Source organism: Mauremys mutica, chromosome 1, assembly GCF_020497125.1.
Source record: "Mauremys mutica isolate MM-2020 ecotype Southern chromosome 1, ASM2049712v1, whole genome shotgun sequence".
Taxonomy (NCBI): domain Eukaryota; kingdom Metazoa; phylum Chordata; order Testudines; family Geoemydidae; genus Mauremys; species Mauremys mutica.
In genome coordinates, this window is record NC_059072.1 from 373,672,148 (window position 1) to 373,742,804 (window position 70,657).

At 51.5% G+C, this 70,657-nt stretch overlaps 1 protein-coding gene and 2 long non-coding RNA genes across 3 annotated transcripts; 1 reads left to right on the forward strand and 2 right to left on the reverse strand.

Moving 5' to 3' along the window:
* The first annotated feature begins 3,839 nt into the window (after positions 1 to 3,839).
* LOC123353746 (butyrophilin subfamily 3 member A2-like) lies at positions 3,840 to 17,389 on the forward strand. The gene is made up of 5 exons (XM_044995147.1): positions 3,840 to 4,025; positions 7,141 to 7,230; positions 11,195 to 11,545; positions 12,963 to 13,100; positions 16,665 to 17,389. The coding sequence occupies exons 2-5, from the start codon at positions 7,173 to 7,175 to the stop codon at positions 16,745 to 16,747; spliced, it is 630 nt and encodes a 209-aa protein (XP_044851082.1). The 5' UTR covers positions 3,840 to 4,025; positions 7,141 to 7,172; the 3' UTR covers positions 16,748 to 17,389.
* Positions 17,390 to 32,693: 15,304 nt separating this feature from the next.
* On the reverse strand, positions 32,694 to 38,663 carry LOC123362145. The gene is made up of 3 exons (XR_006576354.1): positions 38,532 to 38,663; positions 36,998 to 37,135; positions 32,694 to 33,390 (listed from the first exon to the last, which is right to left on the reverse strand). It is a non-coding gene; the product is annotated as an uncharacterized LOC123362145 (long non-coding RNA).
* A 48-nt stretch (positions 38,664 to 38,711) lies between these two features.
* On the reverse strand, positions 38,712 to 47,359 carry LOC123366519. The gene is made up of 3 exons (XR_006578117.1): positions 47,308 to 47,359; positions 41,317 to 41,409; positions 38,712 to 38,882 (listed from the first exon to the last, which is right to left on the reverse strand). It is a non-coding gene; the product is annotated as an uncharacterized LOC123366519 (long non-coding RNA).
* Positions 47,360 to 70,657: the final 23,298 nt, after the last annotated feature.

Consider the following 70,657-nt stretch of genomic DNA (forward strand, 5'->3'; position numbering starts at 1 on the left):
CCGCTTACCTAAAGTGGCTCCGGGGTGGCAGTGGCGCACACCAGGGCCAGGGCAGGCTCCCTGCATGCCTGCCCTGTCCCCACGCCACTCCAGGAAGTGCTGCGGCCCCTGGGGGGGGGGGGGGGGCAGAGGGCTCTGCGTGCGCACATGGAGCCCTTTGCCTCCCGGCCCGGGGGCTGCTTCTGAGAGCAGCGCCGGGCCCGCAGCACCACCAGGGGTAATCCCGCGGGCCGGATCCAAAGCCCTGAAGGGCCGGATCCGGCCCGCGGGCCATAGTTTGCCCATCCCTGGTCTAGGGGAATTGCTTGTGTAACTTGTGGTTAGCCAGTGAGGTGAGACCAAAGTCCTGTTTGTCTGGCTGGTTTGGTTTGCCTTAGAGGTGGAAAAACCCCAGCCTTGGGCTGTACCTGCCCTGTTTTAAGCAATTTGTCCTGAATTGGCACTCTCAGTTGGGTCCCGCCAGAATCAGCATCATTACAGTTCTGACTACGCCACTGGTTCTGGCGGGACCCAACTGAGAGTGGGACCTAACATCCTTTTTCAGACTGGAGGCTGTATTCCAGTACAGTAACTCCTCACTTAACACTGTAGTTATGTTCCTGGAAAATGCTACTTTAAGCGAAACAATGTTAAACAAATCCAATTTCCCCATAAGAATTAATGTAAATGGTGGGGGGTTAGGTTCCAGGGAAATGTTTGTTACCAGATAAGACACTCTCTCGCTATCTATATACACACACACAGTTTAAGTTTTAAACAAACAATGCTGTACACAGCTATGATGATTGTGAAGCTTGATTGAAGTGGTGTGGTGGAGTCAGAGGGTGGAAGAGGGTGGGATATTTCCCAGGGAATGCCTTGCTGCTAAATGATGAACTAGCACTCGGATGAGCCCTCAAGAGTTAACACATTGTTGTTAATGTAGCCTCACACTCTACAAGGCAGCAGGAATGGAGGGAGGGGAGACAGCGTGGCAGAGAGAGACACACACACACCATGTGAGAGAGAGAGAGAGAGAGAGAGACACGCATTGCTCCTTTAAGTACGCTGACCCCACTCTAAGTACATTGCCTTTTTAAGTAGATCAGCAAGTGGAGACAGCAGCTCCCTCCGTCCTGAGCCCTGTTGTGTCCCCCCCACCCCCTGCTCTATAGAGATGGGGTACAGGAGTGGGGAGGGGAACATCCTGACATTAGCACCCCTCTTCCCTGCCCCGCAAGCGAGAGTCTTGGGGAGCAGCTCCAAGGCAGAGGGCAGGAGCAGCACATGGCAGTGGGGGGAGGGACAGCTGAACTGCCCGGCAATTAATAGCCTGCTGGGCGGCTGCCGCACAGTGAATTTAGGGGAGCAGGGAGCTGATGGGGGGGCTGCCAGTCCACCCTGCTTCCAAGCCCCCACCAGCTAGCTCCAACGGGCTGCTCTTCCTGCAAGCAATGGACGAAGCAGGCAGCTGCCAAATGACATTATAAGGGAGCATTGCACAACTTTAAACAAGCGTGTTCTCTGATCAGCAATGTAACAACGAAATGTTAACCCCAACATTAAGTGAGGAATTACTGTATTGGTCTCACCAATGTCAGATACTGAAGTGAAACTCCTTTGCTGCTCCCACTCCCTCTGCACTGGTTTATACATCCTGGTTTCACATTAGTTCACAGCATCACACCGTGAGCTCATGTTGCGTGACTTGTGCACTGTGGGGCCCCTAGCTTTTCAGAGTCGCTGCTTTCCAGGATACAGTCCCTCTCTCTGTAGGTCTGGCTGCATTCCTTGTTCCTAGGTGTACGCTCTTGTATTGGGCTGTATTAAATCACATTTTCTTTGAATGGGCCCAGCTTACCAAGTGATCCAGATTGTACATCTGCCCTGTCCTCCACAAACGTCCTCAGCTGTGCCTTATATTTACTTATAGATTGATAATAAAAATATTGCCATCTACTTCCTCCCCTTTTCTATTGGTGTGTGTATGGGGATATTGCTGCCTTCGTTTGCCCTCTTAACCAGGGTGGGCTTTTAACTACAGCTGCCCTCTTTCTGGGTTGCGATGCCTAAGGACCGAGTGAGTCCTGCCCTCAGCAGGTTTCTGGGAATGGCTGTCACCGTTCAGCATTGCTGCTCCCTGGCTACATTCTTTGTAAAAAAACTCTTGTGGTTGTTTTTTTTTTTTTAAGGGACAATATTTCAAAATGCTCTAAAACCTGCATAGCTAAGGATAGCAAGGGGGGCCAGTTTGGGATCATTTGGCCAACTGGCCCCTGGATTTTGGGAGGGAGTGTCTTGAAATTGGTGTGCCTTGCCGCTAAAGCAGGGGGGCTCAACCTTCTTCTTTCCGAGACCTCCCCCCCACAACATGCTATAAAAACTCCACATCCCACCTGAGCCACAACCAATATTTTTCTGCATATAAAAGCCAGGGCTGGCGTTAGGGGATAGCAAGCCGAGCAATTGCCTGGGGTCCCTGCAAAGCTACATTGCTCAGGCTTCGGCTTCAGCCCTGTGACAGGGTTCAGGACCCTGGGCTTCAGCACCATGCCTGGGGCGTTGGCTTTCTGCCCTGGACCCTAGCAAGTCTAATGCTGGCCCTGCTTGGGCCCCCACCCAAACCTGCTCATGGCCCTGGACTCCTTGTTGAGAACTGCAGCTTTAAAGCAGGGGGGGGGAGGGTCACTTGTGCTGCTCCCTTGTGCAGCTCAGCAGCCCCGCTTGGCTCATAGATTCCCCAGAGCAGAAGGAAGGTTGGTGGGAAGTCCAAGGCCTCTTGGAACTTGGTTTCTCCGAGCCCAGGGTAACACCAACAGATCCTGGTTGTTGGCAGTTGGGATCAAACCTAGGACCTTTAGCACTAAATGCAGGAGCCTCTACTGCAAGAGTTAAAAGCCACATGGCCTTAGCTAAGGCTAAGGACATGCATCCGACAAAGTGGGGTATTCACCCATGAAAGCTCATGCTCCAGTACATCGGTTAGTCCAGTGGTACCCAACGTGGTGCCATCGGGCGCCATGGTGCCCACCGGGGCATTTATGTGCGCCCGCCTAGTGCCCAGCAGGAGAGAGAGGCCACGGACAGGCACCTGCCAGGGACAGAGAACTCTGGGGCTGCAGGCTGCGGGCACCGGTGTTCTCGGTCCCTGGCAGGTGCAGGGCCGCAGCTTAAGCTGGAGAGAAACCGCAGCCTCGTGCCTGCCGGGGACAGAGAACTCTGGGGCTGCAGGCTTCGTTCTATGTTAACGTACGACTAATAAATATATTTCGACCAGCAGTTCAACAATGTTTTACTTTTTTTAAATAAATAAGATGAAAACTGTTTATGATATTTATTTTGTAAAAAGCCTTAATTTTTCTTACAGGTAGATAAAAAAGAGCAAATTGCCGAATAATTTAATTAATACCTTTTACATGTAAAATTACTCTTTTTATCTTGTGGATTAATATATTATGGATATTAAATATGATGTTTTTCATATTATTTAACGTACAAATACAAAATAAGCCTTGAAAAAATTGTTGGCACCCGCCACACTCTTCTGAAAACAAGAACGTGCTACTGGCCACAAAAAGGTTGGGGATCACTGTGTTAGTCTATAAGGTGCCACAAGACTGTTGCTTTTTACAGATCCAGACTAACACAGCTACCCGCTGACACTGTAGCAGACGCATTCATTTCTCTCTCTCTCTCTGTGGTTTTCAAAGCGCTAAGTCACTGTGCAGGGTTGCTGCACTGGGCTCGGCTCTGCTCAGCACTGCCCAGGGGGTGGTTAAAAGGCCCCTGGGCGCAGGCGCTGGAAAAGCTGCTCGCAGAGGCATTTGTAGCGCCTCGCTGCGTGATGTGCCGCCCCGGGCGGCTGCTCCGCACTCCCGGCGACTGCCCGGCCGCAGGCGGGGAAGATCCGCAGCCGCGGGGGGTGGGGGGCTGTGTCCGGCGCGGCTCCTGGAGCAGCGGGTTCCCCGAACAAGGGCTACGCTCCTCTCCCGCGGGTGTTTGTGGCCGGAGGAGCCGGCGGGCTGCGGACTCGCTCCGGATCCCGGGTAAGGGCGCTGCCCGGCCCCCGGCCCCGTCCCCTAGTGCGCGCTCAGCCCGGGGCAGGAGGCTGCGAGCTGGGGGGGGTGACACATTCCCCCCCCCCCCGATCCCCCTCTCGGGGAGCCGCCCCCGCCCCTGCGGCTGGAACTGGGCTTCCGGCTCCCGCGGCAGCGGCCGGGCTGCTTCTCTCTCGCCGAACTTCTGCCGAGTGTCTCAGACCCCGGTCGCCAGCGGCAGCCCCCGGTCGGGGTCTCGTTCCCCATCAGGGCCGGGCTGGGGGGCAGGAGGCGAATTGATTTCTGTGCCCAGCGGGGGCTGCGCCAGTGCCCAGTGAGCGGCGTCTGCATGGCCCAGGTGTGGAACCAGCGCGTGCGGGTCTCTGCTTTATACACACGCGTGTGCATTGAGTCCCGCGTGGCAGTGATTGTAAGCAAACGAGGACTGGTGCCAGGAGATCTGAGGGGAACGTGCATTGCCCAGGAGGCGGCTTGTGAGAACAACGGGGCGGACTGATCAAATGGGATGCAAGTGCCAGTCCATTTTCTTGCCCCTCCGTGTGGAACCTGCGGAGGGGCAGGACCCGGCTGAGTACTCTCGTTTACATTAGAAAGTTGCTGGGGTTCCCCCGCATTCCCCCAGGCGAAGGGCTACGCCCTTGCAAAGGGCTGTGTGGACCCCCTCAGACCAGGCTTGTTTCAGTTTAGCTTATTTTCATTAGGAGTTGGCTTAAGCTAAATTGAAGTGAGCGGCTCTTACACTGAAATGCAGGTGTGTGCACACTGCACACACAGCTTGGAACCGCTTTGATTAAAAAGCCCCTGGAGAAAACAGCGCCACCCTCAGGGACTGAGCACCAGCTGACATAGAGCATCCAAAGGGAAAGGAACAAGGATTGATGACTTCACTTGTACATGGACTCAGCTATGGGGGGTGTGGGGGGAGGGGCCCTACAGTGGTGCTGGAACAGGTTTATAGTGGGGGTGCGGAAGGCGGGACCCATGTCTTTGGGTTTAGTACCACTTCCAGCAGCAGCACCCATCGTTCCAGCACCTTTGTTCTGTGTCGCTCCTCACCTCCAGCAGCCGGCCGCAGCCTGCCCCGCACTGCAGAGCCCAAGGAAGTGCAGATGTAAGTGTGGGGGACCCAGGCGTTTCTGAACCGGGTCTAACCCCTCTGAGCCCAGCTCTCTTCCCCTCTCTTCTCCCTCCCTTCGTCACCTTTTCTCCCTTGGGTTCTTTTCTCGCTCTCTGCCCTTTTTCTCAGTGTTTCACTCTCCTTTTTTCTCTCTTTTTGCATTTCCTCCTGGTTCTTTTCCTTGCATTCTCCCCCCCCCCCCCCAACAAAGAGAGAAGATTTTTTCTTGATTTTATTTTTCCCTCCCTCATTTTTATTGTCATTTTTGTTTATAACTTTGTTCACACGTCTGTATAAACAGGCAGCAAAATCCCTTTTCCCAGAGGCTGGAGGGGTGAGTCTGCCCTGGGGGACTTCAGTCCATCTGTCCCATTCAAAGTTTTTGATTGCAGCCATCACTGTGGTATCTAAGGATTCTCCTGCTCGGCTTTTAAAATGATGCCCCATCTTACATTGTGAGAGGTGGATGCCTGGACATTGCAGGGGTGGGGAGCATACAAATGTGGGGAGATTAGGGGGCTGGGGACAGACGGGGTTGCATGCCAGTGCATTCATATCTGTGAGACGTGCACATCCTGGGTGGGGCACATGTGCAGGAGGAGATGGCATAGCCCAGGACAACTGTATTCAGTATTGCATCACGCCATACGAGTTCAGCCTAGTGATGCTGGATGTGATCCTCCTGGTCTAACACCGACGACTAACCAGAGCTCGGCGTTGTCATTGGACACAGCTGTTGGCAGTTGGGCTCAGACATGGTGGAATTTTGCAGCATAGGCCTGGCCTGTGCAGAACAGGGTTTCCTAGACCCTCAGTGGGGTCCTGCTTCTGCATGAATGAGTCACTGCTCTGTAGCTAGCACATTTCCCCCTCCCAGGAGCAGGAGTGAGGCACTAGAGCAGGGGTAGGCAACCTATGGCACACGTGCCAAAGGCGGCATGTAAGCTGATTTTCAGTGGCTCTCACACTGCCCAGGTCCTGGCCACCGGTCCGGGGGGCTCTGCATTTTAATTTAATTTTAAATGAAGTTTCTTAAACATTTTTAAAACCTTATTTACTTTCCATACAACAATAGTTTAGTTCTATATTATAGACTTATAGAAAGAGACCTTCAAAAAACATTCAAATGTATGACTGGCAAACCTTAAATCAGAGTGAATAAATGAAGACTGGGCACAGCACTTCTGAAAGGCTGCCGACCCCTGCACTAGAGGAATGTGTATAGGCACCTTCTTACCCTGAAGAGTCGCACTGAAGCCTGTGTCAGCTCAGACATGGTTACACCCTGCCCCCTTTTTGCCCCCATCAAAATGAGTCTCTTGTCTGTCATCGAATCGATTCTAGGGCTGCAGGGTGGCAGCAGCTTCCTAGGGATGATTGAAATAGGTGAGGACGACTTATTCACGTCAGTCATGGCTGTACAAATTCGGGCCTTTGCTGGGCTCCTCTTTACACAATGGAGAGAACTATTATGTCCTCTGTGGCTGCGGATGCTGGGCCAGTTTCTCTGGGTCCTGCATTTTGTGAAGTCACTTGCAAAGGAGAAAGTTCAAATTAGAAGAGCAGAGTTTTTTACTCCCTTTGCATTGGTGTTAATGCAAATGCTCTGGAGCTGCAAGGCCCACACTGCTATTTTCACCGTGCTGGGTTGAGCCTCAGTGCTGTGAGTCTGTCTGCCCGGGCTGGGAGGCTCCCTGCAGCTGCAGTGTAGCCGGTCCCTGGCCCCACCGGGCACGTCTTCTCCTGGGTGTGCCCAGTGCAGCACAGTGGGGCCCTGGTCTGCGATGAGGCCCTGAGGCCCGACCACAATATTACTGATCAATTATCCTGTACAGTGATGCAGGCGGCTGAGCTGGCCTCTGTTCCCAAGCGGCTCAGCTTGCCGGGGTTAATAAGGATGGTCTGGACTTTTCTGTGCAACATCCCTGCAGATCTAAGTGAGGATCTTTTTTTTTTTTTTTTTTTTTTTTTTTTTTACACAAACAGGTTGCAAGAGGCTCTGAAAACCAACAAGGAAAATGGCAGCCCAGATGAAGAAGTGGCTGTTACTTGTGTGTGGCGTTGTCCTGCTGCGAGGTAAGCTGAACTATCTGCTCTCTTGCTCCCGTGTTGCCAAATGGGGGGAAAAAGGCAAATGCTTTCCCTGAACGTCTCTGTAGCTTTTCAAACGCTCTCGTCTGCAGTGTCCCTGACTTGCAACCCCTGGGTCATTGGGGCGGGGGGGCGGAGGGCTCTGTGCTAATAGGTCTCGTTGCTGCTAGGGTGGGACGCCACACAGGAGGGCAGCTGCTCCTGGAGCCGGCTCTGTGCTCTTGCTCAACTTTCTGTAGATACGTAACTGCACCCAGCCCTGCTTCCTGCCCCTCTGTACCCGGCAAGTGCTTGGGCTGCGGGGTCAAAGCCCAGCCTGTGAGAGTTGTTTCGGGGGGCTGTTCACACACACTCACTATAGGCTAAAGAGTGAAAATTGACTCGTACAGAATGGGGGAGGGGCATAAGCTTTCATGGGCTAAAACCCACTTCATCAGATGCATGGAGTGGAAAATACAGTAGGAAGACATATAATATATATTTTAAAAATATACAGTTCATGAAAAGATGGGAGTTGCCTTACCAAGTAGGGGGTTAATTGAAACAATTCAATTAAAGTGGGCTATTCTCAACAGGAGGAAAAATCACTTTTGTAGTGGTAATCAGGATGGCCCATTTCCAACAGTTGACAAAAAGGTGTGAGTAACAGTAGGGGGAAATTAGTTTTTAGTTTTTGTAGTGACCCAACCACTCCCAGTCTTTTTTCAGGCCTAATTTGACGGTGTCCAGTTTGCAAATGATGTCCAGTTCTGCAGTTTCTCATTGGAGCCTGTTTTTGAAGTTTTGTTGTTGAAGAATTGCCACTTTTAAGTCTGTTATTGAGTGTCCAGGGAGGTTGAAGTGTTCTCCTACTGGTTTTTTAATATTATAATTCTTGACTTCTGATTTGTGTCCATTTATTCTTTTGCGTAGAGACTGTCCGGTTTGGCCAATGTTCATGGCAGAGGGGCATTGCTGGCACGCGATGGCATATATCACGTTGGGAGATGTGCAGGTGAACAAGTCCCTGATGGTGTGGCTGATGTGATTAGATCCTATGATGGTGTCACTTGAATAGAGATGTGGACAGAGTTGGCAACGGGGTTTGTTGCAGGGATAGGTTCCTGGGTTAGTGTTTTTGTTGTGTTGTGTGGTGTGGTGTGTAGTTGCTTGTGACTATTTGCTTCAGGTTTGGGGGCCGTCTGTCTGTAAGCGAGGACTGGTCTGTCTCCCAAGGTCTGTGAAAGTGAGGAATCAGCTTTCAGGATAGGCTGTAGATCCTTAATGAGGCACTGGAGAGGTTTTAGTTGGGGGCTGAAGGTGATGGCTAGTGACGTTCTGTTACTTACTTTCTAGCCGTCACCTTCAGCCCCCAACTAAACCCTCTCCAGCGCATCATCAAGGATCTACAGCCTGCCATGCTGTTCTAGGACTTTACAAGTTCTTCCCTTTCTCTCTTTGCACACTGGAATTGCCATCTCACATCAGACCAGTCGTCCATTTAGCGTAGTAGCAGATGCTCCAGAGAACAGTAAAAGAACCAGCCTTATGGGTTGACTCCATCACAGGGGTTCACTCACGGCTAGTGGTGCCTCCTGCTGGCCATCCTGGGGATTAGCTCCAGCCAGGCATTGCAGCCTCCCCTGGCGGTGTCTCTTCTGTCGTCCTCTTGCCTTGTGGACCCCTCTCGCTCCAGGAACTGCAGCCTCCTCTCCATAACTTAGTCCTCTGGGCATGTCACCATACATGTTGCCGCCCCCCCCCCCCCCCAATCTTCCAGGGTATCAGAGTCTCTCTTGACAAACAAGCTCTGCCAGTCTTCCTGCTCCTTGCCCTGCGGGTGCCACTTTGTCAGTGTCTGCTAGCGGGACCCGGCCCCCTTCTACTCCAGATCCCGGCTCAGAGGCCTTCTCATCAGCAGCTAACGTTTGATTACCTCACACCCTGCTGCTTTCCCCATGAGCCTTGCCTGCCTCTCTGGCTCCCCCCCCACCCTTCTCTGGGCTCACCAAGCCACATTCCCAACTGCCCCCTCCCAGGGAGTAACCGTGGACTACCCGCTGTAGCCCCCAAAACACCTCCCTTCTCCCAGGGAGTGACTAGACTTCTGCCTGCAGCCCCCTTCTGCTCTCCGCTCCTGGGCTTTCTACGGACCCTGCCTGTTCCTGACCAGCTGAGCCTCATTGAATCAAGCCCTGCTCCCTGGCTGCTCCTCCGGGTGCAGCCTGGGCAGTTAATGGGCCCACCTACCACCTTTGCCCCTGTAGGCCTTGTGTGGGGTGGACACCCTGTCACTCCCCCCATAGTCCCATTACAGGACGTCTCTTCCATACCCTTGAACCAGCCTCCATGGTGCAGGAGTTTTATCCCTTATTAATACTGTTTTATGTAACAGCGGGTTAGAGACACATAGGAATAAGAAACCCCTTTGTTTGAATCCCGAAGGAAGCTGCTCTGCTAGGCGAGACACCTGTAGCTTCTGGGAAACTTCCCTGAGTTGAGAAAGCAGGTACCAGAGTTCAGATCCCCTGTCTAGCTGCTGCTCCTAGTCCCATGCACGTACTGCCCAGTGCCACGAGCCCCAGCTCTGCAGGCAGCTGCTGCATGGCCCCACCACACCAACATTTACAAACAGTCAGCTGGGAGTGAGTTCATAGCAGCTCACAGCTGACCCCGACCCAGGTCTCTGGCAGGACAAACCCTGATCTGATCCATGCACCCCACTGGTTTTTGGAGTGGAGAACCAAGGCTGGTTTAGTCACTCAAACCTCTCCCGGAGCCAGGGAGAGACTCCAGGATTCCTGAGCACCAGCGTTGTACCAATTGCTAGTAAATAGTTGTGTAGCCCGTTGGGGTTGTCTGGCATGGCCTCCGCTGGTGTCAGGCCTGCAGAGGGGCTAGCAATTACTCCAGGGTCTTGTCACTCAAGTAGTGAGGTCCCAGCACAGGGCTCTGACGGTCAGGGACTCAAACCCGTCGGTGGGTCGGGAGGGAATGGGATGGTTGCATGTGGTTCACATGGTGCAAAGGCCTCTTTACAGGAGGTGATGGACTGAACTATGATGAGCTGTGCATCCTGGTGGGATCAGCACGCTGCACACAGCAGGCATTTGTTACATGTTTTGCTTGTATAACCGAACTGGGGGGAGGCAGGGTTGTGTGACACATCCCCTAGCTGGTCACGCCCCACAGGTGGAGAGTCTGTGACAGCTTCTGCTGGGGAGCCTGGCTCTTGACAGCTTCTACTAAAGACTCTCCAATGCTTTTTGCTCTGAGGTCGTTGGTTCAGTCCCTGTCGTCAGCCAGCCTGGGAGCTGTCACGCTTGCGGCTGTCCCACCGGGGCATGTTTAAAGGTTGGGAGGGGGGCTTCATCCTGGCAGACGTGGGGTCCCAGAGGCAGGGGGAGTGCAGTGGGTCTGGACACAAATAACTGACTGAGATGGCACAGCCTCCCACGCCCGTCAGGAGCAGTTTCTGCAGGGAAGTTCCCCCCGGCAGGTGCAGGTCTCTTACTCGCTGACACAAAACCTCGCTGTCAGCCTCAGCAGTGCTGGGTGTTATGGGCTGGTCCATAATGCACGAATGTGTGACGATGGATCTGCTCCCAGCCGAGCCTCTGGGGTTTCCCTCTGGTGTGATGACAGTGGGGGGCCTATTGCTGTTGGAGATCTGCCAAAGATGGGAGCTGAGCATTGGCGTGTTACCGACAGCATTGTGGACAAGAGGAGGATGGAAAGGAAGGCGGGAGCCTGTCTCCTTAGCTACGTCCTCCTGTGCTTTTAACGCTCCGGGTGGACGGGTTGTGTCCTGAGGCAACTTAGCTGCCCCTGAAGGTTTTGTTCTTGGATTCGCCTTAGAATGAGCATGTGATCCCAGCAGCCGCGGCCCTAGAGGCTGTATCGCTTGGCAAGGACAATAGAAATGGTTTCAGCTGCCTTTGAGTGATGCCATGTTCTCCTCCTCTCTCAGCCGGTGACCCTGTCAGAATTGAAGCGGATGAAGGTGAAGACGTGCTCCTGCCCTGCATTGTTGAACGTAGAGACGCCGACCGTCTTCCAGACCCTACAGTGAACTGGCAGCGGTCAGGGAGTGAAGTCGTGAACAGCTACTACAATGGCAAGAACCACCCGGTGTATCAGTCTGGACGATATAAGGGGAGAACGGAGTTCGCTTCTCAGGGATTGTCCGAGGGCAACGCGTCTCTGCTACTGAAGAATGTAACCCCCGCTGACTTCGGGAACTACACCTGTCATGCTAGTTTATATGAGAACAGCCCCCAAACTTTACAGACTGTCCTGCTGATGCAGAAAGAGACCCAAGGTAGGTCAGTGACGTTCCCTTATCAACTGTGACGTGACGTTTGTCCTTTCACTGAGAAACCCATCAGCCCTTTAGAATAATTTTGAAGCAGGAGCCTGCTGTGAGAAGTGACATTAAGAGAAGCATCCTGGGGATCAGTTTTTTCTCTTATTGCTCTGTATCTACTGTGATCTGTTTTTAGAAGTAGAAATGGAGCTTTAACAGTCAGTGCTATGATGGGAGCAAGGAACTGTAGATTGAGTTGGGTTCTTCCTTCTCTCACTACATCACCAGTAATAACGACACTGCAGGCCAAACAATTCCCTCTTTTGATCCCCTGTAATCCCATTAGTCCTCAGTGGAAACGTTCCCGTGTCACTAAGGGCACAGTATCGGATCTCTATTTCTGGTGATGTTTGAGGCGGGAAGAGCCCAGCTTGACTCTCAGATCCCAGGATGAGTTTGCAGAGTCTGTCTCTGCCTCCTGTGGGTTTTCCCTACTGGCAGACTCCGCAGTCCCTGTGCTCTGAGGAGTGCAGTGTCTGGGATTGTGGTTGGTTCTGTAGGTGGGCAGAAGGTGATAGAGCGTCTCCTAGCATAGCTTTCTGCTTGGCCATGGGCACCAGGCCAGACACACACAGTGGCCAAAATGTGCTTTTTCAAGCCGTATTTCGGATAATGTACTAAACAGGCCAGAGTTGCAATGACGCATTTGAACTCCTTCTGGTGAGACAGGAAGCTCAGTCAAAGGTTTTCAGGGTTTGATTAATGTAGAATTTAGGGAATTTTTCTCTTTCAATTTATGGATAAACAAAAAGCACCAATCCCAAGTTCCAGGTGTCCTGTTCTCTCCCTGTTTGTGACCCTCCATTCCCACCAGCAGGCTTTCCTGGTGCATTCAGGAAACCAGATTCTGGAATCTGTAACCTCAGGACTCCGGTTTATTAAAGGACATGGGGGGGGGGCGGGTTTTGGATCCTGTAACTTCCGTGCTCCAACTCTGCCAATAGCGTTGTCCCAGCCCACGTGGGGGTTCTCCGGCTCATCCTGCTGCAGCTGCCCACGCTAACCAAACTTCTTCCCCACCCCATTAGGAACTTTGCTCTGGGTCACGTAATTGCTCTGCCATGAGTCCATCTGCTACTGGCCACCCTGAGATGAGCCAGACCCTGGCTGTGTCTCAACCGGCTGCTCTTATTGCTCCCCAGCTGGAAGTCTGGTGTCCCTTCTTCTCTAGCATTGCTGCATTTCCTGCCCAGTGCTACCACCATGTACCCCGTCTTTCCCGTGCAGTCACTCCGGATTGCCCACCTGCGGGTTTTCAGCCCACGGCCCTTCTAGCAGAATGCCTGGCTGTATGGTGCAAGCTGTAGTAACAGCTAATTGCCACAGGGAGGGAGGCAGTGCCAGCTTACGTAATCGTTTTACTGTTTTGCAGGTGCAAACGTTCCAGGAGGACGTGAAAACCGGCTCCGCATTCTAAGCATTTGTGTCCCATTGAGCATAGTAGTGATTCTTGTAGGGGGTTCTGTAGGATACTGTTGCTGTAAAAAGAAGACTACGAAGTCTAAAGCAGGTATGTGCAATAGTGTATGTTACAAGGCTTTTTAAAAATCAATTTTCATTACAATGACAAATGAGTAAAGAGAAACAAAGATCCTGTCAACCATTATATCCCCTAGGTGGCAACACAAAACTATTTGCAAAATAAGGTTTTAACCTATTTCCTCCCGAGACAAACAAATTTTAACAGTTGCCCCTAGGACAGCTGGACCGTGTGTTACTAACACAAAGCCCAATAAAGGCAGTGCCGCACTGTGGCCTAGTGGAAAGAGCACTGGCCTGGGACTCGTGAGACCCAGATTCTATTCCTGACTCTGCCACTGGCCTGCTGGGTGACCTCGGGCAGGTCACGTCCCTGCTCCGTGCCTCAGTTTCCCCATCTGTAAAGTGGGAATGACACTCCCTTGTAAAGTGCTTGGAGCTCTCTAGCTGAAGAGCCAGGTGTATTCCAGAGCTAGACAAGCCAATATCCAAGGCAGCTGCCTTATCTTACCCATCAAATCCTCTGCCTCTGAGCCTGCGATTCCAGCACAGCGCTGGCAGGAGCTAAGGGGGCTCAGGGGTGGCTTTGCCGTGGGACCCGAGCTAGGGGCAGCTGGAGCAGCCCACGAGGCAGAGTGTGACTGTTGCTCCGAGGGGAAGTATCCAGTGGCAGGTCTGCACCTGGGGCAGGTACTTTCCCAGCATGCTGGCAGAGCGGCGCTGGGTGGGGCTATGGAGGGTGGATGCAAAGCCCACTCCACTTCCTGTCCCGTCTGCTTGCACCGTGGGCCACGTCCCAGCTCCCCGGAGGCTGCTCTCCTCACCACGCTGCTACCTACGGTCCAGGCAGCTGGACACGGGATTAAGGAGACGACTTAAAGTTTAAAGAATCCGGCCACTGACCCTCCCCCAGCCCCTCTGGCCGGCCCTGTGCAGAGACGTGTGGCTGGATTAGGAATCGGGGTCTATCTGGATGGGGGAGAGGAGTAAAAATTGTTTGCTGGAGTTACCCAAAGTTCCTCAGGCTTCGCTGATTATTGACGCGTTCAGCCCTCGCGAAGGCTGGAAACGTGCTGGCTGCTGCTCTGAGGAGCTGTCGCTCCCTAGGCCGCGCTGGCTAGTGCCTGATGGGCCTCAGTGAATGTGCTTGTTCCCCCGTTTCCTTCCCTCCCCTCCCCACGTTACACCCGCACCCTGGATGTCGGGCTCTTCCTGGGGGCTCCTGTGGCCGATGTGTGCGCAAAGCTGCACGCTCAGCACTTCCTTCAGCTCCGATTCTACCATCTAGTGCAGGGCCGCCCAGAGGATTCAGGGGGGCTGGGGCAAAGCAATTTTGGGGGTCCCTTCCATAAAAAAATTTGCAATACTATATTCTCATGGGGGCCCCTGCGGGGCCTGGGCAAATTGCCCCACTTGCTCCCCCCCACAGGTGGCCCTGGGAAAAATAAACCTTCCGCATCTCGGCACAAACCCAGTTTTGAGAAAACTTCTTTACAAGGTATCACTGGTTCTCAGCATCAGCTAGTGCTAAAAGGCACCCAAAAGGGTTGGACAAATATTTTCCATCAACTTTTTTTTGGATCAAAAATAGAGGGTTTTAAAAAGCAGAAAAAAATCACGGACAATGTCTGCTTTCCTTCAAAATCTGTTGTGGTTTTTTTTTTAATTGAAAAGCTGAAATTAGTCTGCCAAAACCTGCACATGGTTTGGGGTTTCAGAAGTGTGTGGCCAAATATTTGCTGCTTGCTGTGTTTGTTTAAAGAAACAATAAAAAATTCTGCTTAAAAAAATCCAAAACTTTTTTGAACCACCTCAGCTTGTGACCAAACATCTGAGCCCAACCAGTCAGGGATTTTTTCAGGTTTCTGATACTCTGCTGGCTTCCTTGATTCATATCTGTCTCCATAACTTTGGGTTCATTTAGCTTAGAACATAAGAACAGCCATACTGGGTCAGACCAAAGGTCCATCTAGCCCAGTATCCTGTCTACTGACAGTGGCCGGTGCCAGGTGCCCCAGAGGGAGTGAACCTATCAGGTAATGATCAAGGGATCTCTCCCCTACCATCCATCTCCATCCTCTGACAAACAGGCTAGGGACACCATTCTTACCCAGCCTGGCTAATAGCCATTAATGGACTTAACCTCCATGCATTTAGCTATTTCCTAGACACTGGCTCCATGTGATCCCTCACAAACTGGAGACGGTTACTGTGGGTTTGTTTTTAGTATAGACTATGTACATACTCCACAAAGTGAGCATTTGAGCTTGTTCCAGAATCTGGGATGAGCCTATGTTGTCCAAACTGAAAAGCTCAAAATAGCACATGCATGTGAATAGACACAGGGTGCTAAAATTAAATTAACCCAGGGGGTCTCAAACTGGGGGTCTGGACCCCTCAAGGGGTCACGAGGTTATTACCGGGGGTCGTGAGCTGTCAGCCTCCACCTCAAACCCTGCTTTGCCTCCAGCATTTATAATAGTGTTATAAATTAAAAACACTTTTTAATATATTTTAGGAGGGGGTTGCACTCAGAGGTTTGCTGTGTGAAAGGGGTCACCAAGACAAAAGCCTCTGGAGCCTCAGGGAATGGGGGGGGGTCTCCCTTGGTAGGGTTGGGAAGGATATTGCTCTTCTCAGGTGATCCTTCCCCCAGTGGCTAATTTGAAATGAAGCTACTACCCTCCCCTGACATGAATCTCCCTATGGCACTGAAATTACATGTAGACGATAATTTGGCATTTGAGAAGTGAAAGGGATGGGAGCCCTAATGGAAAAGCTCACAGCTTGGCTCTTCTGCAAGCCTCAAACTGCTGAATGAGCTTTAGGGTAGGGAAGGCTGTGCCTCCCAAACAGCCTGGCCCTGCCCCCTATCCGACCCCCACCCACTTCCTGCCCCCCCGACTGCCCGCCCCCCCCCTCAGAATCCCCGACCCATCCTGCTCCTTGTCCCCTCACTGTTCCCCAGAGACCCCCCCCATCACCACCCTGGGACCCCACCCCTGCTCCCTGTCCTCGGACTGCCCTGACCCCTATCCACCCCCCTGCTGAGTCCTGACAGACCCCCCCCCAGAACGCCCACAATCCAAACCCCGTTCCCTGACCGCCCCCCACCTCTGCCCCCTCCCTGTCCCTGGGACTCCCTGCCCCTGGCCCCAGCCTCGGCCTCTTATCCCTGCCTCCCCCCTCACCCGGAGCCTCAGCGTATCCAGGAGAGTCGCTGAACAGCTGCAGCCTGGCTTCAGCGGGGCCTGAGCTCCGCCCCGCTCAGAGCCGTGTGGTCAGGGGGCAGGGCTATGAGCTCCAGCGGGGTGTGAGCTCCCAGCCCCACCCCCTCACCATGCGGCTCTGAGCGGGGCGGAGCTCAGGCCCCAACGGAGCCAGGCTGCAGCTGTTCAGCGACTCTCCTGGATACGCTGAGGCTCCAGGAAAGGGGCAGAGGCGGGGTAGGGCCGGGCCGGGAGCCTCACCCGTTCTCTTGGGGGGCCCCTGTGGCGCCTGGGGCAAATTGCTCCAGTTGCCCCCCCCCCCCACCCTACCTCCTGGGCAGCCCTGGTCTAGTGTTTCATGGCTTGTTTTTGGCCTGTACTTTCAGGTGATGCAGAAGCAGCTCCGGAAATGGAGGAATTCACACGCCCCAGAAACTCAGAAAATACTTCAGTGATTCCCCTACACTGAACTGGGCAACACGACTCTGCCCTCCTCTGCTGTGACTCCCTCCGCTCGCCACCCACAGCTTCTCTCTGAAGCTGCATCCTGCAGTGCAGGGCTACAACAAGGAGTCCACTGGCACCAGATCCCTCCTTGTTTTTGTGGCTACAGACTAGCAGGGCTATCCCCTGATACCTGCGGGGCTGCTTTACTCTGGCATTTCCCCCTAACCTGACCCTGCTCCACTTTGCAACCTGGGAACCCTTTTTAGGTGAGACTGATAAGCAGCAGGCTCAACAAACTGTAAACCAAGCTGCTCATTGCTGTTTTAACAGGAAAGGGTTGAAATGGGTGAAAGGCAGGGAAGGAACCCAAGGCTGCCGTGCACTGGGAAAGCTGGAGTCTCGCAAAGCAAACAGTGAGCTGGAGACTGTTTCTCTTCGATAATACACCTGGCCGACCTGCCTCCGTACCTTACTAGAGTCTGTGGTCATTGGGGGTTCTCCTGGGGTTTGCAGCGTCAGCGACCTGCGCAGAGCCGGGCCAGCACACAGAGGGAACACGCAGGCAGCCGACTGTTACCAACATTGAGCAGAGCACCACACCGGCAGCGTCTGACGACACACTCATTTGCTTACACACCCAGGGAGAATAATTTCTGTAGTTAGAAATACACAACACAATGAAAATCACTGTAGATGCGTCTTGTTGCATTTGTGGAGCACACGCTGCAGACAGAAGGAAGGTTGAGAGCTTGGTCATTTTCCTCACATGTACAATAGAGCAGGTCAGAGGGAGAGAGCCGAGGCAGCTCTCACTCTCTCAGGTACTTTCCTCAAATCAATGTGCGAACGTGTCTTTGCTTTCAGCAGTAACTAGAGGTTTTGTGTCTTCCACCTAGGTAATAAGAGTCCTTGATTATTCTTCCTGTGCGACTTACCGCTTGTAACAGGACGGTTAATTCACATTGGTACAGAGGAGCTTAAAATGACACCATCATCGTAGTGAGTTTCTCTACAACTCTAAAAATGGATTAAAATATCTGTTTAATCCCAAAACCTACCTGGAGACTGTTGGTGGGGTACAGCTCATTTCCCAACTGTATCATGTATGAGTTGCAGAACAGAGCTATCTCAAGTGTTAAGGGAGAAACTTAAGCACAGAGAGAAGTAGATCATCCGTCCTGTCCTCTCTCGGCAGAAACTGGAATGTTTTTACGGCAGAGACAATTTGTCTGTTTTCCGTGCAGCCCCCATCTCCCTTTGGAGAACACGCTGAAATGCACAGAAAGCTCTTCAGCTTGAGATACCTTCTTACAGCGCAGTCAGAAAGTTTCCAACATTTGAAAAAGACCTGGCTTGGTTTGTGTCCACATTTAAAAGAGAGATTTCCTAATGGTGCAAACTAGTGCCAGGAGTGACCCAGTCCCCCCCAGCCAGTAACCACTGGGCCAGGGGATGACGGAGGTGAGGTAGCAAATTGCGACAGTGCCGCACACGCGAGAACACCCACAGGTGTCTGTAAACAAAGTTGCTTGTTGTTTTAGTGAGAAGGGTTGAAATTGGCGAAAGGTAATGAAGTGCTTCTATCGAATGGCACTGGAGGTAAAAACTCAGAAATCACCCCAGGGAAAGGTGAGTCTGATGCTGTGCTGGGTTTATTGCCTTAAAAGGAAATTTCCATAGTCTGGAAGGGTACTTCAGAAGAAAAAAACAAAACAAAAAAACTTCAGCAAACCACAAAATCCTGCCAGTGAGTGATTAAATGAGGAATTAATTTAATTAGTTCTCTGGCAATGCCTAGGCCACTTCCATACCAAACTCGAGCCTCACCTCTGCAAGAACAGTTATGAAGGAGAGAGAATTCCTTCCTTAGGGACCTCTTTAGCAACTTGTCAATGGTTGTTGTGAAGGTGCTGCCCGGGGGAGCCAGCTGAGGTCACTCAATCAGGGTGAACTGCAAACCAAACGGGGCAGACAAACCCCAGCAGCTGGTGGTTATTCCAATACTGAAGTTTACCAACCAGCACAGAACAGCTTCTGTAGCACCTCACTGGTTACTCACAAGTCCAAACAACACAGTTCCCTTCAAGTGCCCAGCCTCAGGCCTCCGTCCAGACACACACGTCAGATCTGATGATGATCACTGAGAATCTTCTCTCATCATATAAAAGAAAAGGTTCTTCCAATCCCAAAGGATCAGCCCCATACCCAGGTCCAATTATAACTTAGATCTTACCCAAAATACACGCCACAGCCAATTCTTAGTAACTCAGCTAAAATTTATTAGAAAAGAATGAGAGAGTTGGTTAAAAGATCAATATACAGACAGACGAGTTCAATTCTTGAGGTTCAGATACACAGCAGAGGTGAGCTATAATTTTGACACACAAAATTGTTGTTTCTTTTAAAGCTTTGTTTTAAATTTGTATTCGTTTTAATGTTCACAATTGCAGGAAATTACCGGAGGGGTGTCAGACAATAGGGGTGGAGGGTGGGGGAAACAGTCAGTAATTCATGGCAGGACACATTGAGATCCAAAGGGTTAAAGCTTTATAACTAATAACACACGAAGTGTCAACGTCATGTCAAAATACACACAGGAAAGAGCCTTAAATCAAACTTCAATAAGTTTTCAAGCAGCATTTTCCTTACTTTGCCTGTCTGTAAATTTGGATTATCATGGATGGAAATAGTTTTTCATTGGTTTGTGTGTGTGCAGTGAAACCATGCCCATTGACGATTACCAAGACAAATCTAATCCTTACCTGCCTAATTATGTTTAAAAAGAAAGGTTTAAAAAGCTGAAAGACGTGTACGTAAGATAGTTGGACTCATTTTGAAACAACGTTCAACTCCTCTTGAAGGACCTAAAGGATCTCAATAAGTGAACTGAGTAAAAGTAAGCTGGGATTTTAGCTTTAAATTCATCCTGAGAATTTCTCACCACAAACATAATGATTTCCCATGTGGTGCTGTGTCAAATGCTTTCCTGAAGTCCCAGCATTTCCTTATGTATAAAAATCAATGATTTTCTCAAAGATGGAAATCAGGTTAGTCTGACGCAATCAGACTAGGTTCATGTGGTACCTATATGTTGCATCAAAACCCCCTTGTTCTGTTTACCTCCATGAATTGAATTATTCTTTCCTTCATAGTTTGTTCCCAAATCTTCCCTATTACTTACGTTAGACTAACAGATCTGTAATTGCCCCACTCACTCTTTCTCCATTTCTTAAATATAGGTATGACATTAAGAATCCTTTCAACCAGACTAGCAATCTCCTGGGTCAGTTCTTTCAGTATTTGGGATGGGAATCAGGGTGGATAAAAGGCAATGATTTAAAAAAAATTCAGATTTTTTTTTATTTAAATCAGATTTTTTTTATAAAATGCCTTTGAGGAAAAAATCTCAAAATAGTTTTAATTAAGATACATTATACCTGAAAGATCTCTCATCATGGAATAGAGATTATACATTCTAATTCTATAGTATGAGATAATATATTCATGTCATGTTTAAGAAAAGTTTTGTAAATGAGTTCCAGTAGTTCATGGATTAGGGACTCAATTTTTATGGGGTTCCAGGGGCTTCTGTATAGATTATTTAGGTTAATCTTTCTATCTACCCAATGGGACTCAGTGCTCAGTCTAGAAGAGACCATCAGAGATGCTTTGTTTTGCAGTTCTCAAACTGTGCATTTGTGTCTCCAGAGGTAACATGCCTGTTAACAGCAAATACTGGTGGGTTTTTTTTGTTTGTTGTTTTTTTTTAAATATTTCATTTAACTATTTTAGCTAAAAACAATTTTAACAAAAACAAAACTGATTTTAAAAAACTTTACTATTTAACTAGATTCAAAAATTGATATGCTTGTTTTGTTAAAATATTCTATGTTTGCTGTTGAAGAAAAAATCCAGAATACTTGATGTTGTTTTAGTTAAATAAAACAATGTAAATGTCTGTCTGGTGATGCAGCAAAGAGTCTTGTGGCACCTTATAGACTGTCATAGGTCTCACCCCCACTTAGAGCTGTTGGGTTCCAAAGTGGGGACCTGCCTTGGTTTCCCTCTAAACTAAAATCCTAGTTTAGATCTACTACGCTGCCACCAGTCCGTTTTCTAAGTGTCTGACACACTGCCTGTTCCCCCAACTTTTTCTGGGGAACACAGATTCAATGTCCCTGAATCTCTACACACAGGGAAGCAGCCCACTTCCCCCCTCCCTCTCTCCTAGCCACGAGTCAAATCCTTGACTCAACACAAAGAGGGACTTACCTCTCCCTCCCCTTCCCTAGTCCTGGAAAGAGATACCTGATTCAAACTGCTTGAATCAAACCCAGGAGGACTGTCCTCCCCTTCCCCTGAATTTCCACAAGAGAAGGAATTAACTAAGTCCAAAGAAAAGAAAAGAATTTATTAAAGAATAAAAAAAGAAAGTCACTGTCTCTGTAACCGAGATGGAACAATATACAGGGTCTAAACTTATCAATCTCTGGAGGGAATTCCCCCTCCCTTCTTTCTCAGTAAAAGCAATCACAGTACAGACTTAAAGAAATTCTATAGCAAAACACAGAATTGCAAATACAGAAATAAAAGTATAAGAATACTAGTTCCTTGCTGATACTCACTAGCTTGAATAGAAGAATTTATTGTAGAAACCTGGGAGGACTTGATTAAGATGTCTGGACTCTCTTAATTCCCAAGAGAGACTCTCCAAAAAACAAAGAACAGGGAAAAAAAACTTCCCTCCACACGGATTTGAAAATAATCTTGTCCCTCATTGGTCCTCTGGTCAGGTGTCCACAGGTACTGCTTGTTAACCCTTTACAGGTAGACAAAAACCTTAACCCTTAACTAACTGTTTATGACATAGACTAACAGACTTTTGGAGCATGAGCTTTTGTGGGTGAATACCCACTTCTTCGGATGCATGTATTCACCCAGGAAAGCTCATGCTCCAATACGTCTGTTAGTCTATAAAGTGCCACAGGACTCTTTGCTGCTTTTACAGATCCAGACTAACACGGCTACCCCTCTGATACTTGTCTCGTGATGTTCTCCTCCCAGTACAGCCTGGTCTACACAGGAAAACAAACAAACAAAACGTCACAGCAGACCCCCGGATCGCCACATTCAGGTTTGGGGGTGACATCTCTCTTCCAGCCCCCCCTAAATAGGTGGTGCCCCCATCCCCGCTTCTCTGGCTCAGTGCTAATTTCTGGGGTGGGGGCCGCTAGCGGCGGTGGAGCCCGCCGGGGACCAGAATCTGGATGGGATCGGGATCTCCCGAGCGGGCTGTGGGTGGCGAGCGGAGGGATTCACACCTGAGGGGGGAGGAGGCGTTTTGGGGGAAGGTTCCCTAGTTGGGGGGGGGGACAATCCACGCCGTTACTAACTGAGCCCCCCCCCCCGAGGTTGCGGGTTCCCGACCCGCGGCGGGGAAGGGCGCTGCTGCCCGGTTGGTTTCACCAGCTGTTCCCCCCTCGCCTTCGGGGGGCGCTGGGCTCGGGAGCGGAGCGACCTGGTTGGTTTAGCCAAGTCTGCCGGGGCCCCCCCGCTGAATGCCCGCTGGTCTGTTTGAATAGAAACCCGCCCACAGGGTGACGGGGGGGGTGACTCTGAGAATCTGGAAAAGAGGAGACGAAGCGGGGCCCTGGCCCCCGACTCCAGACACGCCCCGGAACAGGCCGCCCCGGAGCAGGCGGAGGGAAGTTGGTCTCTCTGCCCCAGGGGCAGGACAAGGGGCCGTGGGTGCAAACTGCAGCCCAGCAGCTGTAGCTGAGATCTCGGGACACTTCCCACGGGTGAGAGCGGCGGGCCCGGGACAGACGCGGGGGGGTGGGGGTTGCATGGAAATGCCTTTGCTAGAGGGTCTGGGAAGGAGGCTGGAGCCCGCTGTCTGGGGTGGGCTGGACCCAGCAAATCCTGCAGCTTGGCGGGGGTTAGACGGGATGAGCCCGGTGGTGCCTTTAACCCCACGGGGCGGTGATTCTAGCGGCAACTGGCCCAGCGAAAAGAGACACCCTCCCGCTGGGCAGGGGTACGGAGGCAGGAAGGCTGATGGAAAGGAGCGAGCTACAGCGGAAATTCCCACCTCTGAGGTGGAAGAAAAATGTAGAGAGTTTAATGGGCTCAGAGCAGCAGGACCGGATCATTTCCATCAGGGGGGTTTGGATTAAATCAAATTGATTTAAATCACTAGTCAGGAAGACTCAATTTAATCATGGATTTCTACACAGAAGTGCATTCTTGTTGGTTGTTATAACCTTTAGTACATATTCTTCACAACTCAGAGGTAGATGTAGGTTTCATTTGTAGAAGGTACACATGATAGATTTTGAAATAGTGATTTATTTTGAAAACTTTTCACATTAGTTTTAAAGCGATATCAGAAAATGAATGATTGTTTGGTTCTTCTTCGAGTGATTGCTCCAATGCATTCCAGTTAGGTGTGCGCGCCGCGCGTGCACGGCTCTTCGGAAGATTTTTACCCTAGCAACTCCGGCGGGCCGGCTGGGCGCCCCCTGGAGTGGCGCCGCTATAGCGCTGAATATATACCCCAGCCGGCCCGTCCGCTCCTCAGTTCCTTCTTCCCGCCCGTGACGGCAGTCGGAACTGTGGAGTGCTCAGTAGTCCTCCACATCCCTAGCTCTCTCTACTGGTTTTGTATATAGTTCTTTACTGTTAGTATAGTTAGTTTTAATAGTTAGTTAGTTTAGATAAGGATAGGGGGAGTATTTTCTCCCTCCCCCTCCCCGGTGCGGGCTCATGCCCAAGGCACCGGGCTTTAAGCCCTGTGCAACGTGCCAGAGGCCTATGCCAGTGGGTGACCCTCACGGCTCCTGCCTCCGTTGCCTGGGCGAGGCACACCGAACAGATAAGTGTGCCATTTGTTCGGCTTTTAAGCCGCGGACGCGTAAGGACAGAGACAGTCGCCTCAAGCAGCTCCTTATGGAGGCGTCCCTCCAGCCCCCGGCACCGTCAGCGCCGGCACCGAGGGCTTCTTCGGTGCAGAGTGCACCCGCGGCACCGACCGGCGCCGGCACCGTGGCCACGGTACCTAAACCGCCGCCGAAAACGACCCGGCACCGCTCGCTCTCGCCTGCACGCAAGCAGAGACTGGCGAAGGCTGTGGCGAAGGCACGCACAGAGTCCGCTACGAGAGTGGCTGCGGCAGTGCGTAAAACGGGCCCTGAGCCCTCGACTCCGGCTCCGCAAGCGCCGTCGAGTCCGGCACCGCCACGCTCCCCGGCACCGACCGAGGTGGAGCCAAGGCTGCCTTCAACGCCGGAGACATTCTCCTCTGCCAGAGACCTCATCAGGCTCATAGAGGCTCCGAGCCTCCGGCACCGCCGGTGCGGGCTGTTGTCTCTCTCGGCAAGCCAGCCAGGATGACAAGACTGCCCTCGGTTGACGAGCGGCGTGGAAGACGGTCGAGGTCCCGGTCCCGGTCCCGGCGCAGGTCCCCGTCCCGCCGCTCGGAGTCTCGTCGCCGCTCCTCCTCGCGGCACCGAGCACCGTCCCGACGCCGGTCTGAGTCCCGGTACCGTTCTCGATCTCGGTACCGGTCGCACTCCCGGCACCGATCCAGGTCACCGTACCGTCGGTACCGTCGGAGGTCGTCTCAGCACCGCGACTCCCGGAGTCACTCCCGGCACCGCGGATCCCGGTCCTGGTCGAGCTCCCGGCGCCGGTCGAGCTCCCAGCACCGTCGGAGTCCACGCTCACGGTCACCGTCCCGTCGGCGCTCTGCGTATCGACCCTCGGTGCCGTCGGTGCATGGCCTCCCGCCGTCAGCGGTTCAGTCCGTCGGCACTACAGCACCGCCTTGGCCATCCCGCACGGCTTCCGTAGCCTCCGGGGCCGATGATACTACCCACCGGTGGCCTACCCCACAAGGACTTCCGCATGAGCAGTGGGGCTACTGGGTCCCGTGGGGACAGCATGAAGGTCAAGGTATCCCGTTTCCCAGGAGGGATGTGACCACCAGCACCAGGGTCCCTGAAGCGACTGTTAGCCGGCCGCCTCCCTCTCCTCCGCACGAGCCATCTGCTCATCCGGTCCGCCAATCGCCCACGCTTCACGGTTCGGAGGAGGCTCACCCACCGGACGTAGAGCCGGAGCCGGTTCTGCAGGGTGCATCTTCGTCATCCTCGCCGGACGAGGCGGTGGCAGGGGCTGCGACCAGCGAACCCCCGCCCATCGACCTCCGGGCCTTCCAAGACCTGCTTCGCAGGGTGGTGGCGTCCATGAATCTTCCTGTAGAGGAGGTCCAGGAGGACGAGGACCCAATCACCAACGTGGTGGGTGCGGATGCGCCCGTCCGCGTGGCGTTGCACTTCGTCCGGACCATTCAAAAGAACGCCACTACGCTATGGCAGACCCCCGCTTCTATTCCACCCACAGCACGCGGGGTCGAGCGGAAGTACTCAGCCCCACCATCAGGCTATGAGTACCTTTACTCTCACCCAACCCCGGACTCCCTCGTGGTCCAATCTGTTAACGACCGGGAGAGGCGCGGCCAACCTGCCGCTGCGCCTAAATCCAAGGAAGCCAAGCGCATGGACTTGCTCGGCCGTAAGATTTACTCCGCCGGGGGTTTGCAGCTGAGGATCGCAAACATCATGGTCCTCCTCGCCAGGTACGTCTTTGACATTCTGACGTCCCTGGCGAAGTTCTCGGAGCTCCTGCCTTCCACATCACGCCAGGAGTTCTCCGCCTTGCTGGACGAGGGGAAGAAGTCCTCTCGGTCATCTATTACGGCCGCCCTCGACGCCGCGGACTCCGGGGCTCGGACCTTGGCATCCGGCGTGACAATGAGGCGCATCTCCTGGCTGCAGTCCTCCACCCTGCCGCCGGAGGTGCAATATACACTCCAGGACCTCCCCTTCGACATCCAGGGTCTGTTTTCCGAGAAGACGGATGCTCGGATCCAGACCCTGAAGGACGGGCGTGTTGCCATCCGCACGCTCGGAATGCACACGCTGGCGACGCAGCACAGGCCCTTCCGGCCGCAGCCCTCCCGCTATCAACAGCGTTATCGCCCCTACACCAGCAGACGTCCGACCCAAAATCGCCGTCGTCCGTCCGGCAACCGCCGCAACCAGGGCCAGGCCGCTTCCAAGACCCCTCAGGGGGCTAAGCAGGCCTTTTGATGGGACGATCGAGGACGGCCCATCACTCTCCCTACCGGATCCTTCCCCTTTATTTTACAACCGCCTTTCCCATTTCTTTTCGGCGTGGTCCCGCTTAACATCGGACAACTGGGTGCTTCAAACGGTCCAGTCGGGATACCGCCTACAATTTGTTTCGCCCCCGCCTTCCCACCCACCCTCCCTGTCCCTCTTCAGGGACCCCTCTCACGAGCAAGTCCTCTTGCAAGAGGTTCGGACTCTGTTGAGCGTGGGTGCCATAGAAGCAGTGCCTCAAGACAGGCGGGGCAGGGGATTCTACTCCCATTATTTTCTCATCCCCAAGGCGAAAGGCGGGCTACGTCCTATCCTGGACCTTCGCGAGCTGAACAAATATCTGCTCAAGCCCAAGTTTCGTATGGTGACCCTGGGGACCATTATTCCTTCCCTGGATCCGGGAGACTGGTTTGCCGCCCTCGACATGAAGGACGCCTACTTCCATGTCGCGATCTATCCTCCTCATCGGCGTTACCTTCGGTTTGTGGTCAACAACGCCCACTACCAGTTCGCCGTGTTGCCATTCGGACTCTCCACGGCACCGAGGGTATTCACAAAATGCATGGCAGTCGTAGCAGCAGCCCTCCGCCGTCGTCAGATGCACGTCTACCCGTATCTCGACGACTGGCTGGTCCGAGCTCAGTCCCGTCAGCTCGTGATAGAACAGATGGCAGAAATTCTGTCTCTCTTTCAGCGGCTTGGTCTTCTCATCAACACCGAGAAGTCCACTTTGCTCCCAACGCAGCGGCTGGAGTTCATCGGAGCGGTTCTCGACTCCACGGTTGGCAGGGCCTCTCTTCCCCGCGCCCGGCACCAGACGATGACCTCCATCATCCGGAATCTCGTCGCCTTCCCGACCACAACCGTGCGCTCCTGCCTACGCCTTCTGGGTCACATGGCCTCCTGCACATATGTCACCGCATATGCGCGGCTCCATCTTCGCCCCTTCCAGTCCTGGCTCGCGACGATGTACCGGCCTCATCGAGACCCCATCGACATGGTGGTCACGGTCAACAGGACGGCCCTCGACTCCCTCCGCTGGTGGCTCACCCCGGAGGTCGTGTGTGCGGGGGTCCCGTTCCATCCTCCTCGCCTATCCGTTACGCTGACGACGGATGCCTCAGCGCTCGGTTGGGGGGCCCACCTGGGCGAGCTTCACACCCAAGGCCTTTGGTCGCCCCAGGAACTCGCGCTACACATCAATGTCCGCGAGCTCCGTGCCATCCGCCTCGCCTGCCGGACCTTCTGCTCCCACCTACAACGCCGTTGTGTAACAGTACTCACGGACAACACCGCTGCGATGTACTATGTAAACAAGCAGGGCAGAGCCCGCTCTTCTCCCCTCTGCGAGGAAGCGATCCTCCTGTGGGACTTCTGCGTGACCCACTCCATTCACCTAGAAGCGTCTTTTCTTCCGGGAGTGCAGAACACGCTGGCCGACCATCTCAGCAGGTCGTTTCTCTCCCACGAGTGGTCCCTTCGTCCCGACGTTGCACATACGATTTTCCAGAGGTGGGGGTTTCCCCGGGTCGACCTCTTCGCCTCCAAGGCGAACAGGAAGTGTCTCCAGTTTTGCTCGTTCCGAGGTCACTCGCCGGGCTCTCTGTCGGACGCGTTCCTGTATCCCTGGCAGACTCACCTCCTCTATGCCTTCCCTCCCTTTCCTCTCGTGCACAGAGTGCTCCAGAAGCTGAGGAGGGATCGAGCCACCGTCATACTCGTGGCTCCGGCCTGGCCGAGACAGCATTGGTACACCCTGCTGCTCGAGCTCTCCGTTCGGGATCCCATCTCCCTCCCGTTATGGCCGGACCTCATCACGCAGGACTTCGGCAGACTCCACCATCCGAACCTGCAGTCCCTCCATCTTACAGCCTGGTACCTGCGTGGTTGACCCACGCAGAGAGGGACTGTTCGGCGGCCGTGCAGCAAGTCCTGCTAGAGAGCAGAAAGCCTTCCACTCGCTCCACCTACCTGGCGAAATGGAAGAGGTTCGCGCTCTGGTGTGACCAACGAGGGCTTAACCCTTTCGTCGTACCCATCCCTACCATCTTGGACTACCTTTGGTACCTTAAGGAGCAAGGTCTGGTGGTCTCCTCCTTGCGGGTACACCTGGCAGCGGTGTCCGCTTTTCGTCCTTCTCTGGAAGGTCGCTCCATCTTTTCCAATCCGATGGTCTCCCGCTTCCTGAAAGGCCTGGACCGATTGTACCCGCCGGTGCGGCGTCCGGCCCCAACCTGGGATTTGAACCTCGTCCTGTCCAAACTCATGGGTCCGCCATTCGAACCGATGGCCACGTGTTCTCTCCTTTACCTCTCCTGGAAGACGGCCTTCCTCGTCGCCATAACATCGGCCAGACGAGTCTCGGAGCTCCGGGCGCTGACGGTAGGTCCGCCATACGCTGTCTTCCACACAGACAAGGTGCAGCTTCGTCCGCATCCGGCCTTCCTGCCAAAAGTGGTCTCGGCTTTCCACCTCAATCAGGACATCTTTCTCCCGGTCTTCTTCCCGAAGCCCCATGCCTCGCCTCGGGAACAACAGCTCCACACCCTCGACATCCGTAGAGCGCTCGCTTTTTACATCGAGCGGACGAAACCTTTTCGGCGTTCTACACAACTCTTCATAGCAGTCGCCGATCGCATGAAAGGCGAGCCGGTCTCTTCCCAGCGCATCTCCTCCTGGGTAACTCAGTGCATCAGAGCATGCTACGAGCTGGCCCGCGTGCCCCCGGGCCGCTTCACCGCTCATTCCACGAGGGCGCAAGCCTCGTCTGCCGCCTTCCTGAGCCAGGTCCCCATCCAGGACATCTGTTGAGCGGCCACATGGTCTTCGGTCCACACCTTCGCCTCCCACTATGCGTTGGTGCAGCAGTCTCGAGACGACGCAGCCTTCGGCTCAGCAGTTTTACACTCTGCCATGTCTCACTCCGACCCCACCGCCTAGGTAAGGCTTGGGAATCACCTAACTGGAATGCATTGGAGCAATCACTCGAAGAAGAAAAGACGGTTACTCACCTGTAGTAACTGTTGTTCTTCGAGATGTGTTGCTCCAATCCATTCCAGACCCGCCCTCCTTCCCCACTGTCGGAGTAGCCGGCAAGAAGGAACTGAGGAGCGGACGGGCCGGCTGGGGTATATATCCTGCGCTATAGCGGCGCCACTCCAGGGGGCGCCCAGCCGGCCCGCCGGAGTTGCTAGGGTAAAAATCTTCCGAAGAGCCGTGCACGCGCGGCGCGCACACCTAACTGGAATGGATAGGAGCAACACATCTCGAAGAACAACAGTTACTACAGGTGAGTAACCGTCTTTTATTTCATTTACCAAAGGTAATTGAAGCAGATATTTATGAAGTCATTGGGAAGTGAACTCTCTCCAATTCAACAGATTAATCATTAATATTTGGAGGCTTTTCTTGCCAGGCTGTATTAGGAGGAGAACACCACCAGACAGACATTTACAGTCTTTGATTTAACTAAAACAACAATGTTAAGTATTCTGGATTTTTTCTTCAACAGCAAACAGAATATTTTAACAAAACAAGCATATCAATTTTTGAATTTAGTTAAATAGTAAAGTTTTTTAAAATCAGTTTTGTTTTTGTTAAAATTGTTTTTAGCTAAAATAGTTAAATGAAATATTTAAAAAAAAACAACAAACTTTAAAAAAAAAAAACCACCAATATTTGCTGTTAACAAGCATGTTACCTCTGGAGACACAAATGCACAGTTTGAGAACGGCAAAACAAAGCATCTCTGATGGTCTCTTCTAGACTGAGCACTGAGTCCCATTGGGTAGATAGAAAGATTAACCTAAATAATCTATACAGAAGCCCCTGGAACCCCATAAAAATTGAGTCCCTAATCCATGAACGACTGGAACTCATTTACAAAACTTTTCTTAAACATGACATGAATATATTGTCTCATACTATAGAATTAGAATGTATAATCCCTATTCCATGATGAGAGATCTTTCAGCTATAATGTATCTTAATTAAAACTATTTTGAGATCTTTTCTTCAAAAGGCATTTTATAAAAAAAAATCTGATTTAAATAAAAAAAAATCTGAATTTTTTTTAAATCATTGCTTTCTATCCACCCTGATTCCCATCCCAAATCCTGAAAGAACTGACCCAGGAGATTGCTAGTCTGGTTGAAAGGATTCTTAATGTCATACCTATATTTAAGAAATGGGGAAAGAGTGAGTGGGGCAATTACAGATCTGTTAGTCTAACGTAAGCAATAGGGAAGATTTGTGAACAAACTATGAAGGAAAGAATAATTCAATTCATGGAGGTAAACAGAACAAGGGGGTTTTGATGCAATATGTAGGTACCACATGAACCTAGTCTGATTGCGTCAGACTAACCTGATTTCCATCTTTGAGAAAATCATTGATTTTTTTACATAAGGAAATGCTGGGACTTCAGGAAAGCATTTGACACGGCACCACATGGGAAATCATTATGTTTGTGGTGAGAAATTCTCAGGATGAATTTAAAGCTAAAATCCCAGCTTACTTTTTCTCAGTTTACTTATTGAGATCCTTTAGGTACTTCAGAGTTTAAGAGGAGTTGAAAGTTGTTTCAAAATGAGTCCAACTATCTTACGTACACGTCTTTCAGCTTTTTAAACCTTTCTTTTTAAACATAATTAGGCAGGTAAGGATTAGATTTGTCTTGGTAATCGTCAATGGGCATGGTTTCACTGCACACACACAAACCAATGAAAAACTATTTCCATCCATGATAATCCAAATTTACAGACAGGCAAAGTAAGGAAAATGCTGCTTGAAAACTTATTGAAGTTTGATTTAAGGCTCTTTCCTGTGTGTATTTTGACATGACGTTGACACTTTGTGTGTTATTAGTTATAAAGCTTTAACCCTTTGGATCTCAATGTGTCCTGCCATGAATTACTGACTGTTTCCCCCACCCTCCACCCCCATTGTCTGACACCCCTCCGGTAATTTCCTGCAATTGTGAACATTAAAACGAATACAAATTTAAAACAAAGCTTTAAAAGAAACAACAGTTTTGTGTGTCAAAATTATAGCTCACCTCTGCTGTGTATCTGAACCTCAAGAATTGAACTCGTCTGTCTGTATATTGATCTTTTAACCAACTCTCTCATTCTTTTCTAATAAATTTTAGCTGAGTTAATAAGAATTGGCTGTGGCGTGTATTTTGGGTAAGATCTAAGTTATAATTGGACCTGGGTATGGGGCTGATCCTTTGGGATTGGAAGAACCTTTTCTTTTATATGGTGAGATAAGATTCTCAGTGATCATCATCATATCTGACGTGTGTGTCTGGACGGAGGCCTGAGGCTGGGCACTTGAAGGGAACTGTGTTGTTTGGACTTGTGAGTAACCAGTGAGGTGCTACAGAAGCTGTTCTGTGCTGGTTGGTAAACTTCAGTATTGGAATAACCACCAGCTGCTGGGGTTTGTCTGCCCCGTTTGGTTTGCAGTTCACCCTGATTGAGTGACCTCAGCTGGCTCCCCCGGGCAGCACCTTCACCACAACCATTGACAAGTTGCTAAAGAGGTCCCTAAGGAAGGAATTCTCTCTCCTTCATAACTGTTCTTGCAGAGGTGAGTCTCGAGTTTGGTATGGAAGTGGCCTAAGCATTGCCAGAGAACTAATTAAATTAATTCCTCATTTAATCACTCACTGGCAGGATTTTGTGGTTTGCTGAAGTTTTTTTGTTTTGTTTTTTTCTTCTGAAGTACCCTTCCAGACTATGGAAATTTCCTTTTAAGGCAATAAACCCAGCACAGCATCAGACTCACCTTTCCCTTGGGTGATTTCTGAGTTTTTACCTCCAGTGCCATTCGATAGAAGCACTTCGTTACCTTTCACCAATTTCAACCCTTCTCACTAAAACAACAAGCAACTTTGTTTACAGACACCTGTGGGTGTTCTCACGTGTGCGGCACTGTCGCAATTTGCTACCTCACCTCTGTCATCCCCTGGCCCAGTGGTTACTGGCTGGGGGGGACTGGGTCACTCCTGGCACTAGTTTGCATCATTAGGAAATCTCTATTTTAAATGTGGACACAAACCAAGCCAGGTCTTTTTCAAATGTTGGAAACTTTCTGACTGCGCTGTAAGAAGGTATCTCAAGCTGAAGAGCTTTCTGTGCATTTCAGCGTGTTCTCCAAAGGGAGCTGGGGGCTGCACGGAAAACAGACAAATTGTCTCTGCCGTAAAAACATTCCAGTTTCTTCCACGAGAGGACAGGACGGACGATCTACTTCTCTCTGTGCTTAAGTTTCTCCTGTGACACTTGAGATAGCTCTGTTCTGCAGCTAATACATGATACAGTTGGGAAATGAGCTGTACCCCACCAACGGTCTCCAGGTATGTTTTGGGATTAAACAGATATTTTAATCCATTTTTAGAGTTGTAGAGAAACTCACTACGATGATGGTGTCATTTTAAGCTCCTCTGTACCAATGTGAATTAACCGTCCTGTTACAAGCGGTAAGTCGCACAGGAAGAATAATCAAGGACTCTTATTACCTAGGTGGAAGACACAAAACCTCTAGTTACTGCTGAAAGCAAAGACACGTTCTCACATTGATTTGGGGAAAGTACCTGAGAGAGTGAGAGCTGCCTCGGCTCTCTCCCTCTGACCCGCTCTATTGTACATGTGAGGAAAATGACCAAACTCTCAACCTTCCTTCTGTCCGCAGCGTGTGCTCCACAAATGCAACAAGACGCATCTACAATGATTTTCATTGTGTTGTGTATTTCTAACTACAGAAATTATTCTCCCTGGGTGTGTAAGCAAATGAGTGTGTCGTCAGACGCTACCGGTGTGGTGCTCTGCTCAATGTTGGTAACAGTCGGCTCCCTGCGTGTTCCCTCTGTGTGCTGGCCCGGCTCTGCGCAGGTCGCTGACGCTGCAAACCCCAGGAGAACCCCCAATGACCACAGACTCCAGTAAGGTACGGAGGCAGGTCGGCCAGGTGTATTATCGAAGAGAAACACAGTCTCCAGCTCACTGTTTACTTTGCGAGACTCCAGCTTTCCCAGTGCACAGCAGCCTTGGGTTCCTTCCCTGCCTTTCACCCATTTCAACCCTTTCCTGTTCAAACAACAATGAGCAGCTTGGTTTACAGTTTGTTGAGCCTGCTACTTATCGGTCTCACCTAAAAAGGGTTCCCAGGTTGCAAAGTGGAGCAGGGTCAGGTTAGGGGGAAACGCCAGAATAAAGCAGCCCTGCAGGTATCAGGGGGTAGCCCTGCTAGTCTGTAGCCACAAAAACAAGGAGGGATCTGGTGCCACTGGACTCCTTGTTGTAGCCCTGCACTGCAGGATGCAGTTCAGAGAGAAACTGTGGGTGGCGAGCGGAGGGAGTCACAGCAGAGGAGGGAAGAGTCGTGGTACCAGTTCAGTGTAGGGGTGTCACTGAAGTATTTTCTGAGTTTCTGGGGCGTGTGAATTCCTCCATTTCTGGAGCTGCTTCTGCATCACCTGAAAGTACAGGCCAAAAACAAGCCATGAAACACTTGACCAGGGCCGCCTGGGGGGTTTGTGGGGGGGGCAACTAGAGCAATTTGCCCCAGGCTCCACAGGGGCCCCCCCAAGAGAACGGGTGAGTCTCCCGGCCCGGCCCTACCCCGCCTCTGCCCCTTTCCTGGAGCCTCAGCGTATCCAGGAGCGTCTCTGAACAGCTGCAGCCTGGCTCCGGCGGGGCCAGCGCTCCGCCCCACTCAGAGCCACGTGGTGAGGGAGTGGGGCTGGGAGCTCACACCCCGCTGGAGCTCATAGCCCTGCCCCCTTACCACACGGCTCTGAGCGGGGAGGAGCGCTGGCCCCGCCGGAGCCAGGCTGCAGCTGTTCAGCGACGCTCCTGGATACAACACGCTGAGGTGAGGGGGGAGCCGGGGATAAGAGGCCGAGGCTGGGGCCAGGGGCAGGGAGTCCCGGGGACAGGGAGGGGGCAGAGGTGGGGTTGGTTAGGGAACGGGGGGGTTGGATTGTGGGCGTTCTGGGGGGGGGTGTCTGTCAGGACTCAGCAGGGGGGTGGATAGGGGTCAGGGCAGTCCGAGGACAGGGAGCAGGGGTGGGGTCCCGGGGTGGTGATGGGGGATCTCTGGGGGACGGTGAGGGGACAAGGAGCAGGATGGGTCGGGGATTCTGAGGGGGGGGCGGGCAGTCGGGGGGGCAGGAAGTGGGTGGGGGTTGGATAGGGGGCAGGGCCAGGCTGTTTGGGAGGCACAGCCTTCCCTACCCTAAAGCTCATTCAGCACTTTGAGGCTTGCAGAAGAGCCAAGCTGTGAGCTTTTCCATTAGGGCTCCCATCCCTTTCACTTCTCAAATGCCAAATTCTAGTCTGTATTTAATTTCAGTGCCACAGGGAGATTCATGTCAGGGGAGGGGAGCTTCATTTCAAATTAGCCACTGGGGGAAGGATCACATGAGAAGAGCAATATCCTTCCCAACCCTACCAAGGGAGACCCCCCTCCCCTGCATTCCCTGAGGCTCCAGAGGGGTTAATTCAGTGGCTCTCAAACTTTTGTCCTGGTGACCCTTTCACATAGCAAACCTCTGAGTGCGACCCCCCTTTAAATATATAAAAAAAGTGTTTTTAATTTATAACACTATTATAAATGCTGGAGGCAAAGCAGGGTTTGAGGTGGAGGCTGATAGCTCACAACCCCCAGTAATAACCTCGTGACCCCTTGAGGGGTCCAGACCCCCAGTTTGAGACCCCCCTGGGTTAATTTAATTTTAGCACTCTGTGTCTATTCACATGCATGTGCTATTTTGAGCTTTTCAGTTTTCACAACATAGGCTCATCCCAGATTCTGGAACAAGCTCAAATGCTCACTTCGTGGAGTATGTACATAGTCTATACTAAAAACAAACCCACAGTAACCATCTCCAGTTTGTGAGGGACCCCATGGAGCCAGTGTCTAGGAAATAGCTAAATGCATGGAGGTTAAGTCCATGAATGGCTATTAGCCAGGATGGGTAAGGAATGGTGTCCCTAGCCTCTGTCCGTCAGAGAGGTGGAGATGGAGGATAGGAGAGAGATCACTTGATCATTACCTGATAGGTTCACTCCCTCTGGGGCACCTGGCACCGGCCACTGTCAGTAGACAGGATACTGGGCTAGATGGACCTTTGGTCTGACCCAGTATGGCTGTTCTTATGTTCTAAGCTAAATGAACCCAAAGTTATGGAGACAGATATGAGTCAAGGAAGCCAGCAGAGTATCAGAAACCTGGAAAAATCCCTGACTGGTTGGGCTCAGATGTTTGGTCACAAGCTGAGGTGGTTCAAAAAAGTTTTGGATTTTTTTAAGCAGAATTTTTTATTGTTTCTTTAAACAAACACAGCAAGCAGCAAATATTTGGCCACACACTTCTGAAACCCCAAACCATGTGCAGGTTTTGGCAGACTAATTTCAGCTTTTCAATTAAAAAGAAGACCACAACAGATTTTGAAGGAAAGCAGACATTGTCCGTGATTTTTTTCTGCTTTTTAAAACCCTCTAGTTTTTGATCCAAAAAAAAGTTGACGGAAAATATTTGTCCAACCCTTTTGGGTGCCTTTTAGCACTAGCTGATGCTGAGAACCAGTGATACCTTGTAAAGAAGTTGGCACAAACCCAGTTTTGAGAGGAGATGCGGAAGGTTTATTTTTCCCAGGGCCACCTGTGGGGGGGAGCAAGTGGGGCAATTTGCCCGGGCCCCGCAGGGGCCCCCATGAGAATATAGTATTGCCATTTTTTTTTACGGAAGGGGCCCCCAAAATTGCTTTGCCCCCAGGCCCCCTGAATCCTCTGGGCGGCCCTGCACTAGATGGTAGAACCGGAGCTGAAAGAAGTGCTGAGCGTGCAGCTTTGCACACACATCGGCCGCAGGAGCCTTTTGGGTTCTCACAGCCCCCAGGAAAAGCCCGACATCCAGGGTGCGGGTGTAACGTGGGGAGGGGAGGGAAGGAAACGGGGGAACAAGCACATTCACTGAGGCCCATCAGGCACTAGCCAGCGCGGCCTAGGGAGCGACAGCTCCTCAGAGCAGCAGCCAGCACGTTTCCAGCCTTCACGAGGGCTGAACGCGTCAATAATCAGCGAAGCCTTAGGAACTTTGGGTAACTCCAGCAAACAATTTTTACTCCTCTCCCCCATCCAGATAGACCCCGATTCCTAATCCAGCCACACGTCTCTGCACAGGGCCGGCCAGAGGGGCTGGGGGAGGGTCAGTGGCCGGATTCTTTAAACTTTAAGTCGTCTCCTTAATCCCGTGTCCAGCTGCCTGGACCGTAGGCAGCAACCTGGTGAGGAGAGCAGCCTCCGGGGAGCTGGGACGTGGCCCACGGTGCAAGCGGACGGGACAGGAAGTGGAGTGAGCTTTGCATCCACCCTCCATAGCCCCACCCAGCGCCGCTCTGCCAGCATGCCGGGAAAGTACCTGCCCCAGGTGCAGACCTGCCACTGGATACTTCCCCTCGGAGCAACAGTCACACTCTGCCTCGTGGGCTGCTCCAGCTGCCCCTAGCTCGGGTCCCACGGCAAAGCCACCCCTGAGCCCCCTTAGCTCCTGCCAGCGCTGTGCTGGAATCGCAGGCTCAGAGGCAGAGGATTTGATGGGTAAGATAAGGCAGCTGCCTTGGATATTGGCTTGTCTAGCTCTGGAATACACCTGGCTCTTCAGCTAGAGAGCTCCAAGCACTTTACAAGGGAGTGTCATTCCCACTTTACAGATGGGGAAACTGAGGCATGGAGCAGGGACGTGACCTGCCCAAGGTCATCCAGCAGGCTAGTGGTAGAGCCAGGAATAGACCCTGGGTCTCACGAGTCCCAGGCCAGTGCTCTTTCCACTAGGCCACAGTGCGGCACTGCCTTTATTGGGCTTTGTGTTAGTAACACACGGTCCAGCTGTCCGAGGGGCAAATGTTAAAATTTGTTTGTCTCAGGAAGAAATAGGTTAAAACCTTATTTTGCAAATAGTTTTGTGTTGCCACCTAGGGGATATAACGGTTGACAGGATCTTTGTTTCTCTTTACTCATTTGACACTGTAATGAAAATTGATTTTTAAAAAGCCTTGTAACATACACTATTGCACATACCTGCTTTAGACTTCATAGTCTTCTTTTTCCACCAACAGTATCCTACAGAACCCCCTACAAGAATCACTACTATGCTCAATGGGACACAAATGCTTATAATGCGGAGTAGGTTTTCACGTCCTCCTGGAACGTTTGCACCTGCAAAACAGTAAAACGATTACGTAAGCTGGCACTGCCTCCCTCCCTGTGGCAATTAGCTGTTACTACAGCTTACGCCATACAGCCAGGCATTCTGCTAGAAGGGCCGTGGGCTGAAAACCCGCAGGTGGGCAATCCGGAGTGACTGCACGGGAAAGACGGGGTACATGGTGGTAGCACTGGGCAGGAAATGCAGCAATGCTAGAGAAGAAGGGACACCAGACGTCCAGCTGGGGAGCAATAAGAGCAGCCGGTTGAGACACAGCCAGGGTCTGGCTCATCGCAGGGTGGCCAGTAGCAGATGGACTCATGGCAGAGCAATTACGTGACCCAGAGCAAAGTTCCTAATGGGGTGGGGAAGAAGTTTGGTTAGACTGGGCAGCTGCAGCAGGGTGAGCCGGAGAACCCCTGTGTGCTGGCAGAGTTGGAGCACGGAAGTTACAGGATCCGAAACACCCCCCCCCCCCATGTCCTTTAATAAACCGGAGTCCTGAGGTTACAGATTCCAGAATTTGGTTTCCTGAATGCACCAGGAAAGCCTGGTGGGGGGAATGGAGGGTCACAAACAGGGAGATAACAGGACACCTGGAACTTGGGATTGGTGCTTTTTATTTATCGATAAATTGAAAGAGAAAAGTTCCCTAAGTTCTACATTAATCAACCCCTGAAAACCTTTGACTGAGCTTCCTGTCTCACCAGAAGGAGTTCAAATGCATCATTGCAACTCTGGCCTGTTGAGTACGTTATCCGAAAGATGGCTTGAAAAAGCACATTTTTGGCCACACTGTGTGTCTGGCCTGGTGCCCATGGCCAAGCAGAAAGCTATGCTAGGAGACGCTCTATCACCTTCTGCCCACCTACAGAACCAACCACAATCCCAGACACTGCACTCCTCAGAGCACAGGGACTGCTGAGTCTGCCAGTAGGGAAAACCCACTGGAGGCAGAGACAGACTCTGCAAACTCATCCTGGGATCTGAGAGTCAAGCTGGGCTCTTCCCGCCTCAAACATCACCAGAAATAGAGATCCAATACTGTGCCCTTAGTTACACGGGAACGTTTCCACTGAGGACTAATGGGATTACAGGGGATCAAAAGAGGGCATCGTTTGGCCTGCAGTGTCGTTATTACTGGTGATGTAGTGAGAGAAGGAAGAACCCAACTCGATCTACAGTTCCTTGCTCCCATCATAGCACTGACTGTTAAAGCTCCATTTCTAAAAACAGATCACAGTAGATACAGAGCAATAAGAGAAAAAACTGATCCCCAGGATGCTTCTCTTAATGTCACTTCTCACAGCAGGCTCCTGCTTCAAAATTATTCTAAAGGGCTCGTGGGCTCCTCACTGAAAGGACAAACGTCACATCACAGTTGATAAGGGAACGTCACTGACCTACCTTGGGTCTCTTTCTGCATCAGCAGGACAGTGTGTAAAGTTTGGGGGCTGTTCTCATATAAACTAGCATGACAGGTGTAGTTCCCGAAGTCAGCGGGGGTTACATTCTTCAGTAGCAGAGATGCGTTGCCCTCGGACAATCCCTGAGATGTGAACTCCGTTCTCCCCTTATATCGTCCAGACTGATACACCGGGTGGTTCTTGCCATTGAAGTAGCTTTTCACGACTTCACTCCCTGACCGCTGCCAGTTCACTGTAGGGTTTGGACGACGGTCGGCGGCTCTACGTTCAACAATGCAGGGCAGGAGCACGTCTTCACCTTCATCCGCTTCAATTCTGACAGGGTCACCGGCTGAGAGAGAAGGAGAACATGGCATCACTCAAAGGCAGCTGAAACCATTTCTATTGTCCTTGCCAAGCGATACAGCCTCTAGGGCCGTGGCTGCTGGCATCACGTGCTCATTCTAAGGCGAATCCAAGAACAAAACCTTCAGGGGCAGCTAAGTTGCCTCAGGACACAACCCGTCCACCCGAAGGGTTAAAAGCACAGGAGGACGTAGCTAAGGAGAAAGGCTCCCGCGTTCCTTTCCATCCTCCTCTTGTCCACAACGCTGTCGGTAACACGCCAATGCTCAACTCCTATCTTTGGCAGATCTCCAACAGCAATAGGTCCCCCACTGTCATCGCACCCAGAGGGAAACCCCACAGGCTCGGCTGGGAGCAGATCCATCATCTCACATTCGTGCATTATTGACCAGCCCATAACACCCAGCACTGCTGAGGCCAACAGCGAGGTTTTGTGTCAGTGAGTAAGAGACCTGCACCCGCCGGGGGGAACTTCCCTGCAGAAACTGCTCCTGAAGGGCGTGGGAGGCTGTGACATCTCAGTCAGTTATTTGTGTCCAGACCCACTGCACTCCCCCTTCCCCTGGGACCCCGCGTCTGCCAGGATGAAGCGCCCCTCCCAACCTTTAAACATGCCCCGGTAGGACAGCCGCAAGCGTGACAGCTCCCAGGCTGGCTGACGACAGGGATTGAACCAACGACCTCAGAGCAAAAAGCATTGGAGAGTCTTTAGTGGAAGCTGTCAAGAGCCAGGCTCCCCAGCAGAAGCTGTCACAGACTCTCCACCTGTGGGGTGTGACCAGCTAGGGGATGTGTCACAACCCCGCCTCCCCCCTGTTCGGTTATCCAAGCAAAACATGTAACAAATGCCTGCTGTGTGCAGCGTGCTGATCCCACCAGGATGCACAGCTCATCATAGTTCAGTCCATCACCTCCTGTAAAGAGGCCTTTGCACCGTGTGAATCACCTGCAACCATCCCGTTCCCTCCTGACCCACAGACGGGTTTGAGCCCCTGACGGTCAGAGCCCTATGCTGGGACCTCACTACTTGAGTGACAAGATCCTCAAGTAATTGCTAGCCCCTCTGCAGGCCTGACACCAGTGGAGCCTGCCTGCCCCCCCCAGCTTTGTGGTTAACACAGGGGCCTATGACACAGGAGATCTGGGTTCCATTCCTGGCTCTGTCACAAACTCTGTGTGCGACCTTGTGCACAAATCACTTAAGCTGCGCCTCACTTCCTCATCTAGAATGGAGACCATCCTTCCTCTTAGTCTTTGTGGTGGGGCCATGCAGCAGCTGCCTGCAGAGGCTGGGGCTCATGGCACTGGGCAGTACGTGCATGGGACTATGAGCAGCAGCTAGACAGGGGATCTGAACTCTGGTACCCGCTTTCTCAACTCAGGGAAGTTTCCCAGAAGCTACAGGTGTCTCGCCTAGCGGAGCAGCTTCCTTTGAGATTCAAACAAAGGGGTTTCTTAGTATTCCTGTAGGTCTCTAAGGCAGCATTACATAAGCCAGGATTAATAATGGATAAAACTCCTACACCTTGGAGGCTGGTTCGGCGGAATGGAAGAGATATGCAGTAATGGGATTATGGGGGGAGGCTTGAAAGGGTTAAAGTGGCCAGGTGGGACAATTAACTGCCCAGGCTGCACCAGGAGCAGGAGTTGGGAGTAGGGGTTAATTCAATGAGGCTGGGCTCCATGACGTAGGTTAGGACAGAATTGTGCAGGGCCTTGCACTTGAGGCAGCAGAGGAGGAGCCGCCCGGGGGAGGTGCAGGGACAGCCAGGCTGGGGCAAGGAAAATCATTTTAGCATGTGCTGGATGGAGGCCGTGTAGGTGTGAGTGGGGACAAGGGCCGATGTTTTACCTGCGTGGACAGACAAAGGGCTGGATTTTCAAAATGCCGGGGAAGAGAAGTTTGTACTGAGGCTTCTATTACTCCTCCGTCCTTTGAGAGCCAGATCTTGCCGTGTGCTTTGCTTCGTATACCGACTCCACCGTCCTCCCTCCCCCATTCTGTACGGGTCCATTTTCATTCTTTGGCCTATAGCCAGGCTCGGGGTGTGTGTGTGGGGGGGAGGTGATGGGGAGTGAGAACAGCCCCCCCCCCAAACAACTCTCACAGGCTGGGTTTTGAACCCACAGCCCAAGCACTGGCTGGGTACAGAGGGGCAGGCAGCAGGGCTGGGTGCACTCATGTATCTATAGCGACAGCACAGAGCCGGCTCCGGGAGCAGCTGCCCTGCTGCGTGGTATCCCACCCTAGCAGCAATGAGATCTATCAGCACAGAGCCTCCCCACCCATGACCCAGGGGTTGCATGTCAGGGACACTGCAGACGAGAGCGGTTGAAAAGCTACAGAGACGTTCGGGGAAACAGTCGGACTTTTTCCAGTTTGGTATAAAGGTAGCAAGAGTGTAGATAGTTCAGCTTACCTGCCACAAGGACAACGGAAAAAAATCCCGCCAATATCCACACGCTGCTGTGCGCTGCCATGTCTCTCGTTGGTTTTCAGACCCTCTTCTGACCTGCTTGTTAAAATAAATAATGTAATCCCGTCACATACATCTGCAGGGGTGTTGCACAGAAAGTCCAGACCATCCTTATTAACCCCGGCAAGCTGAGCCGCTTGGGAACAGAGGCCAGCTCAGCCGCCTGCATCACTGTACAGGATAATTGGTCAGTAATATTGTGGTCGGGCCTCAGGGCCTCATCGCAGACCAGGGCCCCACTGTGCTGCACTGGGCACACCCAGGAGAAGACGTGCCCGGTGGGGCCAGGGACCGGCTACACTGCAGCTGCAGGGAGCCTCCCAGCCCGGGCAGACAGACTCACAGCAGCGAGGCTCGAGCCGGCACGCTGGAAATAGCAGTGTGGGCCTTGCAGCTCCAGAGGAGACTCCAGCGAACCACCTGCACTCAGACCCGGGGCCAGGTGGGCTTGAGGGCCGAGTTATGGCCCGAGTCACAACAGCTCCATGGCCCTGGTAGCGTGCTAGCTCGAGCCCTGTTCGCATGACTCTGTCTACCCAGGCTGGCTGCCAGCTGCTGTGTAGACGTAGCCAAAGAGTTCACAGTTTAAGTAAGAGACGAGAGACACCAGTGGGACCAGCCAGGATGAACACCAGGAAACGGACGAGATTGTATTGGTCAGCACGACAGGCGCTGGTCACGTCTGTGATGTCGATTATATCAATATCCTCATTTAATACCAGACAGTCCAGTTCCCCCGTCTGAGTATTTAGACATCTACCATTTGTACGCAAGCACTTATAAAATGTGTCACTGTTTAGCTGTCTGCCATTGTGTGATGTAAGGCTGCCCCTGCCTTTCTAACTGTGCCGGGCCATTCACCAGTGCCCTGCACTTTGCATGGTCATTAACATTGATGCAAAGGGAGTGAAAAACTCTGCTCTTCTAATTTGAACTTTCTCCTTTGCAAGTGACTTCACAAAATGCAGGACACGAGAAACTGGCCCAGCATCTGCAGCCACAGAGGACATAATAGTTCTCTCCATTGTGTAAAGATGAGCCCAGCAAAGGACTTGTACAGCCATGACTTATGTGAATAAGTCGTCCTCACCTATTTCGACCATCCCTAGGAAGCTGCTGGCACCCTGCAGCCCAGGAACTCAACCGCTAGAACAGGGCCTCATCCTCCCTGATTGATCTAACCTCGTTGTCTCTAGCTTGCTTGCTTATATTCACCTGCCCCTGGAAATTTCCACTCTTGCATCCCAAGAAGTGGGCATTCACCCACGAAAGCTCATGCTGCGAAACATCTGTTAGTCTATAAGGTGCCACAGGATTCTTTGCTGCTTTTATTCTTTATGGTTGTTTCAATTAACTAATTTGCCCGGTACCAACGTTAGACTTAGCGGTCTGTAATTGCTGGGATCACCTCTAGAGCCCTTTTTAAATATTGGCATTACATTACCTATCTTCCAGTCATTGGGTACAGAGGCCAGTTTAAAGGACAGGTTACAAACCATAGTTAATAGTTCCGCAACTTCACATTTGAGTTCTTTCAGAACTCTTGGGTGATGCCATCTGGTCCTGGTGACTTGTTACTGTTAAGTTTATCAATTAATTCCAAAACCTCCTCTAGTGACACTTCAATCTGTGACAGTTCCTCAGATCTGTCACCTACAAAGGACAACTCAGGTTTGGAAGCTCTAACATTACATTAATGTAAACGAGTACTGAGCCAGGTTCTGCCCCTTCACAGATTTCACATGGAGAGGCAGGAAAATGAAGTGGCCCTTAGTCAGCCCTGCTGTTCTCACAAGCCGCCTCCTGGGCAATGCATGACCCTGTCACATCTCCTGGCACCAATCCTCGTTTGCTTACAATCACTGCCACGCGGGACTCAATGCACACGCGTGTGTGTAAAGCAGAGACCCGCACGCGCTGGTTCCACACCTGGGCCATGCAGACGCCGCTCACTGGGCACTGGCGCAGCCCCCGCTGGGCACAGAAATCAATTCGCCTCCTGCCCCCCAGCCCGGCCCTGACGGGGCACGAGCCCCCGACCGGGGGCTGCCGCTGGCGACCGGGGTCTGAGACACTCGGCAGAAGTTCGGCGAGAGAGAAGCAGCCCGGCCGCTGCCGCGGGAGCCGGAAGCCCAGTTCCAGCCGCAGGGGCGGGGGCGGCGCCCCGAGAGGGGGATCGGGGGAGGGGGGGAATGTGTCTCCCCCTCCTCCCCCCAGCTCCGAGCTGGGGGCCAGGACAGAGGCAGGTATGTGCAGCCGCAGCCTCCTTCCCTGGAGCGTGTCCCAGCCACAAGCGGAGCCCGGTTACCGGCGCCTGGCTCGGTGAATCGCTGCATCTGCAAACAGCTGAGGGGCCGCGATCGGTCTAACCCCCTCGGCTGCTGCAAAACCCGCCGAGGACACCGGGAGAGAGGAGCCAGGAGGAGCCGAGGGGGGAGCAGAGGCCAGAGAAAGAGGCAGGACAAGAGCCGCAGTGACCCACCCACCGCCTGGGTGCCCTGCTCCGTCCCATCTAGCGACTCCGAGACACCCTTAAGGCAGCGCAGCTCCTGGCAGGCATCACCTCCCCCCAGCTGGACTGGCCGGGCAGCGCTCGGGCTGTGGAATAGGAGCGCTGCAGCCCGGAGGTCAGTCTCCCAGGTGTTGAGGCCCCATGGCCTAACCCGGAGGAAGCGGGGGACCCTTTGGGGGTCTGGTGTGCTGAAGGGATTCAGCCAGGAGACTGGTTAAGAGCTGCGGCAAAGCTCAGATCCTGCGGATCGGGGACAATCAGCACATTAGCACACGCCTACTTTTTGTGCCAAAATCACTAATAAAAAATATCGACTAAGACTGGTCCTAAGACTGATCCTTGAGGAACTCCTCTGATAACCTCCTTCCAGTCTGAGAGTTCAGCACAACCCTCTGCCTTCTCCCCCCAGCCAGTTCCTCACACCCCTTACAATTCTCGTACTAATCCCCCATCTTCTCTAAACTGAATGATGATTTCCCATGTGATGCCCTGGCAAACGCTTGCTTGAAGTCCAAGTATATCAGATCCCCTGCATTTCCTCGTGTAAAAGATCAATGATTTCCTCAAAAAAGGAAATCAGGTTAGTCTGACACAATCTACCTTTGGTAAACTCATGTTGCATCAACCCCCCTTTTTCTGTTTACCTCCATGAATTGAATTTTTTTCCTTCATAGTTTGTTACAAAAATCTTCCCTACTACTCAAGTTGCACTAACAGGTCTGTAATCGCCTCAATCACTCTTTCCCCATTTCTTAAATATAGGTATGACATTATGTGTTATTATTAAATATCCTTTCTACCAGACTAGCAATCCCATGAGTCAGTTCTTTCAGTATTCGGGATGGAAATCAGGGTGGATAAAAATCAATGCTTTTAATTTTAAAATCTGATTTTAAAAAATTTAATTTAAATTGGATTTTTGATAAAATGCTTTTTAAGGAAAAAACCTATCTAAAATATTTTTAAATAAGATACATTATAGCTCAAAGATCTCTCATCATAGAATAGGGATTATAAATGCTAATTCTACAGTATGAGACAATATATTCAAGTCATGTTGAAGAAAAGTTTTGTAAATGAGTTCCAGTAGTTCATGGATTAGGGACCCATTTTTTGGGGCTCCAGGGGCTGCTGTATAGATTATTTAGGTTAATCTTTCTAGCTACCCACTGGGACTCAGTGCTCACTCTAGAAGAGACCATCAGAGATGCTTAGTTTTGCAGTTCTCAAACTGGATTTAATGTCTCCACAGATAACATGCTTGTTAACTGGAAAAATGATTTGTTTGTTGCTTTTTTTAAAAAAAAATATTTCATTTAACTATTTTAGTTAAACAATTTAAACAAAAAGAAACCTGATTTTAAAAACTTGACTGTTGAAAATATTATATGAATGTTTTAATTTAACAAAACAAGCATATGTTTGCTGTTGAAGAAAAATCCAGAATACTTAACATTGTTTTAAAACAGTTTAAACGTTTGCCTGGTGATATTCTCCTCCTAATACACCATGGCAAGAAAACTCCCCAAATATTAATGATTAACCTGTTGAATTGGAGATAGTTCACCTCCCAATGACTTAATAAATATCTGCTTCAATTACCTTTGGTAAATGAAATAACCAAACAATTGTTCATTTTCTGACACAGCTGTAAAACTCATCTGAAAAGTTTTCAAAATAAATCACTGTTTCAAAATGTATGGTGTGTACCACCTTCTACAAATGAAACCTGCATCTATCTCTGAGTTGTGAAGAATTTTTATTAATCTTATAACAACCAACAAGAATGGACTTTTATGTAGAAATCCATGATTAAATCGAGTCTTCCTGACTAGAGATTTAAATCAATTTGATTTAAACCAAACCCACCCTGATGGAAATGATCCGGTCCTGCTGCTCTGAGCATATTAAACTCTCTACATTTTTCTTCCACCTCAGAGGGGGGAATTTCCGCTGTAGCTCAGCTCCTTCCATCAGCCTTCCTGCCTCCGTACCCCTGCCCAGCGGGAGGGTCTCTCTTTTCGCTGGGCCAGTTGCCGCTAGAATCACCGCCCCGTGGGGTTAGAGGCACCACCGGGCTCATCCCGTCTAACCCCCGCCAAGCTACAGGATTTGCTGGGTCCAGCCCACCCCAGACAGCGGGCTCCAGCCTCCTTCCCAGACCCTCTAGCAAAGGCATTTCCATGCACACCCCCCCCCCCCCCCCGCGTCTGTCCCAGCGCTGGGCTGCAGTTTGCACCCGCGGCCCCTTGTCCTGCCCCTGGGGCAGAGACCAACTTCCCTCCGCCTGCTCCGGGGCGGCCTGGCCTGGGGCGCGGCTGGAGCCGGGGGCCATGGCCCCGCTTCGTCTCCTCTTTTCCAGAGTCTCAGAGTCACCCCCGCACCCCCGCGGCGGTATTTACATTTATAATGCAATAGAGAAGCGGCATTCAGCAGCGGGGGTGGGGGGAGGGGCGGCCAACTTGGCTAAACCACCAACCAGGTCGATCAGCCTCCAGCGACCTGCGGAAGGAAGAAAAGCGGCGCGACGAACCCAGGTGACCGGGCAGCAGCAGCGCCCTTCCCCGCGGCGGTCGGGAACCCGCAAGGCGCTGGGGGGAGGGGGCGCTCATCGCGAGTAAGGGGGCGGGGGGCTGTGTCTCCCCCCCAGACGGGGGACCCCCCCCAAACGCCTCCTCCCCCCCTGCTGTGACTCCCCCCGCTCGCCACCCACAGCCCGCGGGGGGGGGGTCCCGTCCCGATTCTGATCCGCGGCGGGCTCCGTCCTGGGGTGGGGTGCGGCTGGGGGGTCCCACCGCGCCCCCCGGGGCTTCCCCCCCGCACGAGACACCCCAGAAATTAGCACCGGGGGGGCACCACCTGCAGGGCCGGCTGCAGGCACCATGGCTGCTTGGGGCTGGAAGCCGCGGGGTCGGGCTGCTGGTACGGGGGGGGGGGCGCAGTCAGGCGGCCTGAGGTCTGCGCAGGGGCGGCTCTAGGCACCAGCAAACCAAGCTGTTGCCTAGGGCGGCCAAATGTAGGGGGCGGCAGACTGGGCCGGTGGACCTGCCGCAGTCATGCCTGCGGGAGGTCCACCGGAGCCGCGGACGAGCGGACCTGCCGCAGGCATGACTGCGGAGGGGGCGCTCGTCCCGCGGCTCGGCTGGACCACCCGCAGGCATGACTGCGGCAGCTCAAGCGGAGCCGCCGGACCCGCGAACCGTCCGCAGCCGTGCCCGCGGGAGGTCCGCTCGTCCCGGGGCTCCGGTGGACCTGCCGCGGGAGCTCAACCGGAGCCGCGGGAAGAGGGGACCCGCCGCGGGACCGAGGAAGGGCGGCGCAGCACACCGCGCTGCTTGGGGCAGCCTATTTTCTAGAGCCGCCCCTGGGTCTGCGGGGAACGGGCCGGGTACGCGGAAGGTGCAGGACCGGCTGATTCTTACCTCCGCCGCCGGCGCAGCTCCCTGCCAATGTCCTCCCAGGAGCCGCTCCTGCGTCTAAATACACAAAACACAAACATTATCTCCCCATCTGTCTTTATGGTTGAATTTTAATCATTGATCGTGCAGGATCCTTAACCATCTCTGGTCATGCGTCGCCAAAGGACTAGCGCCTCAGCTAATGGAAGTGGCATCATCCCTCTCCCTTCCCTGCTTTCTCTGCTTGGAGACAACCCATTACCTTAAGTGGATCTATATTGATTTGCACGAACCCAGTCTTACCCAAGGCAATTAAAGTAATGTATTTCTCTACTAGGAATATAATAAACAATTTGGTTTTCTAATTTTTAAGCGCTATTAGCCAAACTAATTGGTGTATACAAGATATCCCTGTGTCTTATCTCAGTTACTCGTGTGAAATGTAATTTATTACAGTATTTGACATACAAGTTGTTATTTCCATTATAAACCACTATTTTCAGTCTCTGGTAATTTTCTCAAAAATTCTCTTTTAGCTGAAGTTAGTCATGCTTGATTTTAGTCTGCGAGATGCTGTGTGACAGGTGCTCTGGTATATAATTTTAGCCCACAAAAGCTTATGCCCAAATACTGTGTTTGTCTCTAAGGTGCTGATACAGACTAACAAGGCTGCTACTCTGAACCCTGTCATAAGGGAATGTGCACAAATACCTTCCCCCTGCAAAACCACAACACCCTGGCTGGGGATGGCAGAGGCTAGAACCGGGCTGTGCAGACTGGGGTTTAAGCGACGGTCCCTGCTCAGGTCCTGAAGCCTGGGAGGGAGGTGGGTTTCAGAGCCCAAGCTCCAGCCCCAGCCCAGAGGTCGGCAGAGCTATTTTCAGCCCCGCAGCCTGAGCCCCCAAACCTGAGTGTGCAGATCCTGGGCTCTGCTGGGCGGTTTTGTTTGTTTATTTTGCTGTGTAGACCCTAAAACAGGGCCGCCCAGAGGGGGGGGGCAAAGGGGGCAATTTGCCCCGGGCCCCGGGCTCCGCAGGGGCCCCCAAGAGAACAGCGGAGGCTCCCGCCTCCGCCCCTCTCCTGGAGCCTCAGCGCATCAAGCGCCGAGTCTCCGGCCGAGCCCCTGAGCCCCGCCCCGATCCGAGCCGCGTAGTGAGGGGGCGGGGCGGGGAGCTCCAACGGCTCCGCTCGGCGTGGAGCTCACAGCCCCGCCCCCTCACCACGCGGCTCTGAGCGGGACGGAGCTCAGGCCCTGCCGGCGACGCGCTCGGTAAGAGGCCGAGGCCGGGGCGGGGAGAAGCGGCGGGCGGGGCCAGGCAGGCAGGCGGGCGGGGGAAGAAGCCGGGGCCGGGGCCGGGCGGGCGGAGAAGCGGGACCCGCCACCGCCGAAGCGCAGCCCGGTCTTCGGCGGCGGGGGGCCCCTTCTGTTCCGGGACCCGCCGCCAAAGTGCCCTGAAGGCCCGCGGCGGGGGGCCCCCCCCCGCTACCGAATTACCGCCGAAGACCGGGCTGCGCTTCGGCGGCGGGTCCCGCTTCGGCGGTAATTCGGCGGCGGGGGGCCCCCGCCGCGGGTCTTCGGGGCACTTCGGCGGCGGGTCCCGGAACGGAAGGGCCCCCCGCCGCCGAAGACCCCAGGCCCCCGGAATCCTCTGGGCGGCCCTGCCCTAAAAGACTAAAACAAGGCACATAGGGCCATCGAGTGAGAGCCCGGACACTGTTTTTACTATCCAGAAAAAGGTCCTGCGCTGAGTATTTATGAAAGCAAAGACCAACCAGTATCATTTGTAGTTACCATATCACAAGGGAAAGGAGGGTGCTGATGTGGGGGGGGGAGGGGGCGTTGAAAGTATCAGGCATCATTCACTCATTTGCTTACACACCCAGAGAGAATAATTTCTGTAGTTAGAAATACACAACCCAATGAACATCAGCGTAGGTGAGTCTTGTAGCATGTATGGAGCACACGCTGCAGACAGAAGGAAGGTTGGGAGTTCGGTCACTTTCTCACGTGTGCAATAGAGCGGGTCAGAGGGAGAGAGCCGAGGCGGCTCTCGCTCGCTCAGGTACTTTCCCCAAATCAATATGAGAACGTGTCTTTGCTTTCAGCAGTAACTAGAGGTTTTGTGTCTTCCACCTAGGGAATAAGAGTCCTTGATTATTCTTCCTGTGCGAGTTACCGCTTGTAACAGGACGGTTAATTCACATTGGTACAGAGGAGCTTAAAATGACACCATCATCGTAGTGAGTTTCTCTACAACTCTAAAAATGGATTAAAATATCCCAAAACCTACCTGGAGACCGTCGGTGGGGTACAGCTCAATTCCCAACTGTATCATGTATTAGCTGCAGAACGGAGCTATCTCAAGTGTCAAAGGAGAAACTTAAGCACAGAGAGAAGTAGATCGTCCGTCCTGTCCTCTCTCGGAAGAAACTGGAATGTTTTTAAGGCAGAGACAATTTGTCAGTTTTCCCTGCAGCCCCCAGCTCCCTTTGGAGAACACGCTGAAATGCACAGAAAGCTCTTCAGCTTGAGAGACCTTCTTACAGCGCAGGCAGAAAGTTTCCAGCATTTGAAAAAGACCTGGCTTGGTTTGTGTCCACCTAATGCTGCAAACTAGTGACAGGAGTGATCCGGTCCCCGTCCCCCCCCTCCCCCCCAGCCAGTAACCACTGGGCCAGCGGATGACAGAGGTGAGGTAGCAAATGGCGACAGTGCAGCACACGCGAGAACACCCACAGGTGTCTGTCACAGCTCCCCGTAGCACACTCTGTCCGTAGCGGGTTGTGATGCCACAAGCCAGCTGGTCATTCGGGCGCTGCATCCTGCGGGGTGGGAGGGGGGGGAGTTTATTCTGGCATTTCCTAGCCCGAGAGGACTTGACTTTGCAACACGTGAAACCCTTTTTAAAAGCCTCCGCTCACCCTAAGCAAAGGTGCTTGTTGGTTTAGTGAGAACGGGTTGAAATTGGCGAAAGGTAACGAAGTGCTTCTACCAAGGGCATTGGCGGGGAAAACTCAGAAATCACCCAAGGGAAAGGCGAGTCCGAAGCTGTGCTGGGCTTATTGCCTTAAAAAAGTCATTCCCAGAGTCTGCGAGGGACTAGGGAACTTCGCTGCAAAAAACAAAAACAACCCCTCCCCCCACACACCCTCGTCAAACCACAATATCCTGTTGTGTCAGCCACGCTAATCCTCGGCAGGGTGGGGCTCGGGCTACAGGTCCCGCAGCCTGGGAGGGAGGTGGGTTTCAGCCCCCAGCCCCAGCTGCAGCCCAGGGCTATTTGCAGCACCGCAGCCCGAGGTTTTGCCTGTTCTCCCCGCAGCCTCCCTCCTCAAAAGAGACAGATCAGAGTCACGGGTATAAGGGTCTAGCTCAGGGTGCAGGGGAAAGCGGAGCTGCGGTTGTACCAGCCGGAGTTCAGCTGAACGTGATTTCAGCTTAAAAACTCAGGCCTTTTTCTCAGTTCAACATCAGCGCCTGGGCTTCAAACCTAGGGATTTCTTCATGCAACTACTTTGTAACGTCCAAGGAAAAGACGATCAGACTGTTCAGGGGGCCAAACTGACCCCGTAGGCACCACAGGCTGAACAACTCCAATTCCCAAACAAGGAAAAACCTTTATTTCTTGAGCCTTAGGATGGCATAAGCGTCATGGGTGATGTTCTTTGCAAGTGTTTTGTATCTAAATGCAAGCAGCTAATGCACTAACTTCCCAATATCATTGTCTTGTGCAGAGATGTTTGTACCAGTTACTAGTATAAGAAGTCATGGAGTCTAAAAATAATTATTGTAATTGGGGAATTAATTAGTTCTCTGGCAATGCCTTGGCCACTTCCATACCAAACTCCAGACCCACCTCTGCAAGAATAGTTATGAAGGAGAAAGAAATCCTTCCTTAGGGACCTCTTTAGCAACTTGTCAATGATTGTTTATATGTACACTTGGCAGAAGTCAATTTTTGTTTTTTTATAATTTTGATACACAATATTGATGTTTCTTGTAAAGCTGTTTTCGATCTGTATTCATTTAAATGTTCTCAAACTGTGGATGTGTCTCCCCAGAGGTAACATGCTTGTTAACATCAAAATGGTTTTGGTTTTTTTTTTTAAAGTTCGTTGTTTTTTTGGTTTTTTTTAATTCATTTCACTATTTTAGTTAGAAACAATTTAACAAAAGCAAACCTGGTTTTAAAAAAGTGAACGTTTAACTAAATTAAATTCTTGTTTTCTTAAAATATTCTATGTTTGCTGTTGAAGAAAAAATCCAGAACACTTAACATTGTTGTTTTAGTTAAATCAAACAATTTAAATGTCTGTCTGGTGATGATGTTCTCCTAATGACTTTATAAATATCTGCTTCAATTACCTTTGGTAAATGAAATAACCAAACAATTGTTCATTTTCTGATCTAGCTGTAAAACTAATTGGAAAAGTTTTCAAAATAAATCACTTTTAAAAATGTATCCTGTGTACCTTCTACAAATGAAACCTACTGAGATGTGAAAATCTCTGAGTTGTGAAGAATATGTATTAAAGGTTATAACAACCAACCAGAGTGAACTTTTATGTAGAAATCCACGATTAAATCGAATCTTCCTGAATTCAATTTGATTTAAACCAAATCCACCCTGATGGAAATGATCCGGTCCTGCTGCTCTGAGCCCATTAAACTCTCTACATTTTTCTTCCACCTCAGAGGGGGGAATTTCCGCTGTAGCTCAGCTCCTTCCATCAGCCTTCCTGCCTCCGTACCCCTGCCCAGCGGGAGGGTCTCTCTTTTCGCTGGGCCAGTTGCCGCTAGAATCACCGCCCCGTGGGGTTAGAGGCACCACCGGGCTCATCCCGTCTAACCCCCGCCAAGCTGCAGGATTTGCTGGGCCCAGCCCACCCCAGACAGCGGGCTCCAGCCTCCTTCCCAGACCCTCTAGCAAAGGCATTTCCATGCACCCCCCACCCCCCCGCGTCTGTCTCAGGGGCCTGCCGCTCTCACCCGTGGGAAGTGTCCCGAGATCTCGGCTGCAGCTGCTGGGCTGCAGTTTGCACCCGCGGCCCCTTGTCCTGCCCCTGGGGCAGAGAGACCAACTTCCCTCCGCCTGCTCCGGGGCGGCCTGGCCTGGGGCGTGTCTGCAGCCGGGGGCCACATGGCCCCGCTTCGTCTCCTCTTCCAAACTCTCATAGCCCCCCCCCGCCCGGGTTTCTATTCAAACAGACCAGCGGGCATTCAGCGGGGGGGCCCCGGCAGACTTGGCTAAACCAACCAGGTCGCTCCGCTCCCGAGCCCCCCGCAGCCCAGCGCCCCCCGAAGGCGAGGGGGGAACAGCTGGTGAAACCGACCGGGCAGCAGCGCCCTTCCCCGCCGCGGGTCGGGAACCCGCAACCTCTAGCGGGGGGGGGCTCATCCTGAGGGGGCGGGGGTGTGTCTCCCCCTCCCTAGACTGGGGAACCGCCCCCCCCAGCTGTGACTCCCTCCGCTCGCCACCCACAGCCCGGTCGGGGGGGGGGGGAGATCCCGATCCCGGCCCGATTCTGGTCCCCGGCGCGCTCAGTCCTGGGGGGGGGGTGCGGCTGGGTCCCACCGCGGCTAGCGGCCCCCTCACCCCCAACAAAAATTAGCACCGAGCCAGAGAAGCTGGGGGGGGGGGGAAGAGACACGCCCCCTCCCCGCACAGGGACCCCCAGCCCGGCGCGGGACAGGCGGAGGAGCCGCTGGCAGCCTGGCTGGTTCTTCCCCCCGCCGGCGCTCCCGGGAAACTCCTCCCGGAGCGCCCGTCCGAGCCGCCGCTTGTCCCCTCCGCCCCCGCCCCCGCCCGCTTTGGCAGCGAGCCGCGGGTCCCGCCGCGCGAACCTCACCGTCCGGGGCCACCTGCTCCCGCCTGGCCCGGGGCTGCGAACGGGGCGCGGGGAGGCGAGACTCGGGGTACGGAGCAGCCGGGAGCCGCAGCTGGGGCCGGAGCGGCCCATTGGATTGTGTTCGGGGGCTCCCCCCTCGCTTATGTGCAAGGACGTGGCTGCCCCGCGCCTGGCACCAGCCCGGGGGCGGCGAGTTAGCAGGGGCGGGGCCCTGGGTTGAAAACAGTCACACGTGCTGCCTCCTCCCGGCCTGGGCAGTGTGCGGTAGGCAATGGCCCCACACCCAGAGATGTGTTTTCAAATTGTAAAAACTTTTTTTTTTATTTCTAACCTGGGATGTAAATAAAAAGTTCCCTTTTTGTTTAACAACTATTTACAGAGGTCCTTTCTCTGACAAAGACCTGAGCGGTGCCCATTCGTACTGGCAGGTGCACTCTGTCTTCTTTTCTTGATTGGTTCCTTCTGGAATGCAGGGCAGATGTGCCCCCTCTTGCAAGAATCACACTGTGTAGGAGCAGGATTTTATAATGTACTAGAAAAATTAATGTCTGATTTAATTTTACCCTGTCAGCCACCCTTTTTGAATAGCAGAAAGAAATGACAGACCAGAACAATCCTTATAATGGATTATGGCCACCCTTTTGTTTTAGGATAAGTTATGTCTACTAGGGTTTCCTAGATGTATTACACATTAGGCACTCTAGCTACATGTATATTTCTTTCTTTTAAAGTTTAAAAAGTAAGAGACAAAATCTCGTATTGTGTCTATGTTAAGGAAATTAGAGGAATGTTGAGGGCCTGAAGCCCCCATGTGAATTGTTTTAGTTGTAAGATTTAGCAAGGCTTGATTTACAGTATTTTCTGCTGAATATAAACTGCTGTCTGTACAGCTTGAAGGTTTCTGTAAGACTGTTTGTGCGAATGAGGCGTGTGTGCATCAGGGACAGATAAGGTGTAAAAGTCATCACGAATGTCCAGATGGTCAAAAAGAAGTAAAAGACTTGGAAAGACAATCAGAAAACAGCCATTGTATCCACTGCTAAACATGTTAACAGCACTGACGACCTCAGAGGTGAGGCAGACACCCCTGAAGGCGAGACAACCAATAGGAGATAACAGTGGAAAGCCCGACAATAACCATCAAATGATAATGCCACTTAAGGACTAAGGATTACAGGATGACATCGCAAGATGCATGGACTCAAATGGGAATTTACAACTATAAAGCCGGGGTGTTTTGCCATCGAACTGTGGGTTCAGTCCTGCAAAGCCTCGGATTGCGACCGACAAGAGCCCAGTTCCACACTCGTGCTCAATCTAACTGGCCATTAGATTGACTCGAGGTACAAGAAACTGGTAACTATAAACATCACTGGCAAGAGAGAGTCTAAAAAGCATATGCTAACTGTTGTATTTTCAATAAATGTTGTGTATTTGCCTTCTAAAAAAATCCTGTGTGCTTTGTATGAGCATAAACAACTGGACCTTTGATAACTAACAATTGAGAAAATTAAATCACAGACATTCTAATATTCCATGTACTTTCTATTCATAGAATATCAAGGTTGAAAGGGCCCTCAGGAGGTCTCTAGTCCAACCCCCTGCTCAAAGCAGGACCAATCCCCAGATAGATTTTTACAGCAGATCCCTAAATGGCCCCTCAAGGATTGAGCTCACAACCCTGGGTTTAGCAGGCCAGTGCTCAAACCACTGAGCTCTCCCCCCTCATGCTAGTCCTGCCGCATGCCAGCATTACCTAAGACATGCCTAGCACAGGGGTGGGCAAACTTTTTGGCCTGAGGGCCACATTGGGGTTGTGCAACTGTACAGAGGGCCGGGAAGGGAAGGCTGTGCCTCCCCAAACAGCCTGGCCCCCTATGCCCCCCTCCCACTCCCCCCCAACTGCCCCTCTCAGAACCCCCAATCCATCCAACCCCCCCAGCTCCTTGTCCCCTGACTGCCCCCTCCCAGGACACCCCGACCCAAACCTTCCCATGGGACCCCACCCCTTATCCAACCCCCCCTGCTCCCTGTCCCCCGACAGGCCCACCCGGGACTCCCACCCCCTATTGAACCACCCTCTGCTCCCTGTCTGCCCATCGGGACCCCCTGCCCCTTATCCAACCCCCCACTCTCTGCCCCCTTTCCATGCCGCTCAGAGCACCAGGACTGGCAGCAGCACTGCATGGCTGGAGCCAGCCACGTCGCCATGCAGTCCCGCCACCCAGAGCGCTGGCGGCACGGCGAGTTGAGGCTGCAGGGGAGGGGAGACAGCAGGGGAGGGGCTGGGGGTAGCCTCCATGGCCAGGGGCTCAAGGGCTGGGCAGGATGGTCCTGAGGCCGGATGTGGCCCGCGGGCCGCAGTTTGCTCACCTCTGGCCTATCACCACGATGGAAATGTTTACTGTTGTGGAATTTTCACAAGAATCCTGATCCTTAGGCAGGATATGGCGTGTGCTTCTGACACAGTTCTATGTTTCTCACCATTGTGCAATCCTCACTTTCCTTTTCACAACTGACAAGGTTGCAGTATAGGCAGTAGTCCTCCACGCTTTCTGAAAAATCACTATAGCGCAAAGAAATGCTGATTATGTTACGACCAACGCTCTAAATGCAAATCCTGAGTTATTAATTACTGTCAATATTTTAATCCAGTCACTGGTTTGAACATATTTTTGTCTTTTTTGTGAGTCATTTTCTCAAAGTTTTCTTTACTAAAAGCTGGATATAAAAATATCCAATTTTATTTAACTGGTCTATCAATAGCAACCATTCACCCCATTCTAATTTTTTGGTACTTAAAGATATTATTGATGCATAGTCACCATTAGGAACCAGACCTGTAAGATACCCCACTTTAGGGGTATTAAGAGAACTGTCTGTTATGTGACATAATTCCACTCTTCCGGTTATCTTCACGTGTGCCTAATGAGTCCACAATACATGAGAGAAAGTTACTACCTGACTCCTTCATTAGAACAATTGCTATTTGTCTTCTAATCTCAGTATTAGCCTCTTGTGTTGTTTCTACTGAACCGATGTCTTTCTGCTGCAAACACGTTTCTGCAAACTACCAACACTTCTAGTTAGAAAAAAAATCATAATTAGCAGAGGTGAAAGTGGGCCGGGCCAGCGTGCTGGTAAGAACCGGCCACCGTTCCAGCCCGTACATGGCTGACGTTACAGTGCTGCTGCGGCAGGACTTTGTGCTTTCACGTCGCTGCCCCCTTTACCTCCCCCCGCATGTGCGGCCCTGCCACAGGGTCCAGCAGCGCTGCGGGATGCTACCGGCAGGGCCACCAACATTTGGGGGGGGGAGGGCAGCTGCCCCCCAGCCCTGCACCTTCCACTGGAGACCCCACCCTTTCTGGGAGCCATGAGCCCACCCCACACCCTTGGCAAGGACGCTGGCGCAGTGCACACTGTTAATCTTCGACATTTACTTTCACCTCTGATAATTACATACATAACATATGGATAATGGCAATTTGGTATTTAAGACCTTTAAGACGAGTGGTCTGCAGTTGTGGCCAGCACTTTGTCTGTTATGCTGAACAGTTTTACTCTTCCAATCAGATGGGGAATTGCCAGTTAAAGTGGACTGTATAAATGAGACTTTTTTTTTTTTTTTTTTTTTACAGTTTCTGTACAGAGATACAAACGCTTTCTATCGCTATTTACTTACTAGAGGAAAGTACACCTCTACCCCGATATAACACAACCTGATTATATCCGAATTCGGATATAATGTGGTAAAGCAGCGCTCCAGGGGCAGGGAGATGGGGCTGCGTGCTTCAGTGTATCAAAGCAAGTTCGATATAACACGGTTTCACCTGTAATGTGGTAAGATTTTTTGGCTCCCAAGGACAGCGTTCTATCGGGGTAGAGGTGTATCTTAAAAATCACCTCCACTTCCTCAGACATGTTCTTTCATCTCATCACACAAGGGGTTAATTATTAACAATTCTTTTGTTTGCATCAATGCTATCGTGTAAATATATGTCCAAGTTATATTGGTAATGTGATGATTTCAACTATTTTATAATGATTTCTCAAAAAACAATCCATTAACATATTCTCATTTGTAATGTCTTACACACAGGAGAAAAGCGTATTGTGCATTCATTGATCAAATCATTACCAACTGTGTTCTTCCAAGTGACAGTAACAGAATTTCAGGCTTCCCAGTAGCATTTTATTTTTTAAAACTCAGTTACTGGAATGTCAAGAGTTACGTTCACATTCCACTTTCCTTTGCATGCACCGAACTCACTGAAAACCCGCAACACAGGAAATTATCCCACTGCTACCCAGCTGTGTTACAAATCTCTTCTCTAATACCACATTTAGTGACCATAATCCAGAAGTACAATAGAAAACATCTTACCGCAAGAACCCAAGGAGCTGGTGTGTGGTAAGGAAGCAATAATATATCATATTGAAGAAATCCACTCGGTATTCGTTTAAAAAAAAATTAGAAATGCAATAATGGTTTCTAGTGAAGCAAGCCATGAAATGTAGATTATACGGTATTTCCCAATTTCGATACCCAGGTTACTATTGCAGTTCTCATTCCACATCAAACATAGCATTGTATTTGCTGTTTCACACTGTGTTTAACTGACTGAACAAAAACGTGCTTTGCTCATGCTGCGTATGAAAGCTTGTTAGCATTTCCCTTCACTTACATTTGTGTTGCTCTGCCTGAGAGAACGGCCGTGGAAACTACTGCTGGGATGGCTTGTACCTGCTGACAGTCAACCAAGTTATTAATGCATTAATCAATCAAGCATTCTGGCACATAAAGAACATAATGACAGGTTTCAGAGCAGTAGCCGGGCTAGTCTGTATCAGCAAAAACAAGGAGTACTTATGGCACCTTAGACATCAACAAATTTATTTGGGCATAAGCTTTCGTGGGCGAAACTCCACTGCATCAGATGCATGAGTGGAAAATACTGAAGGCAGAAATATATACACAGTACATGAAAAGATGGGAGTTGCTTTACCAAGTTGGGGTGGGGTGTGTGTCAGTTCTAATGAGACAATTCCATTAAAGTGGAAGAGGGCAATCATCAACAGGAAGAAAATATCACTTTTGTTGTAGTAATTAGGGTAGCCTATTTCAAACAGTTGACAAGAAGGTGTGAGTAACGGTAGGGGGAAATTAACATGGGGAAGTTTGTTTTTAGTTTTTGTAGTGACCTCACCCACTCCCAGTCTTTATTCAGGCCTAATTTGATGGTGTCCAGTTCAGCAGTTTCTCGTTGGAGTCTGTTTTTGAAGTTTTGTTGTTGAAGAATTGCCACGTCTAAGTCTGTTATTGAGCGTCCAGGGAGGTTGAAGTGTTCTCCGACTGTTCTCCAATAGGTTGCAGGGATAGGTTCCTGGGTTAGTGTTTTTGTTGTGTGGTTGCTGGTGAGTAGTTGCTTCAGGGGGCTGTCTGTAAGGGAGGACATAATGGAGAAGATAATGAAGTAGACAGACTTGCAAGGGATCCTTAGTGGTACAAGTAAGATATGTAAGAGATTCATGTAAAACCAAAGATTTGTAATCAATCTGCTCTGTCTTACTTAATGCAAAAACTGACTAAGCTGCTTGTGTTTAATTAATGGACCCGCTGAAATGTATAGAAAAACCGATGTGGCCCTCAACGTGCCAAGGACTGTATGTCAGCTATGTACCTCCAAATACATTTCAGTACATGGTTTGCAGCAGTAAATACACTGAAATGTTGCAGTGTCAGGTTTATATTGATATTTCAAGAGTATTTGGACTCAAATATGTTGGACCACATTCATGGGATTGTTTACTTATTGATACAATTTATACTTGTATGTACTATCACAGTAAGTGCCCTACCTTTCCACCTGCTTTCTCGACCACACGGCTCCAATATTCCTCAATAACCTACAACACATGATGAAAGAAAGGGAACAATTTAAATAATATTTGATGAATCAGTTATGTTACCAGACACTTAAGTACCACTAAACATGTACCTCCTCTCTTATCTAGCTTCTTGGTTTCAGGCAATGAAATGAGGAGCCATAGAATCTGATATTTCTCACTTTGGCCTCCAGTCTCCCTGTGTGTTTGCCAGTCATTACAAATGTAACTAGAAAAACATGCAACACACATCACATGCATGGTAATAACAGCCTCCTTTTCCTCTGTTTTACTACTGTGAATGCCGTCACTTTGTACATGAAAAACCTACTTGAACATACTTCATAAATGGAACTATGTTAAAAACCGGTTTAAGAAAGGTGTGGTAACCAATTACCTTCCAGAAACCATTGTCTGTCTCCCCCATCCTCCATAAGCACGTCATCATCATCATCATCAATTGTATCATTGCTTGAAACATCCTCTTCTTCCACTGCTCTGACCTCTATGGTGTTCACTGTGCTCTCAGGAGACTTGTGAGATACAGTGCCAACCATTTTTCCAGTCTCTTCAGAGGGGTTTCTGGTTCAGTGTCACCAACTGCAATTTCAGTTCGGATGTTTTCCTCTGCTGTGCTTTCAGCAGCTAATGTTGGTGGCTCTTTAAATGGTTTTAAGTGTGTGATGCTGTACATGGTTCCTAACGGTTTTCCTGCCATGGTTTGTAATTTCACTCTCTTACCCTCAACAGTCGTAATTTTGTATGGTCCCCGATAGGTAGGTCCCAGTACCCCTCCTTTTCTTGTTCTCTTTCTAGCATTCAGTAACAGAACCCAGTCCCCAACATCAAAGGTTATTTCCCCATATTTAGAAGTCTTTCTTTTAGCAGAATGTCTTTGTTTTTTCTCTTGTGCTTTGGGAATGTTACTTAGAGCCAGAGCAATGTCAGCATCAGGTCCCGATGTCATATCTATGCCGTACTCTTTGCAGAACTCTTCCTTCAAAGTATTCAGATCTGGGATCTTTGTAAACAAATGGAGAAGGGGGTTGTATTCGTATAATGGAGACACACTGAATGACACGTGTACATGAAAGGTGCTGGTAACAACATACACTTACTGGGTAATTCTCGGAAACTTTTGGAAACACTGGATCAGCACAAAACCTTAGTTGAAAGGGCGACATTTTTGTTGTTGGGTTTACTTTAATTCGCAAAGAAAACAAAACGGGATCAAGAAATTCCTCCCAACGACTCCCATTGTCATCAACCATCTTCCGCAATGCTCTGTAAGAAAGGGTCATTGATTGGTTTGGGGGGGGGGGGGGAAGCACACGTACAGGGCCGGCTCTAGGTTTTTTGCCACCCCCAGCACACGGCAGCCGAGCCCTGGCCCAGCTGCGACTCTGTCCCCATGCGGGTGGAGCTGCTGGGCGGCGTGGAGTGGGAGGACTTCCAGGTGGCGGCGCGGCTACGGGGCAGCGCGAAGAACACGGCCCCCTCCCTGGGCTTCGCAGCACTGCTGGTGGCCAAGGTGGATCAGTTCGTGCTCACCGCCCTCACCCTCGACATGCTGGCGGCCAAAGACCTGGAGAGCCCCCTGGACCTGCTGCTCTTCAGCCTCACGGTGCCCTGGCCCAGCCCTGGCAGGAGGGAAGGCGAGGATCTCCGGCTGCGGGGCTACCTGCTCAGCACCGACGAGCCCAGCCGGCCGCTCACCTCCTCACACACTCCGGGAGCCCCTCGCCGCCATCGCAGCCCGGGCTCGGCTCCAGGGAACCCCGTTTCCCTCCCTCCCCAGCTCCTCGCTCACACTGGGCAGGGCCGCCCAGAGGATTCAGGGGCAAAGCAATTTCAGGGGCCCCTTCCATAAAAAAAAGTTGCAATACTATAGTAACATGTATTTGGAAATGTAAAAAATAACCAGTGAAATACATTCAACAATTAATTTGTAATAATTTGAAAATACACCAAATACATGATTTAAAAACATTCAATGCTTTACTGGTCTGTCTACATTTGCAATTACACAATGGGCTGTCGCTGGGTGATGGTGATGGTTGGTGCCAATGGGCTGTCGCCTGGGGGTGTTGCTGCTGTTGCCCAGAGCTGGGTGGGGAGCTGGGCTCTGGGTTGGGGGGTGCCCGGCTCAGAGGGGCTGGGCTCAGGACTGTGGGGAGATGGGGTCGGAGGTTGTCTGGCTCAGAGGGGCTGGGCTCGGAGCTGGGGGTCGGGGCTGTGGGGGATGGGGTCGGGGGTGCCCAGCTCAGAGGGGCTGGGCTCAGAGCTGGGGGTCAGGGCTGTGGGGGGAATGGGGTCAGGGGGGTGCCCGGCTCAGAGGGGATGGGCTTGGAGCTGGGGGTCAGGGCTGGGTGTGGAGGAGGGGGTTGGGGGGGTGCCCACCTCAGAGGGGCTGGGCTCGGAGCTGGGGGTCAGGGCTGGGGGGGATGGGGTCGCGGGGTGCCTGGCTCAGAGGGGCTGGGCTCGGAGCTGGGGGTCAGGGCTGGGGGGGATGGCGTTGCAGGGTGCCTGGCTCAGAGGGGCTGGGCTCGGAGCTGGGGGTTGGGGCTGGGGGGGATGGGATCGGAGGGTGCCTGGCTCCGGCCCGGCCCCTTACCATGCCACTTACCCCCTCTCCCCGACAGCGCTGCAGCGGCCTGGTGTCTCCAGCGGGGCCTCAGTTCCCACCGCTCGGCTGCAGCTCGCAGCCCCGCCCCCCCACCAGCTGAGACACCGGAGGCTGGGGGAGCCTCCGACATACCCTGCGGGGCCCGGAGCCTGGGGAAAATTGCCCCACTTGCCCCCCCACTAGGGCAGCCCTGACTCTGGGAGCCCCTCTCGCCGCCGCCGCAGCCCGGACTCGGCTGTGTGAGAAGCTCCCGGAGCATGTGAGGAGCCGGGGACGGAGGGAGGAGGGGTCCTGCTGCCGCTGTCACTCCCGGCGGCGCCGCGTTTCCGAGTGGGCTCTGCAGGGCGCCCGCCGGGCTGGGCAGTGGGCGCAGATCCCGGATCCCGGCTCCGGCGAGTGGCTGCGCCAGGGCCGGCTCCCGGCAATGAGGCTCCAAGCAAAAAAATAAAAACAACAGAAGGAGGGGGCGAAGTGCCGCCCCTTAGAAAGTGCCGCCCCAAGCACATGCTTGGAGGGCTGGTGCCTAGAGCCGGCCCTGCACATGTATATTCTTGACTGAAACAGATTATACATAATCAAAAAGACTTTCAATGGAACACACTGATTTTGAAGATTTTTTAGTAAATTGCATCTTCTGGCATAAAACACTCTACTTGCCCTTATTACTGTAATACTGACACCCATTCACTTGCCTTTGGATGGATTTATTAGCGTTTTCAACCAAGCTGTTGGTTTGTGGAGGGTACGGGCTGGTGAAGCTACGTTCTACTCCCAATCTTTGGCAAATACACTGGTTAAACTGGAAGAAAATAAGTTACATCATAAACTTACACACAGACCTGTCTTAAGGAATCTTCCTTCGCCTATTTGCCATTAGTTGTATGTGTAATTAGCAACAGGAATAGCCCATCTTTTAATATTACTATTGGAAGCAAGTTGTGGGGTTTGTTCGATAGACATGAAGACACCCCCAAAATTTTCTATAGCAACCGTGACAGAGACTAACAGCAGTTTATCAAAAGCAGTACGGTGACTGTTCTTGACAACTGCTTGAGAACAATGTGCCTTTAATAAAGAAATCACAAGGGCCATGAAAACCACGTTCACTGTCAGCTATCTGTGACCTGATGGTGAGGTTGAATAGAGAGTGAAAGTACACCTCTACCCCGATATAACGCGGAAAAGCAGCACTCCGGGGGCGCAGGGCTGCGCACTCCGGTGGAGCGGTTTCACCTATAACACAGTAAGAGTTTTTGGCTCCCGAGGACAGCGTTATATCGGGGTAGAGGTGTAATCTGGAAAAAAAAATTACCTTATTATTGAATTCAGGACCAAGATCTGTCAGTATTTGATGTGGGCATCCATGTAGAAGAACCATTTTGTACATGCTGTCTGCGACCTCAGATGCTGACGGACTTCTAAGTGGAAAGGCTTCCACCCATCTTGACAGACAATCTATGGCTGTCAGTATATACTGGTATCCATCCTCTGTGACTGGTAATGGTCCTATTAAATCCATTTCCACCAATTCCCAGATCCGAGTGACCTATATGCAAGGGTACCGGTTACAATCATGCTTCATATGTTTCTTACTAAATGTTCTCAGTAAACCCATCTCTCATACGCAGAGCACACAGTGTAATATGGTTACAACAGTCAGAATCAGAATGTAAAGCCCACTTTTAAAGACAGAAGAAAAAGAAAAAAAGGAAAAACAAACACACAAGTTCGGGGATGGGTTAGGAAAAACAATACAGGAGTAAAGCTGAAGAAATATCCCAAGCCAGTGCAAAGGAGCAGGAGAGCTCATTGCGGCACTATGCTGCTGTGCCACTTGTATGCATTGCACTTGCTGCAAACTCAAGGCCTCCTTGTACAGCGGTAATAACAATGTATCATGTGTGACGGGGCCAGGCCAGATGGCTACAGAAAAGTTGTGGGAGACAGATATGTTAGCTCCAGGCGAAACAAATCTCTGGTACCAGGATAAGTAAATGGCAGCTGCTCCAGGCCAACTAAATGCTTTCCGGAAGGTAGGGAGGAGGCTAGGTTGATTGGGACACCTGAAGCCAATCAGGGTCTGGCTGAAAGTAGCTAAAAGGCTCCCAGTTAGTCAGCTGGGCGTGTGTCAGGAGCCGTGCTGTTGGAGGAATGAAGCAGTACAAACCAGATCAGGTGCAAGGAAGGAGGCCCTGAGGTAACGGTGAAGGAGATATTGAGTGGGGGCTGCTGTGGGGAAGTGGCCCAGGGAACTGTACATGTCCTATTTCCAAAAAGTCAGCTACCATAGCTGCTGCTATTAGCGTCCCTGGGCTGGAGCCCAGAGTACAGGGTGGGCCTGGGCTCCCCACTCCCCTCCGTGATTAATCACTGAGGCTGGGAGACAACAGACACTGTGCAAGGGAGGGTGGCGTCTCCTCACCTCCCTTGCTGGCTTATGAGGAAAATGGCTCACTAGGCCGTGACCCTTGTCTCTAGAGAGAGGGGGTCACAGGGAACCTCTGAGGCCAGCGAAATCTGCCAGGAACTGCAGGACCCACTGAGATAAGGACAGAGCTGTGTCACAAATGATAAATGCGTCTCATTCCAAACTTCACCTTTATGCTTCTCAAGGTGGGATCCAGATTAAATTCCTTTCCCTGTTTCTGGCACGTTGGACATCGTACAACCTAGTTTAGATGGAATAATATGACCACATTAACATTTTGTTATGGAAACAGTATTGCAAGGGAACAGAGTTCACATTTGTACACCAAATATATTTTTGTTTCTTTTATAAATGTTGAACTTGTATTTCAATTGTAAATTCTTCAGGGTTTAGTTTCATTACTTTACATACCCAATCGGCGATGTCCTTTGTCATCCTTGGCCAATAGTATTTTGATGTCAGCGCATTCCTCGTTTTGAATATTCCTAGATGTCCACCCAATGGACTGCTATGATACCTTTCAAAGAGTTGCAGGGCTTCTTTCATGGTATGCACAACGACAACCTTCCTTCCTTTTGCAGAATGGAACAATGTCCCCTCTGGTGATCATAGAACATGGAATACGGAGGAGGATTAAGGTTTCTCAGGGCCCTGGGCCAGAACAATTGTTGTGCCCCTACCCACCCTGTCCGCCTGCTGCACCATCCATGGTCCGACCCCTTTCAGCCTCTTCCCCGGGACCCCAGCCACGTTCCACCTAAGCTCCCTGCCATTCTGCCTGCCCCACAACTCCTTTCCCACCCACCTCCCTCTCCCACACAGCCCCCGGACCGGAAAAGCTCAGTCCCTGTTTCACGGCCCCGGGGCTGTACCAGGGCGTGAGAGCGTCTCAGGGCTGCGGCGGGGGTCTGGCAGCTTCTTTAGAGGACCAGGAGCGAGGTGCTGGAGCTTCTCCTGCCCCACCCGGCACTTCTGCTGGAGATGGGGTCGGGCCTAGGGGCTCCCCCCTGCTGCCCCCCGGCTTCTTCCAGTGCTGGATTGGGGGCAATGTGGGAAGGCTCCCCATGGCCCACTCACTGGGTGGAAGCTCCTTCCCCGGCCTGGGCCTAGTAGTCACAGTGGCTAATCTGCCAATGAGGGAGACATGATAATGAAATCAAGTGGTGCATTTAAGCTATGACCAGTTATTTGCAAAGCTATTTGTTAATTATAAGGCATATGCAGATCAAAGACATCTCTATACAGGATGGTTCGTAATGGCTTGAGTACAAGAGGGGAATTTCAGTGTATGGTTAGGACTAGCTGGGTTTTTTGTTAGAAATCATTGCTCAGTGAACGTATAGTGGTTGTCGGTGGTGCTTGCAGCACACTGGATAACCTACTTAAGAAATGAAGCAAAGTCAAAGGTTTTTTTGGTAACAATTAGAATCTCTCACATTTCTCATTTACTTTCCCAATATGTTTGTTGCATAGATAGCAAAGGAAATTTTCTGGAAAATGTGTATAAAGCTAATTATCCTGATCCCAGTCCCATTGAAGGCAATGTTAACACTCCAACTACTCCCAGTGCTGGGGCGTCAGGACCATCATTTACAGGCTGAAGTTTCCAGGGTCATGTGTCCATATTATATGGGGAAAAAGGATTCCTTACCTTCCAAAGAAAAATTGACAGCAAATTGCCGCAGGTTCACTCTGTCGGCCTTATTCATTCCTTCCGGATATGTGGTATTCCTCAGGTATGCCAAAACATTTGCAATTTTTTCCTCAAACGATTTCCCTGAGAATTGTTCACAATGAAAAACAGTTACGTAAGTAAAAACAGGCAGTATCAATCCATAGAAGACTCAAAGTTCAGTTAGAAGGTACGAGATGTACATTGCGGTCATATAAGCAGGGTAAACCAAAATGAACAATGCATCGTTCAGAGGCCAGTCACAACACAGACATAAATAAACTGCAGCTCTGCACGTAATTGTGAAGTAGTTGTGGCTTACAAAAGATTACTGGATTCCATCAGTGCTGATTGAATATTATCTGAGATAAGGAGATCATTTACAAGATTGTAACTCAGGACAGGACATGTAACAGCACAAAAATGTGAATAAAAAAAGAAACCACCAGCAGAGGTGCTTGGGAATAATAGGCTCAGAAAGCAAAGGAATGAATGCACATTGAAACGGTCTACTTACCTGCCATAATGGTGTGTGTATAACAGGTAATTTCTTGCTTGGTGCAACTTTTGGGGGAAAAAATCGTTTTCTGCAATTCTGAAGAATCTGAAATAAAGAAACCCCTATAACATACACAGATCAGTATCACCTCAGTCTCAGGTGTGCCTGTAACCAATCCTTGTACTGACATTTAAATAGCCAATCCTAATATATTGTAACTAGATTATCTAACCAATTACATCCCACCACCTTAATTGGTTTACACCCAGCAAACTTAAATATACAGCAGGGAAGAAAAAAAAATAATCAAAGAACCAGACAGAGACCAGAAACAATTGAGAAACGGGGCCATAAAGACAAACCAATAAAGAAATCACCCTCATTACAGGCATGCAAACCATTGAAAAATGATTACACAGTTTGGGTAAAATTTCTTGATATTCATGCAGGTACCAGGAAGACCCTCAGTAGCTGGGTACTGTTCCCAGCTTTGCCCGCTATTGGGGTTACTTGTCTGGGGGGGAGGGTTGATTAATTCTATCAATGAGCTGCTTGTGTCACTTGTGCTCTTAGAGCTCTACTTTTCCCTGCTGTCACTTCCCTCCCAATGGAGCTACCCTGCACCCAGGCTCCCCAGGGCACCCCTCACATGCCCCCCGATTCAGCAGTTCCAGCACAGAACCCACCTTCGTGCCCCAACCGTTCTGCTAGTAACCCGCTTCATAACTAGCAATTCTTCTGAGAAGCTTTGGTTAAAGCGAAGGCTGCGGGAGGGAGTCTGTGAGTCCCTTGACGGTGGGGGTAGGGGGGGGCGGAGGACAAGGGGGACCTGCCAGACATGGGTGGAGAGAGACCTTGGACCTCTATGCACCCAACAGTGGTGGGGGCCCCAGAACCAGCCCCACAGCTGCACACGCCTCACATTTTGTCACAATATTTACAGTGAAAGTCAGGACAGGTCACGTGCTTCCATGAATTCTCCTGAATTGCCTGTGGCCTGTTGTAACACTGCTGGTTCTGGCGGGACCCAACTGCGAGTGCCCATTCAGGACACACTTTAAAACAGGGCAGGTACAGCCCAAGGCTGGGGTGTTTCCACTCTAAGGCAAACCAAACCGGCCAGACAGAGGGGACTTTAGTTTCACTCCACTGGCTAACCATAAATCACACCAGCAATTCCCTCAGGGCTTGGCTACACTTGAAAGTTACAGCGCTGGGAGTTACAGCGCTGGTCGTGCAGCCGTGTAGGGACAGCGCTGGTGTGTGGCCACACTGACAGCTACCAGTGCTGTATTGAGAGGTGCATTATGGGCAGCTATCCAACAGAGCACCTTGTCCCATTTTGGCGCCGGGGGTTGTGGGAAGGGGACGGAAGGGTGCGGGTCATTCCGCTTCCTGTCCCAACGCCCCGTGGTGCATCGCTTCACATCCCAGCAGTCACAGTTTTTCCGGCCACGTTTGGCGCCATTGTGAGTCTCTTGCTGTGTTTTACTCTCTCTGTGAATCGCGATTTCTGTGGGAAATGGAGCCCGAGCTGCTGAGGCGTATGATGATGAGTGTCACCAGCACAACACGTTTGGCAGTTGAGCTCTTCCTTCAGCTCCAAAGTGACAGTGAGGAGTCCGACGATGATATCGATATGGATTTGCCTGCCGCGTGTGACACTACAGTGCTTGTGGCATTCACGGAAATGCTCAGCACCGTGGAACGCCGCTTTTGGGCTCGGGAAACAAGCACTGAGTGGTGGGATCACATCGTCATGGAAGTCTGGGATGACGAGCAGTGGCTGCAGAACTTTCGCATGAGAAAAGCCACTTTCATGGGACTGTGTGCTGAGCTCGCCCCCACCCTGCGGCGCAAAGACATGAGATTGAGAGCTGCCCTGACGGTGGAAAAGCGGGTGGCTATTGCAATCTGGAAGCTGGCAACTCCAGACAGCTACCGGTCGGTCGGGAACCAGTTTGGAGTGGGAAAGTCAACCGTTGGAATCGTTTTGATACAAGTTTGCTGGGCCATTAATCGCATCCTGCTAAGAAGAACCGTGACTCTGGGGAACGTGCAGGACATTGTGGATGGCTTTGCACAAATGGGTTTCCCTAACTGTGGAGGGCGATAGATGGGACGCATATTCCTATTCTGGCACCCCCCCACCTAGCATCCGAGTACGTTAATCGGAAGGGGTATTTCTCTATGGTTCTTCAGGCGCATCTTTCGGAACAGTGGCCTGTTCAGGAAGATGCAGGCAGGGACTTTTTTCCCAGAAAGGAAGATCACAGTAGGGGACGTCGAAATGCCCATTGTGATCCTTGGAGACCCCGCTTACCTGTTAATGCCGTGGCTCATGAAACCCTATACAGGGAACCTTGACAGGAGCAAGGACCGGTTCAACTACAGGCTGAGCTGGTGCCGAATGACTGTGGAGTGTGCTTTTGGCCGTTTAAAAGCGTGCTAGAGGTCCCTGTATGGGAAGCTAGATTTGGGGGAAAGCAGCATCCCCGCGGTTATATCCGCTTGCTGTGCCCTCCATAATATTTGTGAAGGGAAGGGTGAAACATTCAGTCAGGCATGGACCACCGAGGTTCAAGTCCTGGAGGCTGAATATGCACAGCCAGAGAGCAGGGCTACTAGAGAGACCCAGCACAGGGCTACAAGGATTAGGGATGCCTTGAGGGAAGAATTTGAGGCTGAAAGCCAACAGTAATGTTTGCTGCCTTGCATGGGAGTGAAGTGCAGTGGTTACACTGTTAGGATTCTATTATCTCTGAAATGATTTGCAGTGCCTGTTTCTTTACTGGGCTAAGGTATCTTTCACTGTCTGCAATAATAAAGACTGTTTTCAAAGCCAAGAATTATTTTATTGAAAAGAAAAAAAAACTTCCTTGACAGACACACAACATTTCAGGAACATAAGAGGGCAGGGGGGTGGATTGGTGAACTGTACAGTCACAAGTTTGCATATGTCCTGTCTGGAGTGCTGTGCAATGACTGCTGCACTTCAGGGTGCATATACTGCATGGTGATGGGGGTTGAGTGCAGAGGGTAAGGGTCGTAGTTCTCAGGGCTGGTTGGTGAACGTACAGGTGTTGGAGGCAGCTGGTGGTGGTAAGAACCTGGGATGCTGGGGAAGGGGGTTTGGAGCTGACATTGGGGCACAAGGGAAAAAGCTTTGGGACGGGGGAGCAGCACGGTAGTGCTCTGCCTGCATGGCTAGGAGTGACTGGATAGAGTCCTCTTGGCGCGACAGGATGCTTAGCAGCTGCTCTGTGCTTTTCCTCCTGGCCACTGCGTTTCTCTGGCGGATCCTGCTTTCCCTTTCTCTCCAGTCCTGCAGGTTTTTACTCTCTCTAGCACAGTGATCAATAACTGTTTTCAGCATGTCTTCCTTGGTTTTTCGCGGCTTCTTTCTGAGATTTTGTAGTCTCTGTGCAGTCGAGGAGACGGGCAGTCCAGCAGTCAAGGTCGCTTTTGGAAAGGCAAAAATGGCAACAGTTAACAGGGTAGCATTGTTCATTATCTCCCACACACTGAAGGAGTTTACAGTCTTCACTTTAGCATACTTTTCCCATACACAAACAGAGCACAAATAACCCAACAGGAGCCACAAAATGGTGAGTAAGGGGGACGGGATTGCTTCAGGGCTGTGCAGGGGTTTCTGTGCGTTGGGGACAGCAAACAGCTACAGGGGGGATCTGCACTGAACAGTCTCCCAACATTTTCCACAGGAGTTACTCCTGGAAGATATCTCGCTGCTGCGGGTCACCAGGCAAGAGCAGGAAGGTCTTCTACAGCAATGCGGATTCCGCCCTGGCCCCTATGCAGCTTGCCTGTGTGCAGCAATGGTCCCCCCACCCCTCGCGGCACAGTGGCGCGGACGCGTTAGCCTGACTGGGACAAGGACCACAGTGGCTCTCCCTATAAACCTGCGCAGGCACATTGCCCACGCTCTGGCTGAAACTTTTGAGGAGATTACTGCAGCCGATTACTGTGACGTGATAGACCACATCAATGGGCTATTCCACATCTAGGCATGCATGCATGCAGCCCTAACCCCCCCTCCTCTCCCGAAACATTTCCACCCTGAAAATAAAAGACGCTTACTGGTAACCCGCTCCTCTGCTTGTCCTTCACCAAGTGCTGGCTGCTGCGATTGGCTACCTTCCTCCTGGCTTGAGAAGAGCTCCTGGCTGCATGCCTCCTGGGACTCTGGGGTGTCTTCCCCCACCACAGTACCTTCACTCTCGGTTTCCTCCACCTCCCGCTCCTCCTCCTGTCCCCCACCCTGCTCAGAAGTGTCCATCGTGGTCGTCGGATTGGCAGTGGGGTCACCCCCAAGTATCGCGTCCATCTCCCTGTAAAAACGGCAGGTAATGGGGGCAGCGCCGGAGCGGCGGTTTCCCTCGCGGGCTTTGT

Bases quoted from the DNA above. Each gene is read 5' to 3' on its own strand.
- LOC123353746 (XM_044995147.1), top strand. From the start codon at position 7,173: ATGGCAGCCCAGATGAAGAAGTGGCTGTTACTTGTGTGTGGCGTTGTC. The intron at 7,231-11,194 runs GTAAGCTGAACT...CTCCTCTCTCAG, and splicing joins TGGCGTTGTCCTGCTGCGAG to CCGGTGACCCTGTCAGAATT. The intron at 13,101-16,664 runs GTATGTGCAATA...CTGTACTTTCAG, and splicing joins GACTACGAAGTCTAAAGCAG to GTGATGCAGAAGCAGCTCCG.